The following is a 72,089-nucleotide window of genomic DNA, read 5'->3' as shown; positions in this document are numbered from 1 at the left end:
GACCCTGGATAACATACATATGTTTTTAGGACAGCAGGGTACAGCAGAAGAGAGGGGCTCCTATTGTCTAAGATTCTTTTTTAACATTCTGTCATAAACATCAGTGCTCACTGCTATGTTTAATGACGGGGCTTGAGGCAACGCAACATCTCCTAAAGGTCAGCTCAGAGAGAAGTTTGTTTCTTCCCTCCTCAGCATGAAATACAGGAAAAAGTCAACACTTCTTTTAAACTTTAATAAAGGCCATGGAACAAGAGTGCTTCTCTGCCAGAAAGCAAAATCTTTGTACAGGGGAGTAGCCAAATGTTCACTGCGGGTTTCTCCTGGAGAGGAATCTCATTGCTGGAGTCATGAAATCTGTGTTTTATTCCCAAATAATCATCATCAAAAGTGACAAATGGCCCAGTGAATTCCACTGTGTCTTAACACTAATCCTTTCCTACCTTAAATTTGAGTTGTGAGGCTTCTGTTTTGTCAGCACTGATGTAAATAACTGCATGGTTGTCAGTGAACAGAGTATTTAATGTAAAATAAAAGCCAGTACTTTCCTCTTACAAAAATCAGTTATGGTTAAATTTAATGTTAAATATGGACCAGTAAGGAGACTTTTTGAATTTTCTTCACTTACAGTTTTACTTTAAATAGTTGTCTAGACCTTCCCTAGAGTGTATTAATCTTTTCTCACTGTTGCTAGATGGAACCACAAGTATTTGTATTGAAGCTTTTCACAGAATCATAGAACCATTGAGGTTAGAAGGGGCCTCTGGAGATCAGGTAGTCGAATCTCCTTGGATAATACTCCCTTGCTGTCTTCTCTTCTTGAACGTAAACAGTCCCAACCCTCCCAGCCTCTCCTCATACAGTGTTCTAATCCCTTACTCATCCTGGTGGTCCTATGCTGGACTTGCTCCAATTTGTCTTGTACTGAGAAGCCCCAGACTGCATCCAGCACTCCAAATGTGTGAAGTCAGGACTGAGCAGAGGGAAAGGATCACATCCCACCCACTGTTCATTCATCTAACTTCAGCAATTTGTCTAGGAAGGTGTTATAGGAGACAGTGTCAAAAGCCTTACTAAAGCCAGTATAAACAGCAACCTCTGCTTTCCCCTCATCCACCACAATGGTCCTCTCATCACAAAAAGCTATCAGGTTGGTGAAGTATGATTTCTGCTTTGTAAATGCAGAATCCACCATGTTTTCAGAAATGGTTTGCAGGAGGATTCACTACTTGACCTTCCCAGGGACTGAGGTGAAGTTGACCTCAATGCACTTTGTGTGTACATCCCAATAGTCCCATGGAATCCTGTATGTCCATTTATTTATTAATCCCTAACCCAGCCCTCTTCTACTGAGGGTAGGTCATCCTTGCTCTGGAACTTTCATTACTAGTCTGATGAAGCTGGGATTCCTTAAGGTCAGTCTTGGCCTATTTGCTGTTCTTTGGCATCAGATCTACTGTCCCATTCATCAACAGGCTTGCATATTCCCTACAGTTTTTTGCTGGTGATATACTAGCAGCAGATCTTCTTGTTGCCTTCACATACCTCACTAGATTAGATTGACCTTGCTTTTTCTTACCTGGTCTTTGCATACCCAGACAGTGTCCATGTATTCTTCCTGGGTCACCTGCTCCTGCTTCCACCTCCTGCATACTTCCTTTTCACATTTGAGTTTTGTCAGGAGCTCCTTGGTCATCTGTATAGACCTCTTGCTACCTTTTCTTCATTTCCTGTTCATGGAGATAAATCATTGGAGAACGTGATCCCTCATAATCAACCAGATTTCTTGGAGTGCTCTTCTCTCCAAGGCCATTTCATAAGCAATTTTTTCAAGCAGATCCCTGAAAAGGCCAAAGTCTGCTCTCCTGAAAGCCAGGGTTTTAATCCTGCCTTTAGGCTTTGTGGTGCTTAACGTTTAGCCTTGTTATTTGACTTTTCCCAAGTAATGTTGTTTCAATGTCAGGAAAAAGGGACAATGCTTTACAATTCTAAAATGGCAGAAAAATTGCTGTGATTACAAATTGTCCACAATACAGGATTTTAAGAACACATTCTAGACCAGTAATGACTCAGTAACCTTTCACATTAATATAAATACAATGCCCTCTCTTTCATTTCAGTTATGTTTCTAACAAAATGACCAAGAAATCTACACTCTTGTTGTTTGGAGCAGGAGATAAAATGGGCACCTCTGTATTGCTTTCTGATCTTAGTACTCAAAAGAGGGATTTGAATGCCTTATTTTGGTGCTCACACTTGCATACTAACTTCCAAAATAGAGTTATCACTAGGGTTATGGACACTGGAGAAAACTGTGTATCATGTGAGGACTGTACAGGACATAGAGATGAAGCATTAGTCTTTGCCTATGACATGAAGCTGGAACATTTTGTCTACACATACATTTCAGAAGGAAAATACATTTAACCACAGAAATCTATTTAGAAACTGTGATAACGGATGTCATACACATGACTAGCAGTGTCCTGAAACAAGCTCCACTTGTATAAAAATTTAAATGTCTGCACACACTTTGTCTATCAATGCCTTTAGTTGATAATATTTAATTGTTGTGTGCAGGGAACCTAGGGATTTGCACAGTCATTGATTGATCTTACTGTTGATTTTAAATATCATCAGCAGGATGTTTGCCATGAACAAAAGATCAGCCTTAGTACAATACCTTTTGGCTAGTTGAGTTTAGCCTTCTGATATCTTCCTGAACATCAAAATGTTAACCATTTGTAACAGGTAAATCGGTATGTCAGGCTCTCTCTCCCTACACCAAGACAGGGGATTGAATATCTGTTAACCTTCAAAGTTACCTGCTTTGGGCATTCATTGTCCTGCTCTGCTTTGCACTGGGGCAGCCTCACCTTGAATATTGTGTGCAGTTTTGGGTGCCATAATGTAAGAAAGATATTCGGCGATTAGAGAGCATCCAAAGAGGGCAAAGAGGATGGCGAAGGGGCCTTGAGGGGAAGCCATAGGAGGAGTGCCTGAGGTCACTTGGTCTGTTCAACCTGGAGAAGAGGAGACTGAGGGGAGACTTCATTGCTGTTACTGCTTCCTCATGAGGGGAAGAGGAAGGGCAGACACTGATCTCTTTGTGGTGAGCAGTGACAGGATTCACAGGAATGGCCTGAAGTTTTGTCAGGGAAGGTTTAGGTTGGATATTAGAAGAAGGTTCTTCACCCAGAGGGTGCCTGGGCACTGAAACAGGCTCCCCAGGGAAGTGGTCACAGCACCAAGCCTGACAGAGTTCAAGAAGTGTTTGTACAACATTCTTAGGCACATGGTTTGGCCCTTGGGGATAGTCCTGTGCAGGGCCAGGAGTTGGACTCGATGATCCTTGAGGGTCCCTCCCAACCCAGCATATTCTGTGTTTCTGTGAAAATTGGCCTACACATAAAAGTTCCGTGAAAGTGTGACTTTCAATGGTAACAATATGGAAGTGACACAGGTAGATGGGTAGAAGTATTAGTGTAAATGTAGTTATACAACAGACATAGCCTTCCTGCTGCTTCTTTCATCTACGAATCCTGTGTAAAGCTTCTCAGCAGAACCACTCTTTTACTAGTACAGGTAGATTAGGTGTACACCACTCAACAAAATGTGACTTCTAATATAAAGCCCAAGCAAGTTTCTGGGTTGGACAGAGAAAGACCAGTGGAAATCTATGGCATAAATACGTCAAAACATAGATGATTATACCTTTAAATGGTGATTAATGATACCATGAACTATGCTAACCTTAGATTTCAGTTTCAGCAGCCTCCAGTGGTATGCTCCCTTTTCAGTCTCAGTGGTAAACTTCTGTAAGGTTCTGTGGGTTATTTGGCTCTGCAGATGTTAGTTTGCCATGATGGTGAAAGTCTGAAAAGTCAGGGAGTATCACAGGTGAGCATCCTTCACTTTTCCTACTGAGTTAAACCAATTTTATGTGTTGACAGGCGCTGACTGATCTTTCAAAGTAGGTTTGAGGTGATCTGTCAGACAAAAGAGGTCTTCCCTTATTCTGAAGGAGGACAAAATATTTTGCTAGTCTTGGCACTGACGCAGAGCAGCAGAGTGTTGCTACTAATAACATGTTAGAAATTGACATGATTTCATAAAGAGGGAAAGGCATGTCTTGTTTTCTCCTGTTTAGAAGGGGAAATTCCATCATGCCTACTGCATACCATCTATTGCAAAAAATCTCACAGAAAACATTTAAAAGAATTTATTTCTCTTAAAGCAGTCTTTGCGTTGATTCTTCCAGGAATCTGTAGCACTGTGGATGAATTTCTGTTTACCAGAAGAACTGAATTTGAGAATTAATTCTAAATATTTATTTAAGCCAATATTTTTTTTATCCTTTTTAAGTTTTCATTTTTTATAGATTCAGTTCCTTAGGACTGTCATAGAAATGGCTTTCATGGGCATATCCAGTGTAGTGCAGAGAATAAGGAGATTCTACAATCATGTTTGTAAAGTTGCAGCAATAACACATCTGCCATCAGGCTATATTGGTATTTGCAAAATAATATACAATTAAACAACTGAAAAATTATTGAATGTGCAAGCTAAAATTCACTAATAACTAATGGTAAGGCTTTTAACTATGGAATTTGATCACACAGTTTTCGTCATTGCACTTACTATTATTCCTCTGTGATTTTCTGTTTTGAGAAAAGGCATGGTGGGAAGAAAAAGGAAAATAGCTTACAAATTTCAGAGTTCTTTGACTTCTGTATATGTGAGTACCTTATGCAGATATTATTTGATCAGGCACTGCCTGGAATATGGCCACCCCAAACAAGGCCACAGAAGACAAACTGTGAAGCTTAAAAGAACACCTACTATTGATAGGAACATTTTAGAGGAACTTGGGCATTTAATGAACACTGAAGTACTAAGGTACAAAAGAGCAGTGCGTCTTTGCTCCAAGAGTTAAAAAAAACATAGTGAAAAAAAGAAAACATTGCACAAGCTCTGTTTTACAAAATCTAATTTTCTCAAATATTCACTCACTAGTTAAATGAAAGCTATTTGCTATAGAACAAAAAAAAACTAGTGCTTCTCCATACCATGCCAAATACTGACCTTTTAAATTCTAACCTTTTAGCAATATACTTCTTTATGAGGGACTTAAACCAAAAAAACCAAAGTATAGGAGTACCAAAGTTAACTGCTTCACATCTCTGTGAAAAGCCTGTTAGTTTTCAAGTTTGTCAGGAAGAGACAATTATTGGAAAATTCTTTGTGACTGATTCTAGATTTTCTATATAATTTGTAAAACCGGTGAGCTGAATTTGGAGAGCTTCTAGCCATTCTCCCTCTTCTTGATTTCTGCAATGCAAGGAATAACTGATATCTACTGGAATCTGGTTCTTAGATCTGCGGGAGTGGAAAATAAATTCTTGAAAAATAGTCAATGAGAGCCAGTGACCAGTAGGACTCTGCAAGTGGACCAGTTGAACTTAGTTATGTTGTTATTGCCACAAACCAACAATAAGTATTTTTAACAAATGGGGGACACATGGGGGTCTTAGTTTCATTTGAAACAGCATCTTAGCAAAATCAACAAGTGCCCAAAATTGCCAAAAAGAGATCTGAAGCAAAAGTAAATTTTCTGATAAAAATCACAGTGAGTAAAGAAATGTTGGGACTCCCAGTTAAGTCAAAAGGATAGTCTGCACCTGCAGAGGTACATTTGGTTCATTTTATATAGCAGCAAATAACACTTTCCCTGCATTAATTTGAGGTAAAAACTGCTTAAGAGAAACATTTTCTACTGACCAATCCCTTTGAGCCGCTTTTTCTCTGGTAATCTTGCAAAAAGACTCAGTGGAAAGTTGCTGTGGTCATTCTTATTGCTCACAGAAAAAGCTGATTGAACTTTTTACCTTTTGGTTATGCTTTTGATCTGTAGCCCACATGATCTCATTAAGATCATATTATTTAGCTTAAACTTCACATACTTGACCATTTCTCACAGTAGCCCCAGGCTGGGTGCAGTGTAATATTGTTCATGCTGGCTTCCTGGCATGGCAACGTGTCATAAAGTATCTGCTGGGATATGACAGAAGAGGTATGTTGGGGGATGGAAGATGGAATAAAGAGGCTCAGACACTTAAGAGAGATTGCAGGGAGAGGTCAGTGCCCATCAGATGGTAGGATACTGAATACCAATTACTCAGGAATGCTCAGTGTGGGCTGCCTGATGCAGACTGCAATAAATCTTATGGCAGGCATTAGGAACACCTGGTTTCAGATGAGAACTCTTTTCTTAGGTTCATCTAAATCAATCCTCTTTCTTCCCCTTGCCTGCACTGATCTCTATCTAGTGGGGGAAGGAAGGGGAAAAACAACAGGCAGGTGATCTTATTATGGGTCTTGTCAGCTTCACTAATGCAAAACAGGTAAGAGGCAGAAGACACAAAAACAAGAGGGTTTAACCAGTGCAATAGCTCCTGTCATCTACCTTGAGATTTGAGAGGACCTTCTTTAACAACTGCCTTCAAACTGGCACATGTCACAACACTGGATTTTGTCTAGCCCACACTCAGATGTCAGATGAGCTTGATGGTCATGAGTCCATCCATTAAAAGCTTTTAACATTGCTGACCTCCTGGATAGCTTGGGTCCATTGTTCTACCAGAAGAAGCAGAGAAGTAAACATAATTCAGCCACTGTCAGCTCTACTGATCTAAATCAAAATAGTGATTTCAGGGAACTGACTTCAGCCACACTCACCATGGTTCTACCCTGCTTTTAAAAGACAAAAGGATAGCTCCCAAATTATGCATAATTTTTAACAAGTTCATGAGCATTACAATTGACTGTTTATAGATTTGTATCTTTTGATTTTGCTGTCTGAGAAGGTGTAAGGTCTGATTTAAGCCTTTTGTCTGGACTGAAATATCAGTAGGCTCTTTCTCCTGCAACCTGCTCTCATAAAAGTTGCTTAATCTCTCAGATATCTCCACTGTTCCATGAAATTCTGCTGCTATTGGTTAATAGACTCAAAATTTACTGAGGCAGGAGAGGTATACACACTTGCAAATGAAGAGATAGAAACTTATTTCATGAACTTGTTCCTTGGCAAGTAGCCTGAAAATCAGTCAGATGGGGTCTTCCCTTTTGAAGAACTCCCATGAGTTTCCCTGAGAGAATTTCTCATGCAATGGATAAACATACAACCCAGTTACAAATGAAGAATGTATTCATGGATTCACAGTGGCCTAAAGGCATGTGACTGTCCCAGCATTGTTGTGTATCAGCATCCATTGCAAACAGACATCCGGTTCTGACCTTGGCAAACACAGCCATAAATTTCCAGCACCAGAAAGGCCAATTTTGAGCCTTAAGCAAGGAAGTAAACAGAATACAGTCTTCACACTTGCACTTAGTGGCAGTTTGGAGCTTGCAGGGTTCCCCATTTCACCTCATGAGTATCCACTGTATTCCCAAGAGCTCCAGGCAGAGCGCCCACTTGACGTGCCAGTCTGAGGCACATGCAACTATCCACACTAGTGGCTGTGTGTAATAAAAGCACTGGAGACTGTGCCACATACGATCATTTCAGTAATGGTTCTCACCGGGCTACCTCACTCATAATCTTCTCCCCCTGGTGTATACAGCGGCACCACAACTCAGGGTATTCCAAGCTACAGGAGCCACTGAAAAACTTCACACTAAATTAAGTACAATTAGCAGAGCAAACATCACTACTGCTAGCCTCATAGTCTTGTAATTATTCTGACAGCACTTATTATTTGGGCCATTTCTCAAATCAGTGGTCTTTGCAAATGAATATCATAATAATTAAGTCATTTTTCAAATAGAGCATCCCAGGGTACAGTGGAGATTGGGGAAGAAAGAGTTAGATCTTCTAATTCAAATAAACATTGCAGTCCCACTCATCGGACTCTGTCAGGTCAGAAGGACAGTTACAAGAAGTACTCATGACCTGGTTCTTCCTGAATAAATTAGTGTTACTGAATTTTTGAGTCATGTCCAAATGGCACTGCTACACAGACTGCAGGAGAAAATCTGGCTAGTGATGTAAATAGGCATGTGCCAGACTGCCCCTGTCCAGCAGTAGATCTCTCATATATGTTGGTCCTCAGTGAATCTGTGAAACTCAGTGTCATTACGGGGTGATGTAACTGAAGTGCACAACCTTTCAAGCACAGCTTAAGGCAGATTTTCTCACTGCTTGGCAGCCCCTGTTCCATGCCCATTGCTGCCTATGAAAGCACTCTGCACTTAGCCTCAGGCTTATGTTTAACATCCCTCACCTAAAGAGTTTGCTAGAATAGGAGCCAGCCTGGCTAGACTGAACATTGTGTTTTAGTGTTTAAAGTGCATCACTGGAACCACAGGGATACAACGCATTCTTAGGACCACAATTATCTTGAGATCAGATGTAGGATGGGTTAGCACTGTCAGCATCTCAAATTCCTTCTGAAGCCAATTGGGTCTGTCCATCTTTGCAGCTCTAGGAACTTGTTAGCTCTGCTGCTGTTTTAGTGCCCAAATACAGATGGAGGTGACTGACTTCAAGCAACAAGGGTCAAAAAACTGCATCTAGTACAGCTAACAGTGCAATTATTTGATCAGGTTCATCACCTTTCCTACTATATGCTGACTTAGCTCTGCTGTGTGACAAAGTGGTGGCAATTTGTTCCATTTTCAACAACTCCAAGAATAAGGGTGAACTGAGGACTCATCTGTTGAGAGCATCAAAATATCTAAGTGTGAAGTGACTGGAAATGACAAGGTCTCATCTCAGAAATAAACTCCAACAATAAAAAGATTCACATTTGTGGTAATTCTGAGGCCAGGCATGGATAAGTGCCTGCAGTGATGAGGGGTAAATGGCCAAATAAAAACTACAAGAAAAGATATCAGAGGATAATCTTCATAGTTAAAGTGTGTAGTTTTGACTCCTTAGTTCACAGTTTATTACTACTGAAGGTTTTCTACATACTTAAAGACCAGAGGCACACAGAGTTTTAGACAAGGGAACACCGGATGTATTTCTCAGAGAGGAGGGGCCACTAGGTGGCACAAAAGTTGCCTAATTTAAGCAAATTCTCTGGTTTTGAGATTCGAAAAAGACACTTCGAAGAGGTGAACTACAGTTTTATAAATACAACATTGTAATGCAAAGAGCAAAGGAAACTTTCTAAACTGATATTTAGAAGGTTGAGATTCCTTAGGTCCATTCTGTACATTGTAGGATTAGTGTAGTTCTGCTATTAATGTCTCCTCTCTCTCAAAAAAAAAAAAAGGAAAAAAAAAAGCTGCTTTGTTTTTCAAAATAAGAGGAGAAGAAAAACATAAAACCAACACAATGCTTTTTGTATGACAAACCAAAAAAATGTATAATCAGAAAGAGCTGAGAGATTGATAGCGCTAAAATGTGTAAGTAAATATGATGTGCTAAAAAAATAATATTGTGCACTGCTGTGTGGTACAGTCTTCAGGAAACTGCACTGTCAATTTATACTGACCTCAAGGATATAGGATTATTTTTGAAAGAGGTGAGAATGACATCAGGAAAAAAGAAGAAAGAAGAAAATTATACATAGTGGAAGAGGTGGTAGCAGTGAGAATTTATAATCTGAGAGGCAGTCAGCCATTGTAGAAGTCATCCTTACCAATCATATCGCTAAGGCACTTAAATATCACCCTCGTTAATAAAACAGAAACAACTGAAGACCAAACACTTTGGCCTCAGAGGACATGCAAGGAACATCCTAGAATTCATCTGACCCTCTGGACATACAGAATGTTGCACAATTTCCTGCTGGGGCTACCAAATGTCTGAGCAACGCTTTATACACTGCATGAACATCCACAGAGTCATTCTGGTCAAGGAGAGTCAACTTACAATCTGAAATCAGTTTTAACGAGAAGACTTTGATGGGCATTATGTCAGCTTCTTTCAACCTTGGGTTTTTGATTGACTGCTGAGGACTGTCCTTTAGATGATAACAAGGATGTTGTCAGTCCTGCACAGATAGCTGGCACCAGGCTTGAATGCAAAAACAAGTAGTGTGTACATCATACATGCGCTTTCTACATAAGAATGCATTTCAGCTAGAATTAATTTCACCGTAGTACTATTTACAAAAAAATTTGGGATGACACTTTAAAAATTAGTTGCTCCTTCTGAGATGAGCTATGGGTCTAATCACACAAGTGTAGCTCTTGATATCAGCATTGTGGTAGGCAGAGCCTAGCATGATACTATTGCAGTCACTAGCATTGATTACAGTAGCTTGTGAGCTGATAATATGAAATAAAGAAAGTTGTTTTCCTGCAATGCTTATGCAATTTTTGGAAGGATTTTCAGAAGCACTTCGGTGCTCTTTATTTCTTGAAATTCAATTTAAAAGGGAACTGCATTGGACGAGGAGTTATGTAAACCAGAGAAGAGGAAGGGAGAGAAGGGAAGGGAAGGGAAGGGGAGGGGAGGGAAGGAAAACCTTTGTCAATGATAGCTTTTCCAGAGAAAATAGAGCTTTTATATTGAATTTGTGTTGAATATTCAGAGTCCTAGAAACATAATAACATGTTGGAAAAGAAGTATTGTTTTTATAAAAGGACTTATATGAGTAAGATTTTTAATTCTACAGCAGCACATCTAAGTACATAATTGCTACACTTACCAAGCCATACCTTTAAATGACTGGAGCTTAAAAGCTATGACTGGAATGTACAAAAAACCATGGATTCTCTCTATACTTTTCTTCATGACATAAAGAATCATCACATGATCAGTCTGAAAATACCATTTATCTGCTGGGAAAAATTATCCCCAGTTCCCACTAGATTGCATTTGATATTAGCATTCCACTTTTAAGCAGTTTATAAAGGTTAATAAATAATTAATGGATGTTATAAGCTCATTTCAGATATGATCAGTGTACGCAACAGATGCATATCAGCATGTGCATTTGTAGTTGGTTATGTGCTATTGGGCTGGTGTAGTCCATTTATTAAAACAGCTGAAAATAATTTAGTAACCCTTTCTACATTTCTTATATCTGGAAGAATTACATGAAGTGTGACCAAAAAAGGAAGAAAATTCTTTCACTTCCTCAGCAGTACAAACCAGTTTAATCTGACTTTGGGTTGGTCCTAACTAACCACTCAGCCTTATCATTATTTTAATTCTAGAATCTATTAAATGAGATACAAATCTGTAAGATTTAAAATCTTTAATGTGGGAGAGGAACAATCCTCTGAAACAACAAGACAGATTAGCATTTGACAACAAATCTTAAGGCATTAAACTTACAAATTGTAAATGCAGACATATGTAAGAAAGATTTGTGGTACAATGCATCTTGTCCTTTTCCCACTGTGTCACTCACTGGGACACTGGAACATATAGGAATTTTTGGGAGCTGTTGAGCATGATATAGGTCAAGTATAGAATTTTCTGCCCATTTTTGATATGACCAAACGTGAGGTGGTTTTTTGTTTGTTTTTGTTTTAAAAAAATATATTCTGATCAAAGACTCTAAGTAGGTAGAGGTAAATAAAAGGGGATATACCTGTCTGTACCAGCTAAAATTATAAATTCTGTCTTATCCAAGGTAGAAGCGAAAAAAAATCTTTCTGCTTGAACTGGCTGTTAGCTTCAATGTTGCTCTGCCTAGGGACTCAGACAGACCAGGATGGTGAGATTTGCAAACTCTTTCTTGTTAATCTCCCTCAGGAAAACAAAAAGTGTCTAATATCATGTCCCTCATATTTTCCTTTTTAACCTAATACTTACCTTTGTCTTATTCTTTAGTCCATCATGGAATTTAGATCTTAGTCGCACAAAGGGCAATATCTAAGCTTCTTCTCAATTAAATCCTTTCTGGAAGATCAGGAACTCTGCCTAATATATTTCTTTGAAACAGGGCCCAAGTTTTTCTAAATACTTTTGCTAAAACATTAGTCAAAGTGGATTTATTGCTTTCAGAAACACATATTCATTTAATGATTAACAGCAACAACCAGCAGTAGTAGTAGTAGCAGCAGCAGTAGCAACAGCAGCAATAGTAGTAGTAAAATAAATATACCTCATTCATGCCTGAAGGTTAATTTTTTGGGGGTTTTCAGAAAATGGTAAAAACTGGTTAGTTGAATAGCAACCAGGAAGATGGTAGCAGTGAAGGAGAAAAATGAAATAAAGGCCACTTGAAAATCATTGCCTATTTTAGCTTAGAACAGGATCCAGACTTAAGTCTGAACTGACCAAGTAGTCTGTTTACTTAATTTTCCCCACTTAACAGCCACCAATAATTGGAAATTTGTTTCACTGCTCATTAGGGGCTCATTAAGATTTTATTTTGACCAATACACCCCACATTGCTTGCATGTGCAATTTCTCCAGTTTGAGTTGTTGGAAACCTCAAGTCCCAGCATTTCCACAGGGATTTCTGAGATCCTGTAACACTCTCTTTTTCTGCCATGAGGACTAAGGAGAAAACTCTGGCCTCTGAAGCCAATGACAAAACTGAAATTAGCACAGTGAAATCAGAACTTGAGTTGCACAGTATATCTTTCAGATTCTTATCTCTATTTCTTCCTGATTCCTCAGATTTATTGCACTTCCAAAGGATGCTGTGTTAATTAACTAATCAGTGCATAGCATTTTCTTTTTAACATAAAAAGATATTGTTTTTACTTAATCATTCACCATGTCAAGGAGCTAAAAAAGAATATGTTGCGGGGCTTGTCCTTGATTAAAACATAAAATGTGGCAATAAATATTTTTTATTGGTTATAATACCTTTACTTTACTAGGAAGATAACAGACTGCTGCTTAACTGAACATGAAATATTCATTTAAAAGAAAAATATATGATAGGGAGTTATTTCTGTTGTGTCTGCCTGTCTTTTATGTCTTCTTGTCTTCCTTTACAAATCTGAGTTTTTCTAGTTTGTTTCATATTAACTAATTGATATAGTATTACCCAAGTCAATGAAGAGAAGCAGCACATTTTGAACTGATGTTAGCACTTGTTTTACTTGCTTGTCAATGTTATACCACCATCATCTCTCTGGTATATAGATTTGTTAAGAGGAATGAAAAATGAAAAATAACTTTCAGCACTGATTTCAGAAAAATCTTAAAAGTATTTGATATAGAGTATATACACCCTGTATTTTATATATGCTCTGTCTACTTTATATCTGATGTAAAGTATTTGAAACATGCACATGTACAAGCGCTTAGTGCTTATAAGGATGAATTGAAACATGTACCAAAATACTTTACTGAACTGGGGGAGGATGACACACATCTCATTTCAAAAATCAGCTACAAATATGTTGTAATTATTTTGATAAAAATCCATCTAAAACTTTATAGCAAGTTCTACATTTTGAGAAAAACCTTAGTGCTCTGAGAGGTTTATTGTATATTAACAGCGCATTACAATATTTATAAAATCAAACAAAAGCTTATTTTTCAAGTATGTTTTACAGGATCTTTATTTCTAACTCCACCAATGCTACGTAGTTGGGTCTCTTATATCCCTACTTCTCATTTAATAAAAAAAAATCTTATTACTGTAAAATTCCATTACTCTCATGTCTCCCTATGTAGTACAATGTTAAGTACACTACAATACCGAGTCCCAGATGGAATACAATGCTGTAATTCAATCGAGGGATCCTGCTAATGTCCCACACTGAAGAATATAGCTTAAGGGTTTGGGTATGGTAGCAAACCTCTCAGCCTGGAGACTGAATTACAACCTGACTATTCAATCTGGGCCATTGTGTCATTGTTTGTAATGTACAGGACCCTGATTATGTGTAATACTTCTGTAAAACAATTATTACAATGAAAAGGAGAAAGTAAGAGCACTGTAAATCAAAGTTTGTCCATAAGAATTATGCTATTATAGGACAGTTGGAGTTACAATGAGCATAATACAGAAAGAGAATGTTTGCAAAATGTGTTAAAAGTTGCATGGAAGGTCTACCAAACAAGGGTTCGATCCAGCCTTCCCCACCTCTATTAGAAAGACTCACTAGTTAACTACTCAAAGCAGAAAAATTAATTGCTGTGGGTAGGTTTGGGTCTTGATTTAGTTGTGGACATAGTCATGAGTATTATAATTTTCTTCCTTTAGGTGTCTAGTCTCACATTTGACCCTGAAGCCACCTGCCAAACTTCCAGCTGACCTTGTAGCACCCAGAATCTCCAGTCCCACAGTAAAGCTTACTCACCACCAACAGGTCTGTCTCCTGGCACCACCAGAAGTGCATGAGTCATGACAGAGCTGCACAGCTCATGTTGAAGGCCTTTCTGGATCTGCAGAGGCCAAATTCCTCATCATCACCTCTAAAGGTGTCTTTCTCTTCACCCTGCCAGCCACGTGCTTCTGCCTTCTCTCTTGTACTGGTCCTGGCACAGACCTTGTAAAGCCAATGCAAGGAGCTAAACCAATCAAAAATCAGCCATACAAAACCAAAGTAAAGAGGTTTTGGCTGGCTTAGTTCCTTGAAGAAGCCCTTCATGGATTTATCAAACACGCAGGAGTACCAATTTCAGGGTGGCAATGGCGATGTTCATCTCAGGATACAGGAAGAGGTAGTCAAAAACCGATCTGATTCAGCGTATGGTGTCATTGTGCTTCAGTTTCAGTTGCTTTTGTTGCTCCTGCTCTGTTTTTAGTGAAATATTGAGAGACCAGTGGAGCCAGGCATAGAAAAAGTAAGCATAGCTCTCTAGCTCAGCAATTACATCACTGGCCAAGGTTTATTTTAAACTGGACAGATTTAAATAGGAAAAACAAAAAAGAGAGTAGTACTGTTTCGCAGCATTTTAACAGCTCTGCGACACAGTTAGCCAAAACCTTCTTCATCCCTCAAACAGTATTTGGCTGAACACAGGAGCTGTTTTTAAAATTATGCCAATCTGTTAACTTTTCAGTGCAGAATACACTCTTACTAGATCAATACATCCAAGTTATGCAGACACCAAGGAAAAAATGTAATTGGTTAAATGAATGGCCTTCGCTGTCACAACAGAGGGGAATGAGACCTGAAAGGAGGCTTGTTATGGTGCACCCCTTTGAGCCAAGGTGCGCTGAATGTGCTGGACTGCTGGGTCATTGAGGTGTCACAAAGTTGTGGATTACCAAGTACCTCTCTTATGTTCTCCTTGTTGTCAAACACTCTGTACCTTCACAGAATTACCAATAAAACAGTCGTAGCAGCAGATTAGGTTTAAAAATCTACCTAATGTAGCATGAAATTTAGAGTGTATGCTCCAGCGATCAGAGCTGCAGTGTTGACCCATTATGCTCTGCAGTCACATTCTTCCATTTTCAGCCTTTGAAGCCACAAAGGGAGGGGGAACAAATAACACACACTTGCAACCCTTTTCTCTTGTGTTTTTTTGGTTGTGTTGGTTTTGTGGGGGTTTTTTTAAAGTTGTAGCTCATACTGCCTGTGAGGGTTTGCTTAGGGCTTTGCTTAACTTTGCTTAATAGGATACATTATGGCCATTTGTTGTGCTTTGTGGAAAAGCAGAATTGGCTTTTCAGACTCATGGAAATGAAACACCTTCTTAATTATTCAGGAACCAGGGCTTAGCAAAACTGGGCTGTCATCCTATGTGAGTTAAGAACAACCAAAGCCTTATCCTTTAGCATAAAGTGAAATGTACTTTGCTGAAAGTCAGGGAGTCAGAAGATAGCATAGTACCTTGTGTTGCAAGTCAGAAAGCTGCAGCTGTACTAAAAAAGGTACATGTAAGATATTCTTCCCTGCTTTACCAGTTACACCGTATTATTAAATGTGAATTGTTTTTTACATATTCATCCTCTTCTCTGGGTTGGCAAGAAATAAATAGCACACATTCAGTAGTCAAAAAAGTTCAACGAGACTGTTTATGTATGTGAAATCTATTTTTAATCTCTGATCGGGTGTGCCTCGTGACATTAGTAGCTAGTTTAGCTTTGCATTTGGGGGCCTAGACTGAGTTGTTTTTCCACAGAAACGTGCAGCAGATCTAAGCTGCAGTATTATTAGGTTAACAGGAGAAGAGATCAGTTTACGTCCCTATTAAAAAATTACTAGATACACCATCCTATTTGCAAAATCTGAAGCTACATCCTAATCTGACTCACTGAGACTTGGACCCTGTAATATGATAGAGTCTGATTTGGATTGAACTGTGGCAAAATAAGATTTCTGATTTTCATTCTACCAGATCTTGTCAAAGAGTTTTTGAAGAGTTCTGTCCTATTGTGTCAAGCTGCATTGCAATGTCCTGGAAGTATCCCCAGTGTGCAAACTGAGCACTGGTTTTCCCATAACACTTGTAGAAATTGAATGGCTATCACGATTGTGATGAGAAAAGACCAAAGGTGTGTAAATGTAACCAAAGAAATTTCACTTTCACAGTGAAATAAAGAATTTTGAAGGAGGGAGTGGTCTTCAGTCTTTGTCTGGCAGACTAGTAATTTTCTTTTTTTGGTTATATATTCTAGAGAAAATAGAGATCTGTTCCTCTGTACTTTTTGCAAGAATATAGACCATAAACATGCATCTCACAAAACCCTTATTCCTACACAGAGATACCTCGAAAAATCAAGTACATTCGTCTCATGCTACTGTTGAGCACAGCAACTTGTGCTATTTGAGACCTACTGCCATGTATTGAAGCCTTCACAAAAGACCAAAAATAGTTCTAATTTCAAAAAGTGGGGCTCAGAAGAGATTGCACCCTGTACATATATTTCTGCTGCATGTTTTTATTCCCTATCACAGAAATAATAGAGAATGTTGCAAAAGAAGGGTGTTACCAGTATCTAACTGTTTATACCACATATACTGACGAAAAGAATTAATACCACCGTTAAACTTTCCAGGGGATTTTAAGAAATCCAGAGCTATGTATATACACATTTGAACTCCTGCTGAACTATTACATTTCTTACATTTGGTAGCCTTCTCTAAGCATGAAACAATTTTCTGCTGTATCTTCAACTGTGAGAGGACAGTGATATCATTTCCCAGATTCCACTGCCACCTGTGAAACAGCTCCAGGGGTACAGAGCTGTAACCACAATCAGAATCTGGCCTTGTCTACTGAAGTGAGGACAGCACCCAAACATATATGCATGATAGCATTTGGTCACAGACTTTGTGATAATAGGCTGCAGAAGAGTTAGAGGAACCATAGTACTTCCATTTGAACCCACTACTATGACACACTCTAGATCAAGGGATGCTGAAATGACCACACAACTGGGCAGTCCTTCTTTTCACACTGCAGTGGTTCTGAGCCGCTAATGGTCCTGACAGCACTTGCAGTGTCTAATGCTTTTCTTTATAACCCCTCAAGTCATTAAAAGGACAACCTTGGCTGTCAGTGCAAAGAAATTTCCATCTCTTCTGATTCAACAACCAAAAGGAAAAATACCAAAACACATGGGGTTTTGAATCTCACAATTTTTAAGACAATTGGGTGATTTTGTGGAGCTTGGTTCATGATTCTTCAGTGCTTGGTTGTGTGTTTTCTTGTTAAACACTGTCAGTAAAACCACACAATAGAAGCTGGTGACATCCCTGCTGGGAAACTGCATTTTCCCCTGTGCAACAAGCTCAGGGCACTGTGGAGCCTGGTATATAAGCCAAAAGATTTCTGCATTACAGCATCAGGTTATCATAACCTATCTCCCCCTCCTTCCTACCCCCAGAACTCATCTATATGCTAATTTAACATGACTAATGCCGCCCCACAATATAATGGTTCTAATGTTTTCAGGGGAGGAAAGAGAGTGGAAAGAAGCTGACGGTCCTGTTTGATTAGTGCAGTGTCTTCTGATAAAAATCCCAGATTTTCTGATGACAAGGTCTGATTGCATCAGCACCCTGACTACATTTGGTTTAGCACTTAACTAAGCTTGCAGTTAGATTTAAGTTTACATTCCTGTTAAGTATCAGTGTATTAAGAAAATGTTAAATACAATTTTCTTACCTGCTTTTGTGGAAATTACTAATCAAGCCCAACTGTTTGTTTCAAGTGAAAGACACTGTCACTCTTATTGTCAGGGGCCAGCAACTACAATATCTGCATCTGACAGAGCTCCCCCCTGAGTTACCAGATACCTGAACTAGCTGGGATTTGGCTCCTGGGTCTTTCTGGCTCAGTCATACAGCCTGGGGAGCTTTCAGTTTCTCCACAAACATGTGCATTGATAGTCCCTCTGCCCCTTTCCCCCTTCCTCCCTCACACTCACTGTAACACTATTAAGATATCAAATGCAGCAATTACAACAAGAAAACCCTAATTAGGCAGCAGCAGCAGCTTCTGTAATAAAGGAATCAAAGAATTCTGGAGAAAGAGCTAAGACAAAAGACAACAGACGCTTTCAAATCACAGACTTCTTGTTCTTAAAGGACTACTCACTGCAGATAATCCTCCACAAATTTCACTTCACTTGCTTTCTCTGTACTTTTCTAGGACAAAAGAAGTAATACCAACATAGAGTCCTGTGGCCATAATCAAATAATAATTGGCCTCGGAGATCACTTATGACAATCAGGGAAGTAATAAGGTTTCTGAATAATTATGAATAATTAGGCACATTTATGAATAATTACACTGTTAATAACTATCTAACACATCCAGTTTTTAAACTGTAATTCAGTCATTATTGATTGGTTAGCCATCATCTTCACTGCTGTTTCCCTACTCATTAACATCCTGATTCAGCCAGGAGCCCTGCAAGGCTGCATTTATTCTTTTGGCATGTCAGAAAAGAGGAGTTTTATTGCTGTAGCTTCTGAATCCCAAGAAAGGGGAAAACTTGTTTCACAGAGATCATATTTCACTGACCATATGGGAGGGACATTTATGGAAAGAAAATGTCCTGATTCCTAAATGTGATATTAAGACAGTGTAAAGATACCATGACAATGAGGAGTACGGAAAACAGGACTGCAGTTTAGTGTCTGGAGCTTCTGACTATTTAACTTTCTGTGTTTGGACTGTGAAGTTTTTGAGGTATGGAGCATCTTGTATGAAATGGACTTGGCAGAGCTGATTCAAGATCCCTCCAGCAGCAACTGGTAGAAAAAAATGGTGTTTCTTTAAGACAGAAGTACCTGGTACATAAAATTTCTGTCTGGTAAGGAAAGGTCCAGGGAGCAAGGCCGAGTCACTGCTACAGTCCCAACCAGGACCTCTAGCACAGAAAAAGCCTTGCCTGCTGCTCTGGGGAGAGACTACATGCACCTGTCCATCAGCCATGCAGCTGCCACCACCTCTATCAGCACTTCTCTGTGTTCTGCCAACTCTCCTGTGGCTCAGCCGGAGCCAAAGACAGCAGGATTGCCAGGGCTCTGGCTTTGCCCAGTAACCAGATTTGCAAGGGAAAGCTACTGCTTCTGCTGTTCTCCCAAGCTCCTCAAACATTTGTTTTGTTTATGTCTAAAGCTGCTCCTGGCTACATAAATTAAGTAGTTAAATGAATGCCATTGTTGCTGGAAAAGCCAATAATTAAAGGTAATACTATGAATACTATCCCAAATAGCTCTGGTTTTAAGGACATTTTATTGTTTTTACACCAATAGGATGGAGTGAAGCCAATCACTCAGAAAAAGTAAATGGAGCATCCTAGCCTTCAAACAAGGAATACTCTCTGAGCTGTTATTGTTCCTTTACCTCTTATTTACACAGCACATTTCACCCTGAAGATCTGGGTCTGACATGGAACAAACGTGAGTTATGATTTTGTATGATTTCAATACCTTGGACACATGCTACCTGTTTTTGGAAAAGCATTCAGGAGAGTAAAAGATACAGAGCAGGTGCCATGAAGGCGCCATGTAAGTCCCAGTTTGAAAATAAAGTAATGCTGCAGGATGAACATTTTGCACCAGATAAAAAACAAACCAACATGGGGAAATTCCTTTTATTTCTAGGACATGTGTAACATTCTGAGTGGGTTTTGATGAAATGTCTTTATTTATTTGGTGCTTACCAGTCCTGACATGCAGGAGAGCAAATTACATGGTGGACATAATGATAAGTGCTTCAATCATTCCAAGTATTGCTTTAAAGAGTATTAACAAAAAATAGATGCCATAGATGACATGCTACCTCTATGATTTTTACATTTCTATCCATTTCCCTGGAGAGAATGCTGATTCATTCCCCCTTTGGAGGAATTTCCTTTCTGCTTTTTCTCCATAGCTTTATGTGTCATTTCTGTGCTACAGCGCACTGTTTTTATATCTCAGATTAGAAAAAAAATAGCAAAACCATCACTTGGTTTTTGTTAAGGTTGTTAATTTTGCTAAGGTTGTGGCTCAAACCCTCTGTCACCTGCAAGGGTCAAAGCAGCCATGATAAGCTATCTCTTTCATAATCTTCAAGCACAGTCTTTCTAATCTCCTCCTGAAGGCTCAGAAAGGAGAAGAAAATAGAGAACACTAAAACAATTAGCAGGAAAAATGAGTGAGTGAATGCTGAATATTTGTTAAACTAGAAGTGACCATTTCTAAAAAGCAGAAAAAGGTCCCAATATGTAATTCTGAGAAGGAGCCATGAAAGACTGACTATTCTACTTTGGTTTTGACATGCTAAGATTTAGCATGAATAATGACTAAGGAAAACTGCACTCTTCACACTTTCCCATGGGTAGAAATGACCAATCTCTATCAAAGATCTAGAAAAGTCCATTATTTTATTTTCATATAATGTCTCATTAAGCCGTGGAACTCATTACCATCAGATGTTGTAGAGACAAACATGCTAGATGGATTCAAAAAAGATTGAGAAAGTCCGTTGGGACTTTCCCAAAAGACTGGGAAAGGTCCATTAGTGACCTCATGTGACCTCTAGCTCACATACTTCAAATAGAAGGAGATTAAAGTATCCCAGGTTATATATAGGCTTATACCCCCCCCCCCCCCCCCCCAAAAAAAAAAAAAAAAATCAAGAACATTAAGTTTTCTGTAGAGGTATAGATTTTGGCTATGATTCCAGTACCAGTAGTTCATCTTCCATTTCTTTCCCTAAAACTGAACAAACAAATGGCTTGGGAATTCCCTGGTAGGACATCTGCCTCTATCATCTGGTGTAGTAGATGTATTCAAGGAAAGAATTTCCTGTTTTAATCAGACAATCACTGCTACAGTGTTTCTGATGTAAACCACATTAATTTTCTCTGTAATGTGTTTCCCTGATTATGTCAGTCCCCTCCACTAGGTGTGCAGCAAACAAAGTTCTTCATATTTAGGTAAAGGGAGAAGGGTGCACTGAAAGTAAAACAAAGCTTTTGCTGGGGCTTGGAAATGTCAGGTAGCATTCAGAAACCCTGAGTTTCCTTTCTGTTATTTGTCACTCTGACTGAATTTTGAGTGTGGCAAATATTAATGATTGAGTAAATGATCAAAGTCCTGCATGGACTCACTGAGAAAAATAAGTAGGTGAATGGTTGTTCATTTCCGTCTGTGTTGTTTGATTCTGTTTCAAGAGGATTGCTTTTTGCTCTGTGTTGGTTTTGTGGTCTACAGGAGAATTTTCTATTTTAATTTGTGCCAACTCTGGGCTATCACTTTATCGATCTCATTTTTCTAGAGTCCTAACTAGGCCAACCCACAGTAGTATATATAGCATTTGACCAAACGATGCACCAAGCTGTCTTTTCCCGGATCTAGCACACATCGGCAATCACCATTTCACTGAGCTCTGAAGCACTCCTAAAAACATTTTCCTGAGCATGAACATCTCTAGGATCTGTCTCCCTAGACTCTACAAGGCTTTTTGTATATTCCTGCTTTCATGTCACAGAGAAATACCATCTTGCAGCTGGTGTCTGTACTAGGGGGGCAGAGAAATGTGAAAGACCAATCTTCTTTGAAAGTGAAAAAGTCACCTTGCACACAGCCACCTGGGGACCCTGCACCCTCCTCGCCTCTCCCCAGTTGTGTATGACACTGTGCCCCAGGCCATGCTAACTTCCCCCTGCCCCCACACTAGCCCACCCTTTCATCTTCAATTTGTTCATCCCCACTCCATGGATGTCATGGAAAACAAGGGCCAATTAGGTGAATGTAGTCAGAGCACAGTGATTTGGATCCTAGTTTTTTGAAAAATACACCCAAAAGGGTACATTCGAAGTGGATCCTGACTGCAAACATCAGTGGTGGTGAAATGCTGGCAACCGGGGGCAATGAGAGGCAGAGAAGAAAGAGGACACTTGCGGGGGGGAACCATGTCCTCGGCATAGCTATGTGGGACACAGTTGTGGGACCATGATGACTTCCAGTGGGTTCTTTGGCTTCCATTAAACATCATTACTGTTTTCAAAGAAGCATGAAATCCACACTCATGCTTCCTCTGTTCCCCCTCCCCCCTCCCTGTCCCTCTTGCATCACAAAGGGGACCTTCTTTTGTTATATTTGGATAATTATTCTGCTGTCTTCCCTCCTGCTACCGACTAAACATCTGTGATTGATGAAGAGAACACATTGAGAATTTGAGATGAAAAACTGAAGAGAGAGCAAAGCTGGGCAAATGAGCCAGTGGGTTGAAGCACTTGGGACATTAGAGGGTGTCAAGGATGGCAAATGACTTCATTGAAGTAATGATGATAAACATTTTATCCCTGTGCATATATGTGCATTATACCTAACGATCTCAAGCGTAAGTAAGTGAAGAAAGGCACTAAATAAATCATACGAACAGGCCCTAAATGGGAATCCCTAAGGAATGGGATCTGAATTGTAAATGCGTGCCTGAATTTCACACATCAAATTACAATAAGGAGATTGATATTTTAAACAGCTCTGTACTTAAAGGGTACTGTATCTCGTCTTGAGGTTTTTTCTTTTGCTTAGGGTTTTTTTTTTCCCAGTTACACTGTGTGTATGTATACACATACACATACACATACATATACACATACACATACACATATGTGTGTGTGTAAATTCATTAAAGGAGGTACTTTGCAGATCAGTGGGTTGCTCTGGGTTTCATTAGCATCTCAGAGACTGTCTAAAAAGTGTTTTCTGCTTGACTGAGATTTTTTCAAAGGCATAAATGCTCAGGGACAAACTCTTTTCTGTTACACCAAAGAAAATCTAAAAAAATTCCTTGCTTTAAATGAACTTACTCTAGACTTGGTCTCATGGAACTGAAAATACAGTTTGACACGATAATACTTCTTTTATTTTTGCCTCTCCCTCCCTCAAATTGTGGAGTCAAATTCTTAGCTGGTGTCAACTGACAAAACTTCTTGAGTTGTTAGCAGAGTGTGCCTGTTGGCACAAGCTGATTTGGTCCAGTAGCTGCACAAATAAAGAATGGACTTCAGTATTAAAGGAAACAGGCCTTATGCAGAACAAATTATACTAGAAATATCATCTCATTCCCTTTCAGTCTCAGACAACTTAAAATCATCAAAATACAACTGCAGTACTATAAACACACATTAATAAATCTAACAAGGCATGGGAAAGCTTCCAGTCCAGAAGAAATGATAATGTCTAATTAGAGATAGCAACACTATGTCCTCACAGACAGCCCAGGTTCCAACTACATTCTTCAGCGGAAACACATAATAAGATAACCATGGAGATTTAAAACCTCTGGGATTTCAGCTGTTTTCCAGGTTTTCGCATTAGAAGAAAATGTTTTTCATCCAGTTAGGAAGAGGATTCTGCCCACAGATATTGCAGTCATCCCAAGACCTTCACATCTTTCTTCCCAGCAGTAGAAGGAAGGCTGGATGAAGGAGCAGGGTTTGCATGAAAGCTGAAAGTCTTTTCCCATTACGTTCCTTGACAGGCAGAAGCACTCTCAGGTCAGGCTTTTGGAGATGCTGCACCTGAGTTTCTCACTCAGCATTTCCAGAGAAGAAAGAAGCAGTGAATGAACCTTTTAGGTATCAACTCTCCTGGCTTTTTCCCCAGAGGATTGCCAGCCCTGTACACAGATTTCCTTTCCCAGGTCTTTATCTTAACTCGGAAATTACATACTTCGTTTAATTGCAATATGCATTGATTCTTTGTGTTGCTGCTAAGGATATGCACTTCCATGTGCTTACATATATGTTCATTATACCTGCATACTTATTTGCATATCTATGTGTATGTGTACACACACATATACACATGCAGTTATCTTGCATTTAGGAGATACACATGCACAGCATACCCTAAGTAAGATATTTAACTCATCCCCTCATTAAGCTTTACCAATAATGAGAAATCTGGAAAGTGATCACATGAAATACACATTTTCCATTTAAATAAATGCTTTCTGCTACAGATACTTATAAAAAACAAACCCATGTATTGATTTGTAACAATTTCCATGTGCTTGGTGGCGTATAAAGCATAGCAAGATGTCATGGAGTAGTGTTAGGTATAAGTAGTAGATCTAGATTTCGATGAAGTCTTTCTCTGAAGCTAATTCCAGTATTTACCCAGAATAGAGCAATCTTTGAATACTGGGGATGAACTACTTTAACTTTTTTTTTCCCCCAACTGTATATATTTCAATGTATTGCTAAATTATATGTAAGTTTTCCCATCAGCACTGCAACCACTTTTATTTTAACTGGAAATACAGAGTGGCTTTTTGAAATACAAAAAGACATAATCACTTATTTTTTTACATCAGCAAGTTATATTTTCTATAAACTGGAAAAAAAAAAAAAGGTGTATTATATCCTCTAGTCTCTCCTGGAATGGTCAATCCATCACTAGACTTACTTGATTGTTCATTCATTTTCAGAAATACGTTGACACAGACCTCTCTGTGAAATAGACTCTTCCCTTTTCTTCCATTCCTTAACTGGTATGTCATATTTTTGCCTCTTTGCATGATTAATGTTGTTTTGAAAGCTTCGAGAATCAATAGTCTCAATTGTACACAACTGTATTTTAAATATGTTCTGTTATCTTAGTTTACGAGCCAACCTGCAAAATATGTTTCCTGTTGGACTTAACAGGTGTGAGTGGTGCAACTAGTGATAATGTAGAAGGTTTTCTGATCTGAGTGAGTCCTTGCCATGAAACCAGATCCTCCTTGCAGATTCAGGAATGTGGTGTATCTGGTAAGATTTCCCTCCAGATCTCCAGGAAGCGTGTTTCTTACTAGATTTCTTTTTTCCTTTTCTTTTTTTTTTTTTGAAGTGCCACTGTTTTGTCTTGCTCTTGCTGTCCTGGAAAGATTTTGCACAAAGGTGCACAAGACATAGCTGGTGCAACATATTTCTTCATGTCTGTAGCCAGGAGATACATCCATGCTCTCAAATTCCTCTGTCTTCCTCAAATGTTCAGCATATTCAGTGTATTGCAGGATCAAACTTTCAGTGGATACCCCTGGGGAAATCAGAAGAAAGATTCCTTGAAGCCAGTTAGCACCATATATATTCAATGAACACAAAGGGGATGAGACAGAGCATAATCCAGTATTTGAGGGGTTTTACTGGCATGATATTGCGAAGATCATGTTAATCCATGCTGAGAAACACTGCATGTTTTGTGAGGGCTAAATGTGTGTTCTCTGTCAACGTAGGAATTTGCCCCATAAGTGCTCACAGTACTCCTGTTTTCTAACTCAGAATCAGAAACTGACTGCCCAACTGAGCCTGGCCCATGCTAATCCTTCAATGTGCTGCAGTCTGAAGGAGGGAAAAGAAATATTTTACTGGCAGGATCCTCTTTTCACCTCAATATATTTGATATTATGTGCTTGACAATTTGCAGAAGTATGGAATATTAGTCCTAGTCCCAGAGAAATAGATCAGTGGATGGGGCTACACAATAATCTGTAAAATCTATTTATAAATGTTGCCAGCAACTTCTATGGCATCTATGGAGTCCCTGCAACCTTTCATATTGTTATTAAAATTCCTACATATCCCTACAATACTGTGTGTGTCTCTATGGCCTAAACCATTACTAGAAAATAGTTACACCACTGTAAATTCAGAATATGAATGTAGAAGAACCAATCCATTTCAGAAGAAAGATGGGCAGAGGAGTAGAAGGGAAACCTGCTGAAAAGCACAGTTGAACCCTTTGTACTGTGGAAATGAATCTCGTTTTGATGCTGGGGGCTGAGTTCATGTTGATGCACAGAAGTAAAACAAGAGTATTCAGACAAGTGGAACATGATCTGATAAGCCTGGAAATAACTCTGTCAGGCTATTCAGCCTGAATGACATCCCTGTCTGTGTCCTTTCAACACGTTTGATTTGAGTACAAGCTTCCCAGAGGAAGGCTTTTCCTGTGCTTTCTGTCCTGCTTCGCTACTTCACAAACTCCCTGATGGCAGAAGCAGCGCAGGCCGATGTGAGAGAAGAGTTATACACTTTTCTAGAAGGGACAATATTTCTTCTGTGGTTTGAGGGTTTTTTTTCAGCATTGTAACCTCTCTGTCCTTTCAATATGTACTAGCCAAACCTTTTCCTTACTCTGCCAACTTAATAAGGTAATGAAGTTGTGCCTTTCATTTATAAGATGCTTGAACTCTGTGTGTGTACATGAACAGATAAAGTTAGAAACAGGTCTACTCAGGTTTTTCCAATATGACGGAAATGAAACAATTTTTATAGACTTCCCAGAGTACAATTTCATTAAGGTCAATATTCACTGAATGAAACTTTTGCAAAATGTATATCCTTATTACATGAATAAAATCCAACAAGATTTGTGCCTGAAGATTCATGGATATGAATAATGTTCACACAATACCAAATTTCACTAAACTTAATATAAAGATTTATATTTGAATTATAGTCTTCAATTTGCACGATTTATGCCCTAGCGGTTACATGACTGCATTTATCAGAAAGGGGCTGTTCTTCAGTGAGGTAATTCTACTTAAGCTTGTGATCATTTGACTCTTGATCAGTGAAGGGAACTGAATCGGATTTTGTGTGTCTGTCTTTTCATGTTTTCCACCCTCATATGCCTTAAATCTGGCAAGAAGGATACATATTTCAAATCAGGATATGAATCACCTGCCCATGAATCAGCCAAAGGCAGGCTCTGCACCTAGCACCATCTTTAATATTTCTCCAAGACATGCTAGTTGTTCTATCCACAATATGCATCACCTTTAGAAATATGAAATATTTTTTATAGGGAAAAGTAAATACTCCCCACTCTTGTTATTTAATCTTCACAGTATATCATATTGTCTAAGTGTTTACTTCTGAGCAATCAGGCACGTCATAGGTGGATTGGAGATCAGAAGTCCTTACACAGTCTTCAGACTCATACTGATATCTCCAAAGCTGTTGTGTACCCATTACCACAGATTGAATGGTATTGGCTTTGGGAGAGGGATATTGACCAAAGTCAGAAAATTGGGGAAGCATGGGAAAACTTGGATCGGGATGCAAAGGTGAATGAGTTGACTCTGCTGGGCTATGGCAAACAATGAAGATCATCAATATGGTGTCAATAATGTGGCCACTTATACTTGAAAGAAATCTTATTGACTATTGTGATATCAGTTGTATTAATCAATTAACAAATAATGTTTTCATCTTAATAAGAAAGAACCGAATAATCTCGAATAGATTTAGCATGCTAGAGTAGAAATAGCAGGATAACCATCACTTAAAATAAAACAAGACAAAACTCTTCATGCTTTTTTCCAAAAATATAATTCAAAAACCAATAAAAATGAAAATTAAAGGGAAAGAATCACCAAAAGCACCTTTTATTCATGACTGATGCCTCTTCTGCAGCTGCAAGCACATTCATTTCTGCATAATCCTTAGCAGCGCAGAAGAAAGAGATCCTTCAGGTGAAAGGTTACCTACATTTATAATGTCAGGTACTGAGACTGGTGAGGTAAAAGGTAAATGGTAATTTTATCATTAGCATGCCTGACCCCTTACCCCCACCATATCTCATAGGGGATGTTAAGAACGGCTCACCTGTCAAGATGCAAACACTTAAAGGTCAATGCGCACAGAAATCTTCAAGAGCTCACAACTGAATTGCTGACACCTTTTATTATCACCGCTTAAATAAATGATTCAAGTGGTAAGACAAGGGTAAGATTGGTTTAATGTCAAGATTTGCAGTAGGAATTCTTGGAGTATTATTTTCTAACCTCTGATTACCTGGATATGATTTTTTAATTCTAGAACTGTATGAACAACCACGTGAATTTCACATTACTTAAAGAAGTTTAAACACATATTTCTCTTTTGCAAGGCTTTCCAGCACTGCACAAGGAGGAAGTTTTGCTTTCACTGGAACAGTGAGTGCAGAGTCCTAGATCCACTATCATCCTAGTGTACATTGTTAGAAAACTTGTTGACCCTTGTACATGAGAAGTGGATAGTCATGACTTATGGAAGGATATCTTGCAAACTGATGACAAAATTTTTTAAACTCTTGCTACACTTCATTGTACATCTCAAAACATTTTCCAAGTCGTTTTTACATTGAAAAGTTCTGAAGAGTGGATACATCAGCACCAGGTTTTGGAAGTGCACCAAGGTTTACCTATGCATGGAGTATTTATAGGATCAACAAGTGTGATTCTAAGGGGTGAGTGTAATTTACTCCTGACACTATATATTACATCTCCCGTTGTTAATAAAAGGACCAGTCAGGTATACAGGACCCCTGAGCATGACGTACTTAGAGCTGATGCTCTGCAATACTAAAGCAAAAATTCAGTATTAACGCTGTAATGGACAGTCACATAGCAGTGGTGTGTGTTGATCAGGACAGAGAAATGGATCCATCTCTGATTCTGCTGCTCATCAGGCACTGTCAGTCATTTCCTCTCTTGGAAATGACTGACTTCAGTTTTATGGAGCTCTCACAGCAACACAAAGAAGAAATATGAAGCAGAATGGAGGAAGGTGGCTTATGTTACCCAAAAAGCAGATCTTACTCCTCTCTCAAGAACATGCTAAAAATCTCATAACTCTCTAAGATCTTCTAGAATGAATCTCCTTTTCTTATACCTGTTACATTGCTTGCTATTTCCAGTAAGACCATACCAAACCTTGTGCAAGTGAGTTACTCTGAAGGGAGAAGTATGTTCTTTTGGGGAGCTGTCAATGGTGAAGCGAGAGGAAGCAGGGTCAATTTGGCACATATGTGTGGTTACGACTTGATGTTGCTTGAATGGTGAGTGGTTTGAGATTAGTGTACATGTTAAAGCTGCCTTACGTAGAAGGTTACAATACTTCATCAGTAGAGGATACCCTGAGCATCCACCCCTATAAAGTAGCAATATTTTCAGTTTGACAGTACAAACACAGCAATTGATTATTTGTGTGTGACGCAATCCCTCCGCATCTATCTCTTTAGTCCTCCACACACAATGATCACTGTTCTCATTAATCTGATGTCCTCTGCCTTGTCTCCATCTACTCAATCTCTCCTCAGAAATAATATATTCACTTCCTTTGACTTAGTCACCTTCAAATTTACTTCTCCAGGTAATGTTCTAGATAAATTTCCCATATATTCCATGAAACTTCTTCCTAAAACAAACACCACTGAAGCTGTCAAATGAAAAGCTTTTTCCTTCTCAGCTATCACCTATATCACTAGCATACTAGAGCATTTTATACTTTTTTCCTGAATTATTTTGTTCTTGCCATCTTGTTGTTCTGTTGCATAAAGACCTTTACACAAGTAAGTTGTCTCAGTGGGACTTAAAGTTAGCCTGATGCTTAAGCACTTAGCTGAGTCAAGGATGTCATAAGTGAAGTGCTGGAATTACAGTTGCCATTTCATAAAAGGAATCACATAAAAATACATTCTTTTGAAGGCAACTACAGCTTTCTACCTGCAGAGCTGCTTTCATCGAATTTAACACACAGAACAAAACTGTACAAACTGCAATCTTTTTTGCCTTGCCCTTCTCTTGTGCATCAAGTACTTCTGTACTATCTTGATTTTGACTATACACAATTAAGATAATGTAGAATAGTTTATAACCATTATAAAAATATTTTTAATTTTTTACCTGATCACCTGAGGAAGACATCTGCTAGCAATAAAATTATTTTTACCACATGCCTTTCAGGACATGAGAGAAATAAAACACTTTCATTTTTATGCAAGTATTATACAACCATGCTTAAGCGAAACATCTGTTATGCCTCACCTTTTTATGCTGCTTGGTTGTTTTTCTTGGTTTTTTGGATGATTTATTTTCCACACCATCAGAAGTATTCAAAGAGTAATCAACAGGCGAGATTACCCTAGCAAACACTCAAAAAAGCTCAAAGATACAGAGGCTTCCTCATTTGCTTACTATGCAAAGCTATTTCTTTTTGGATCACAATGGTCCCTACTTCAAATCTGATTGTGAACATGTGCAGAACATGCTACTGCCTCTGACGCTAGCTGGTCACCTGCATATGTGGAAATAGAGTCTCCTAAATATGGAAAGAAAGCATCGTGTTGCTGCTCCAGTCTGGATGTTGACATGTTAGATAATAAAAACAGATAGTCTCGATTTGTAATACAGTACTGCTGATGGAAACCAGCTCCTAACAGGTGGAACATGACAAAATATATCCAACTCACCATCTTTTCCCTGCAGAAAAGGGTAACTGATGCACTTGCACCTCTCCACAAAGGTGGAAGATGCTTCTCTGACCGTTTCCAAGACACGGAAGAAGGCAGAGATGCCTGAAGGTATGCACACTTTTATATCTGTTGATATATGCTGCCATAAACCCCACCATGTTGTGAAACATGTCTCATTCTGTCTGCACAAGGAAGTAAAATTGAGAAAAGCCTGGGCTGAATATTCTGAAACATTCTTGGTTTGAGAAGTTGATATTCTATTCCAAGATCAGACCCCCCCTTTCTTACTATGTAGCCACACAGACTAACACAAAGTAGATACAGATCACAAGTAGTTTCATGTGGAAGTATCTGATGCTTACTTTTCCTCAGTGGAAGTGCCAAAACAACAGTGCCCAGGAATGAAGCATTCGGCCATAGCGCTTCATGATAATGGCTGTTTTTAAATATGGTTGTAAGGCTTTCAGGTAGCTCTTCCCTCCATAATTCTGCTCCCCTACAATCCACTTTCTTGTGCACATTTGTGAAATCAGACCTCAGTGCAGTAGAGGAGCAGAGAGTCAGATTAATGTATTCTAATACCTCCTAATGTAGACCAATTTTTTTTGTTGTTGTTTTGTTTCTTAACAACCTCCAAATGCAAAATATGTAGGAAGTAATGCATAAATTCTGGTTATAGTGTCATCCCCTAAGAGACAAACACAGGCAGGAGCGTTTTTATGGAAGAAAAAAAAAAGAACATTCAATTTTCCACTACAAAACAGGTGCACTCAGATTTTCAAAGTACATCACACTTGTCTCTCTTGTTTATTTAATCCTAATTTATTGAATCAAGACAAAGAATAGTACAGTTTGGTTTTCTGGCATGTTCATGTCCACGGCAAAAAGAAGGTCATTGCATTTGGGTACTAATCTACCAGTGCAGTAAGCCGTGATTAAAATGTCTTGGTAATGTTCTCAGAAAAGCATTACAACTGCTTGAATCCATATCCATCCATGGCCAGAGAAGAGGGGATGCTAGTCTGGTTTGGTTAAATACATATAAACTTATTCCCCAGTCAGTCAGCTAGAGCAGTAGCCCTGCATTTCAGCAAGCTAAATAAAAAGATTGCCTGGGGTCAGGATAAAAGCAAAGGTACGCAGGGCCATGAAATAGTTTTTACTGTTATCATTTCACTTCAGAGGACCCAATAGAGCTCTCACCAAAGATCATGAGTGACCTCAGCTCTCCTTATAAGTTTTTTATGCCCTTAAATTTATTATAATGTCCACCAAGAAAGTGAAGGGTTAAATGAGAAGGGCAACTGGGGGAGGGGGGGGGTGTGTTGGCTTTGTGTTATGTTTTAATTCTGTGAAGGAGACTGACCTTTGGACAGATAAGCAGGGAAGGATGGAGTCCTTAGAATAAAGTGAAATGAAGGTGCAATGCAAAAAAGATATATCTGTTCAACTTCTGAATTAAGTTCTGTGTGCCTGAGCCTCACTTCCCCTCCTGCCACTGCTGCAGCTTCTCCTCTTCTTTTTTTCATAATCGTTCCTGTTATGAGTCTTTGTTCACAAAGGTGGAAAACACGGAGGGCTCTAATGATGCATTATCACAGGTCAGAGAATGAACCACATAAATCTCCCTGGCATTTGCCTCCACACAATACCTCTAAAAGGACAGCAGCATTCCTTAAAGATGTAGCTTTTCCCCAGTCAGACAACTCAAACAAGGCAATGCACCTGTGGGCTTTTGCCAGGATAATCACCTTTTCCTCTTACTGCTCCTTGGACAGCTCCGACCTTGTCCACTATTCTTCAGTCTTCCATGGTTTCTGTAATGAAGACTAAAATTCAATTGTACATCTGGGACTAATAGCTTTTAGATCTAAATTATTTCTCTCGCAGTTACAGTCAGACTGTCATAAACATGCAAGCAGTGCAGTACAGAGAGGAGAGATGCTTTCACTGTAAAAGCCATTTTGAAAGCAAAGCTTCAGTATAATTTAAAGATGTTATTGTTATACTTGGAGACTGATGGAGCTGTCTTTGAAGACAATGTCAGTTCTGCAATTGGCTTGGTTTAAATCAACAGAAAAGGAACCTGGATTGTAGAGAGGAGCGAGAGTAAGACTATGTGTAAAATATCAGTAATCAATGGCAGTTGCATTATTGTCATGACAGTATGATGGCAGTTCAGTGAAGCAACTATGAATATTTCACAGTACCACTGAAAGCAAAGACTTTCAAAGAAATAACAAGGTTTACTATATATTACACAAACAATTACCAAGGATAGGATAGAATAGAATAGAATAGAATAGAATAGAATAGAATAGAATAGAATAGAATAGAATAGAATAAATTTTGTCATATATTTCAAGAAGAAGTATATCTTTTAAATCAAAGACCATTGTACAGGTTCTCAGCTGTTGTAAATGAAATAGCAGCACCACTGAAGTCAATGCACTATTTCAGATCAACTTAGTATTATAAATTTGCAGCTTAATTTATGATGACTCGCTTCACATTTAGACATTACACTAGTGTTGACTCGCTGAAGACATCAACATTGCCATTTTGTAGGAATCTAGGTCCCCTTTCCTTGCACCCTGAATTGGAATGACCAGTTGTACATGGAGAGACAACAGAGAATTGAACACTTGATTAATACTTGTGATATTGCCAAAATAATGGCAGTTGTTCTTAGGGCACCACTGGCCATATGGAATCAAGTGCAATACTGGCAGTTCCTACTAGCTTTGAGTAATCCATTGATAAACATTTATATTGTAGAACATAATCAAGTGTTAACTTAACTGGAAGCCCATTCTCTTACAAAGAAAAAAGTCAATGCAAACAATTATGGCCTCCAATATGCTACCTGTGCTGGTATTATAACTAAACTCACAATAGGCTCATATTGTATGTTTAGGGAATATGTCTTGTGCAGACTTGCTCTTCATCCTGACAAGGATTCTCCAGTCTTGTGGGCATTCTCGTAGACCTTAACAAAATAATTTTCCCCTCCTCTATTTCCTTGTGATGGTTTGATTACTTAGCAATAGAAAAACTAGTAATTGGAGACAGTAGTCATGAAGTAGTAAATTGGCAAGCGAAAGTTGTTCTGTATATGCTATTTTGTATGTCTGATGCAGATGTGAATTCAATCACAAGACACAAAGCCATAGTGGACACATTTGCCATTTCTACTGTTCTCAGAACTAATTTTTCAGAATGAAATCCCATTTATTTTGCACAATGATCATCTATTTATTTCTCTCTTGGTTCATTTGTGTTTTATCATGTTTCCTGCACAGCTGTTTTGCAGCTGTTAGCATAAGCAGAATCTTTCCTTCTATCTCCAGACTAAATGTTGCATATATTTCTTTTCTAGGTGTTCTCCGAACAGCATGTTTTCTCATCATGATGCCTCTAGACAGACTAGCAATCATTTTCCATCAAGTTCAACTTTTACTTATGGTTTTAAAACAAATTTATCTAAATCACAAAAGCATATGTTCTTCAATCTACTTATTTTACATTCTCTTTCATGAACATTCAGATCTGATGATCAAAGGCACTTAATTGGTCCCTCGTTAAAACTCTTTGGGTGCTGGGCTTTGAATTGCTTTACATTGCACTCAGATGATTATCTTTCTTTTAGTCATACAATATTATAAAGCTATTGCATTCAGTCATTTCCAAAGCAGAACTGGAATTTTCAGTATGTTGTTCCTTTTACCAATGCCAATGAGAATGAAGTTGTTCTGTATACTCTAACATGCTGATTGGATTGGCTTTTTCATAAACAGTCATAAACAGATACTTGGCATGAAAAATAATAATGCTTATATTGCATTCGCATTGCACAATGCACATCTCTCCCTGCAGAATAGCAGGTTTTGCTAACCAATGTTTCATGACAGCTGTATCTTACTTCCTATGAATGCAGCAAGGGGTCAGCTGAGAGGATAAGCCTTTGCACAATGAATTTAAAGCATATACATGATGAAGTGCATGCAATCATCAGCAAGTGTTGGTGAATCTGAAAATAGACACAAATTCCACACATGAAATTTTGAATCTGCCAGTAAAAATGGTAACAAAAACTGACTCCACAGAGAAGAGCAACATCTGCCGAGGAAACTCCTGTGATGGACATCAAGTTAATGATATTTATCTGCTGAGAACTTGGAGTGAGAAGCAGATTAGAGAAAAAGGTAAGAGAAAGAACAAAAAAAAATTGCTTTTTTGTGCACACAGATAAATTACAGAGCATTTTGGTTAATACTTGTCTTAATGAAGACCTAGAACAACTTCAGAACCAAGGAATCTCCAGGATCTGACAAATGAATCAGAACTAAAATATATTTATCCAACAATAAACAAGTTATAAGAAATAAGAAAGGAAATTTTCCTTCATCTTTGCTAACACTGTAAAACTATAATTGATTAAAATGAGAAGATGCAAAAAAAGGAGCTCGAGAGTCAAAGACATATCCTCATGGAGGTACAGTCAATGCTCTAACTTTGTTCCAAAAATACACACATTATCAAGAGTCCTACAGGGTTCACACGCTCTATTCTAACTTTCTATTGGTTACATTCACTTTCACACACTATATCTATAACTTTATTGACTCTACTAGCCAAGGCACATTTCCAGGTCCCCCCATCTTCTGGTTTCTCACACCCTGGATAACAACCTCCTTCCTTGTTTTCCTCTATGCAGCTTTCTGATATCTACTGCTCAAGGACACACATCTGCTGCTGGAGAACACAGGTCCCTGCCATCCGGCACGCAGGCCGGATTGTGTAAGCAGGCCTGAAGCAGTATATGTCCTGCATCATCTAAGATTCTTTCAACAATTGATGAAGCTGCAACTCTTATTTAGCTGTACCAACTCCTGAAAAAGCTTTCATTGCCTGGATTCTTTTTATCCCTGTCATCATGTTCTCACCAGATTTATAAAAAAGATAGCACAACCAACCTTCCACCCAGAAATACAAAAGTGCTGATCACAAAAGTTTTTCCTGTGACTCTATGTAACAGCTGATAATAAAATGGTGCTTTGCACAGTAAAGACGCCATCTGGCATTTTATTATTGGCTCCAGTGCCTATTGGCAATTCAAAGCAATTCAGATTCACCAAAGTAAGACCTGTGAGCCTGCTCTGTCCTGTCAGAACAGTCAGGGTCTGCAAATGACCTCTTTAGGTTTCAGGTAAACTTCAGTCTTTGAGCTCAAGGTAGAACTGAGTATCACATCTCCATATCCCACAGTATCACTAATACATTGTCTTGTCTGTTACTCAGAGTCTTTCCTTCTAGGAAACTCAGCCTTAGTAAAGATATATAAATAAAATAAAGATAACAGGCAAGGCAGCAAGAGATGGACCTCTGTACTGTGCTGGTGCTTGCAGTGGGGCAAGACTACCCAGGCACCTACCTGGTCTTTGGGTAGGCAGTGGCCAGCTTTCCCTGGTGCTATTTGGGCTGGGGTTACATGGATAATGGGAAGTAGACCCAGCCAGGACAGCAGACCTCAACTGCTCAAAGGGGTATGCCGAACAATATAACATTGCACTCACTATAACAAAAAGCATGGGAGAAGGAAAAGAAGGGGGACATGTTTGGAGTTAGGGTGTTTGTCTTCCAAAGTCACCATTGCCATGATGATGGAGCCATGCTTTCCTGAGGATGAGTGAACACCTACTTGCTGGGAATACAAATGCTGTAACCCCAAAGGTCCCCTCAGAATGACAGAATCTCAGAATCAATTGGGTTGGAAAAGGCCTCTGAAATCATCAAGTCCAACCTATGACCTAACACCACCATGGAACTAAGTGCCATGTCCAGTCTTTCCTTAAACACCTCTAGGAATGGTAACCCCACCACTTTCCAGAGCAGTTCATTCCAATGTCTAATCATTCTTTCTGAAGAAATTCCTCTTAATGTCCAACCTAAACCTCCCCTGGCACAGCTGAAGACTATGTCCTCTCATCATATCGCTAGTCGCCTCAGAGAAGGGGCTGACCTCCAGTCATCTAGGACCTCCCCAGTTATCCAGGACCAACGACAAATTATGGACAATGCCTCACTGAGCTCTTCCTAGCTGGAAATTAGGCACTACACAGCTGCTCACTCAACCCCTTCTCTTTCCTCACACACCAGTGGAATGGGAAGGAGAGTTAAAAGTCTAATAATTAATAATTTAATCATTTAAATAAATTTAATAATTGAAAACAAAGTAAAATACAATAATAATAACTATATTATAACTATATTATAATTATATTTTAGTGAAAATCATAGTAACAGTAGTAATAATAATATTGTTCTTGTTGCTGTTATTACTATTATTACTGTTATATTATGGAAAGAAAAAACAAACAAGCAATGCACAATACAATTGCTCATCACCCACTAACCGATGCCAGATCCCCATTCTTGAACCCAGATCAGCCCCCAGTTTATAAACCAAGAATGATGCTCTATGGTGTGGAATAACTCTTTGGCCAGTTTGGGTTACCTGTCTCAGCTACGCTCCCTCTCAGTTTCTTTTGTGTACCTTCTTACTGGTAGACCATGAGACACAAAAAAAACCCAAAAGAAAACCCCCCCAAAAAATCCAAAACAAAACAAACCCAAACCGACAAACAACAAACAAACAAACAAAAACTAACCAAAAAATTAACTCCTTGACTTAGGGTAAACATGACTTAGCAAAAACCAAAATATCAGTATGATCTCATTCTGAATCCAAAACACAGCATTGCACCAGCTACTGAGAAGAAATTAACTCTACCCCAGCCAAAAGCAGGACATACCCCCAGCCTCCTCACGAGCATGGTAATGTGAAAAGCAGGAAAAGCCTTGATGCTGTGCAAAAACTGCTGAGCAATAAGAAAAATATCCCCGCATTATCAACACCATTTTCAGCACAAATCCAAAACCCAGCCTCATGCTAGTCACTAAAGAATATTTACTCTACCCCAACCAAAACTAACACACTGAGCAACAGGTTTTGAATTGATGATACGGAGGGAACAAAATTCAGGCACCAAAGCCTTCTAGCTAGTTCTCATAATAGTACAAAGGGTCATTTTTCCAAATGGTTAAACTTTACCCTCAGGCTTTCAGGATTATGTGCTGTGTCATTATTAAGAAAAATCTCAATGATTAAGAAGCAGCCATGTCTTTTAAAAAGACAGAGACAATTTTATTTTTACTGAAAACAACACAAAAATAAGAAAGCCTTATCACATAAGTAGCATGAACTATTTGTGAAAATAAAGTCTGTAATGAAAATTGACATTTCTTCAGCTCCTATCATTAAAAAAAGTATGTAGTCAAGACTATTTTTTCTTTAACTTAACAGGAATGGTGTTTAGTTCATCTGCATCTTAAGTGTGTGCCTAACATTAAGTGTGAAACTTAGAGAGCCTCTCACCTGTTCAAGTACCTTTGTAAAATCAGAACATGATTACAAAAGCCTATCTTTTCAGGTAAAATAAAGAAAGACTTGACAACAGTTTAGGGAGTTATCTTGCTATTCCTACAAACAAATCTCATCAAATATTTTACCTATTTACCATCCGTTCTTTGCCATTAATTTGCTTACAGACCTGTGTTTGTGCCAACTCCTCTGAATTACTGAGGTATATGTAAGAGTAGAAAGAATGGAAATATGCTGTAATTATATGGAAAGGGAAGGAAGACAAGATCTTTCCTTTCTTGTTTGCTAGCATTTGGTGTTTATTGTTCGATAAATAAAAGTCAAAGCTATAAACACCAACACGCTCTTCAAACAGTGAAAAGTCATTGTAGTGGTTTTGGACAAACCACTGGAGAATTAGAACTCCAAATAGGTTACTTCCCTTTTGTTTTTTCCTCCCTCCCGCCCCATCTAGTAATGATGTGGCAATACAGAGAAATATAAGTAAAAATAACAATTTACTGAAGCAAATAGCAGTAACTGCAAAGATACGGAGGAAAATGGTTTAAACCAACAAAGACACAGAACAATTACCTGTTCCCCTATGACAAAAATAAAATAAAAAATGGTGACCAATCCCACTCTGCTAGTTCCATGTGGTTTCCCAGACAAAGAAAAAATGGCGGGGAGGGTCCCATGCTGGACCATAACTATGAGCTCAGGAGAACAAAGAAAACAATATGGCAAACTAGTTTTCCATGATTTAATGCCCTCCTTCAGCCAAAAAACAACAGAGAACAAGGGCAGAGCAAAATCTGGAAAACCATCTAATCTGAAAAGAGCTATGTTGCCAAAAGTTCTAACTCCAAGCAGTGGTGGCCACAGTCCTGGCAGCAGTCCCAGCAACAGCAGTGGCAGAGACCCCTGTGGTTTACAGCAGCAAAGAGGCATCAAAGTGATGACTTCGGGCTTGCTTGTGGCAGGTTGTGATAGCAGAGCAGTGACCTCGGGGCTGGACTGCAACTCTGGTGGGGACAGGTCCTTCCCTCTCTTGCCAGGCAAATGACAATGGTGTCCCTTCTGCTTTCACCCTGTGGAACCCATCTAATGCTAAACCCAACCTCCTTTCCCTACAACTACGAGAGCTGTCTTTGGTATCCAACATAAAACAATTCAGTACAGTTCAACATGCAACAGTAAATGGAGAAACTTCAGTGTGCAGATATCAAATGCAATTGCTTTTAACTGGAACAGTACTGCTTCACAAGTAATTGTGCTATATATTAGAAGAAGTCCTGAATGAGAATAGTTCAGCTTTTATATAAGCATGTGTGATGAATGAACAGTAGAATCAGCTGAGTCAGTAATCAATGGTTGACTACAAAATACATATGTCTGGGAATCCAATAAATTGGTTTATTTTCAGAAATCACATCTTATGTTGAATGTAGTGTTTATCAGCATTAATCTTCAATAGTGGCTGCCAGTGGGGCTGTAAGTTTTTCATTTGTGTGAGCTCCCTGATTGATGTTGTTCATACAAACTTCTATTCTCAAAGCAATATCTACATGGATAAAACATTTCACCATGATTAAGGGAATTATTGATGTTTTCATTGTTAGACAGTAACATCTCATCTAGGATTCACAAACAGTAGCAGATTCAGCAGCTACAAGTTTTAGGTATTTGTGGCAGTATAAAGGATTCAAATCATGGGATGAGACCCCAGGCAAAGCACAAAACTTGCAGTGCAGAGAAGCAGGAGATTCAGATAATACTAATACAACTTCATGCCTTCACAGTTCTGCTTAAGGTCAATCCCTTGACACTTGCTGGTACGAAATTCAAGGTGAGGTATAGAGAAACCCTGTCCACACCTAGGGAAACATTCACATGGAGGAACAGTAATTTCTGACCTGCTCACTCTGCCCTCCTCTACTGTCCCATCCATGATCTCACCTCAAAACTAGAAAGTGTGAAGGGGAGCTTCTTGGAATGTTTTAATTCTTATATTAGGGACATTCTCCATATACCAGGAAAGAGGAATTATGTCTCACTTGTCTAAAGAAAATAAAGGAAAAGAAGGCATTCCTATTAATTTCTGTCTTTACTTTCATATTCTAACCACCCACCCTGCTTACATGTCTAGCCAGTTTTTTAAATTTCTTTTACAATATTTTAGCTTTCTTTCTTACAAATCAGCTTTAGTTCTGTATCTTTTTTTATCTGTATATGTATTTTATCATATACTTATCAAGAGACATACATTACTGAAGGAAACTGGTTATTGGTTTTAAGGAATACTTGTTTGAGTGATTGTTGCTTTTTATTGGATGTCAAGAGAAGGGAGACTGAAAAGGTTTTTTTTATTTAAATATACTCACAGTTTGGACTGAAGTGTGAGATCTGACTGACCTGGTCAAATATTAGGATCCATAGGAAATTTAAAGTAATATCAATCTCATATTCCTCCCTTTTAGCTAGATGGTACACCTCTGAGTTCCATATTTTAGCTTCCCAAGGGTTAATTATTTTAGCTTGGTAGTCTAATTCTGAATATCAACCCTAGGTTTAAACCCTGGAGTGTGGATCTGAGAAATTGTCTTCTGCTAATCCAACTCCCCAGAGGCATTTTAGGTGATTACAGTCATTCTTGCTGTAATTTATATAATTATAGAAAATCTGATTTTTCTCGGTTGTCTTTTTTTTCCCATTTGTCTCCTGTTGCCTGGCCTGAAATAGAAGGCAGAGACTTCACTTATGCTGCTAGATATGTAAGTGTATGTATTTTTCCCAAGTTGTTGTACTGATCATGGGATGTTGTGGTGATGATTTACCAAGTGGCAGTTTTAGAAAAATATATTTATGCTGAATTACCCATGCAGGTGTACATGAGAGTCAAGATAGGGAAATGAAACTGCATAACATGTATCATCACCCCTGTAAAAGTATGGCAAATTGAAGGATACCACCATGTGGAGGTTACAGTTAGTGTAGGTATTGCAATAAACCAGTCCAGTTAATAGGACTGGAACATGGGCATGGTTTAACAGAGGACTACCAGTGCAGCACGCAGTGTCTTTGCACTCCAGGGGAAACAAGTATTGAAGGGAGAGGTCATATTTTGTGTTATGACAATTGATAAAGTTAAAAAGAGAGCAAGCTTTCAGGCTTTAAACTGACTTATTAAATTAACATATATCCTCAGATCATCATTACTTCAAAAACCCTAGTAGGCCATTTCTGAACCCAAGTAGAGGGAAAGGCTTCAGAACTATTTCTGACATGAGAAGGAAATGAACATAGTTTAGTGTGAAGATGGCAGTGCTGGGTTAACAGTTGGACCAAATAACCTTAGAGGTCTTTTCCAACTTTAATGAAAGCAAGAGGAATTAAGTGTTTACAGTGCTTTCTCACACAATCCCTGGAACATGTCATTGTGCAGGAAGAGGTACTAGTGCCAGGATCCTGGGGGTACTAACAGGCCCCTATAGCCTTGACAAGCCTCACTGGGTGCCTTCATCCTGTACCCTACCAAGATCATGACTGAGCTTCCTCTGCATCTTTCTTTCTTTGAGCTGTGTAAGAGTACGACAGTACTTTCCCTCGTGCAGCTCCAGAGAGCACCAGACTTGCTGTGTGCACTATGGGCCAAGTGGTGGAGGACAGAAGTCCTGCCTCTGGAGTAAGTAGCATGGCTGCCCATAAGGGCTGGACACTCCAGTACAATAGCACAGGAGAGTAGAAGAGCATTTCATTCATGAAGGAAGAAAACTTGGGTCTTGGATGCCTCTGAAATTTTCCTGTTTTCACAAAAACTTTTTTCCTGTCTGCATCCAGAAGAACCTATCTTGCTGCCATGAGTTGCCTAATCTTTCATTACAGCCTCACATCCTCATTTCAGACCAACTTTCTCTCATAATACAGTACATGTAAGTAAGTAATGCGCTGGGATTCTCATGTCCAATCCATACTCAAGCTATGCCAAGCCTTAAAGATGTTGTATTGAAAACAACAACCAAAAAAAAAACTACTAAAAAACCCAACAACAAAAATCTGACATCTACAGCAAAAAAGTTTAGACTCAAAACCCCTAGCAAAGCACAGAGACAACTAAACACAGCCCAGAAGATGCCAGATGATTGACAGTTATTTGGCACTCATTTTTAGCAACTTTATCAGAGAGATAATCCAGCATAGCCATGAAGTTTGATTTATCCTCCTTTGCTATGGTCCATGCTATGGAGGGGAGGAGCATTATGGCAACAAGGTGACATGGAAAAGTCTATTCAGAGTTGTATGGATAAACAGTGAGTTAGTCAATGCTAAAAAAAAATACAGAAAATGTACATATTTTTAATATGGCTTAAAATTTTGGAAGGGCATGGGTAAGCATCCTATCTCAATTTGAAGATTTTATTCTAGTAACATGTATCAATTTTCCTTGAGAAAGATGCGGTAGATTCATAGAACTGGGACAATTTTTTTCTGATTCTCTTGTGCACCATAGAGTGCTTGGACAGGAAAAGATCTCAGTTCAAATCTCAGCTCTCCTGGGAAGGACTTGGAATATTCCTCTGAGTATCCAGAGGAGGATTTATCACCTGCTGAAAGGCTTCCACTACTTGGAGAACAAATGTTCATTAGAGCACATGAAAGAGAGTGTGAGAACAACCTGATAGTTATTCTCCAGGAAACCCTACCAAGAAACAGAATTGATTGCATTATATAGATAGAGAGATAGATAGATTAGATAGATAGATAGATAGATAGATAGATAGATAGATAGACAGATAGATAGATAGATAGAAGCAATCTCTCTCCTTTCTGCTGTGCTGTTCTGCTCTGAGGATGCAGGCACAGAGGATGCAGGAAAGACTTTAGTCGCCATTTCTAAAAGCACAGGATCTGACGGAAGAAGGAAGGGAAAGACAAAAGCTACTTCATGCAATTTTTTTTTGCTCTCTATCCAAGTATGGATCTAACAAAAAATCTTCTGAAGAAAAGAGATAACATTTTTTGGGGGAGCTAGACCAGATCCTCATAAGTGAATACATGACAGAACTGGAAATTTTGCCCTGGGAAGGAACTCATGGCTGTAATTCTCCCTTGTACTCAGTTTCATGGCAGTGTGACACCAACCACAATGGGTCTTTATCAGTACAACAGATAAATGACTCCTATAGTGGTTTAGTCACTTAAAAGAATCAAAAATCAACAAATAATAGTAATGGTTCTTTAATGCTAGACTTCAAGGTGGTTTTGATTCAGAGTATCTTTGTATTTATCAGAAATTAAATAATATCATGGTGCACAAAGTAACTAACACAGCTTTAAGTCAGTAGATTTGGTAACCTTCTGGGTTTCCTCCCACTCTCTCATTCCAAGAACGAACGGGTGAATGAGATATTTAATATATTTTTTTCATCAGGAAATGTTAGTCCTTATCAATTTGCTTGTATTAAGAAGCAGATAATATGTTACAGTCAGAACAATATTTATTTGTAGCAGTTCACCATCCATTCATTTAGATAAATACTTCCGACTTACATTTCTTGCCTTGTCCATTCTCTCCCTCCCCAACAGCTTTATTTTTATTACAAGCTTTTATATCTGTTATTAGTTGTAAAATACTATTAACCAGATATTTAGTTGGTGTCAACTGTATCTGGCCCTATAAATTCTAGGTATCCCAGTAAAAAATAGACAGATATCACTGAAAAGCAGAAGAAAAGTAATAACTGTTAAATCATCAAGTAGGCTATTGCTTTTCTTACTCATCCCTCTCCACCTCAACCCTACATACTAAAAAAAAATCAAGACAAGCAAGGTTTTCAAATCATATATTCCTTCAGCAATAATAAGGTGGTTGATGCTTAAAGCCTCTCACCAACCTTAATCCCCTAAATCCCTTGCATGCCATAGCAAATTGAAATTCAGTTGGGGCTGTCCAGCCTTGTAAAGACAAACCGTCCTTCATCAAAGAGGTGTCTGTATTGATAAATTGCTCCCTTCATACGCATGACACTATCTCTAAAAGTGATTTGTGCACATTAGGACAGCACAAATAGATGAAACAACAAAACCCTTAAGAGTAAACTAAGATGAAGAATAAAAAAGATTACTTGGAGCAGTCAAGTAGCTTTTTAGAGAATCAAATTTGGGGAAGAATCACTCATTGCAGTCTCTGTAAAACACAATTCCTGCATATAGGCCCAGCAGATATGACTTACCATGGATGTAAAAACCACTGCGGAATTGCTCAGATGTGCTTGCAAAGCTATTGTGGGGATGGAGTTCAGGAGGGTAAAACACCAAGCAAATAGAATGAATTCTTCTGTTGTCTGATTGAAAGCAAACATATTACAACATTAACAAGTATTTTGATTCCTGCTGTTCTAGTGCAGCTGGGATGAAATCTTAAGATGTTGTTGTGTTTTATCCAATGCACAAGCTCACTTTTCTCCTACAGAAGCACAATTGTGGCTACTGCTGTTGCTGCTGTCTTCCAGTTTGAACTTGCCTGTCCTGAGTAGCTATTCTTTATCGCTTTTTGTAGTGCTCCTCACATAACACAATTTGAGAAAGGTTTATTCCTGCCCTAGATTTTCACAGCAATTGCTGCTTAGGATGTAGAATGATGTGCTGCTGCTGGTGCTTCAGGTGTCTCTGTTTTTCAGATTAAGGAGTCTAAAGAAACAAAAGCTAAGGGAAAGCGAATATGCAATAAAGTAGAGGGGTAGTAGAGACTGGACAGTAGGATGGGAAAGAGACAAATATAAGCAGCTTTAAGGAGCCAGTTCAGTAACACACTTCAGAATATCTGATTAAATGTATGCAGACAATTAAGAGATTTGCTAAATCAGAAATTGAAGCTTAAAACTTCATTGCACACCTCAGCTCTTTCACCAAGCATTATTAAAACTAGAAGTGACCAGGGAACTCTGTTACTTAAGAAAATGTGTTTTTCTTTAATGTTTATTTTTGTTTTCACCTGAGATAATTATACTTTGGAAGTAAATTCAAGATTCCTGAATTTAGGCATGTAGTTTGTTTTTTTTTTTCATAAAATCTTGTTTTATAACGTGGTAGCAAAAAAAACCCAAATTGCTTTGCTATGTAAAACTGTCTGTGGCATATTCTGCCCTATTTAAATTGCAAGTGTAAAATATGTTTGAAGCACATCCTTATCCAAACAAATTTCAATGGAATTGAAAAGTAATAGTCTGATAGTATCTGTTTTAGTAGTACCATTGTGTATTGCAGTGATAAGTAAGTGAATCAGCAGCATCTTGCAGCAACTAGGAGAAAAAAAGTCTTGTTGAAGAATCTACTCTGTAAGTTTTAAGCCTGATATCATAAGGAGCAAAAAAATGTTATTAGCATTTCTGTGTAGAAAGTCCACTCTTGTCTCCTGCCACAAAAATCTCTCAGACCTCAGGCTCTGTAAAAAAGAATGGTGACAATTTACAGTGGATCAGATTTTTCATCTGTGTTTTGAACCTATTTCCAGTCTTTTTCTCTCACTTCCCTCAGCCTTCCCAGTGTTATTATGGGCACTTCACAAGACTGGCCACTAGACAGCATTTGCCTGCCTAAAACAGTTCCCTGAAGAGCAGCAACAGTGAAAACACCAAAAAGAAATCCAAAGGAGAAAAAAGATGATGCCAAAAATAAGAACCCTTTTAGAAATATGTGGAAAGCCTATATATATGTCCCTGAATGTAATCAGATCAGACATAAGAATTGTGCTGATCCCTACACTGAGCCTTTATCTCTCCTTAAGGTTGGTAACTCACAGCTCAAAGAACCATGACAAACAGAAGTGATTGACACTCTCCTCATTCAGACCTGATGTGCCTCAACCATTTTTCTGATTCAATTTTGTATGCATGATCTGAGTTCTTGTACAATGTGTTGTTCAGAGAATTCAGATGGCTTTGCAAAACTGTTTAATTACTTAGCTAATCCAGCAGCCTTTTCTTTCTTTTTGCAAATCAGAACCTCTGTGTGGGTTGCTCAATTCAGATGCTTATTTTAAACATAATATAAGTGAAGATGTACAAACTAATCTATAACTTATATTGTCTGCCTTCTTAATTTGCTATTGTTATAAAAGCAAGGAAAAGTAAAACAAAGCAATAATGGTGTGCAAGAAGCTCAGCTCTCTTTCATAAAGACATTGTGGTTGAAGAGCTCAAGACAGGGTAGAAATCAGGAAGGAAGAAATGGCAGCCTAAACGTGTGCATGCTTGGATGGGTGAGACTCGAAACCACCCATGTCTTCACAGCCTTGTCACCTTTGCACATATATGTGTGTATGTGCATATGTTAATATCTGTAAGTAATTAAATCATGCAGTTCAGTTATTTCATTTATTTTATGCCTCTGAAAATGTTTCTTCTGATGTAGAATTTTTGCCAGCAGAGAGTTTTCACACCTACATCTTCTTTCACCTCTATTTCTGTAAAGAGCAGACAGCAGTAAGAAACCTGGCTTAGCTGTCCTTCATCTGGCTGTGCTGTGACTCCAACACTCTGCCCCTCTACCTGTGTTTGTAAACTGCGGATGCTTCCCATCCTTCTCTCCCCACCTCCATCTCTTTCGATTATTTAAATTATAAGATCTTCAGGCTGCGGATCATCACAGGTCAAATCAGGTCTGTGTGGAGGATCTGGTCTAACAAATCTCCCTTGCTACCATAAAATGACTGCTGCTAATGCATGACACAAAATAAATCAACATCTATCAATAGGATCAACATTTTAACTAATTAATTTTCTGAAGTTCAGTAAGAAATCCTGTGGGAGGACTGAAGTAATCTGAATATCAGAATTAAATTATAAACTAAAGAAACGAAGTTCGCAGAAGCCAGATCAGCCTACCTGAGATCTGAGTCTCTGCTGTGAATGTCTTCCCATGGATTAAACAGAGAGCCAAAGGCAACTGTGCTCCCAGACAGAGAGGTTTCCTTGAGGGGCTAGAGGACAACATTGTTTGAAGTTACATGATTGGTGAAAGATGCTGATAGCTCCACAGGGGAGGGTGCAACACAGCCCTAATTCTCATGGAAATAAAGTAGCTTGATGGCTTTAAAAATCGGGTCTCACACTCCACCTTTCAACCATTTCTTATTGCCATAATGTTTACAGCAAAACCAATTTGCCTGGTCTTCTTTTACCCCTGAGCAGTAACTCTCCCACTCCCCATTCCTCTTGACCTTGTCAGGCCTGCTTTAACTCTGTTACTTTCATAGTTACCTATCCCTGTTCACCCAGCCTAGGGGTTCAGCTCCAGGACTGCTCAGGGACTGGGCAGACAGCCAGCGGACTCCCTTGGACTGGCACCCACGGCAGCAGCCATCAGGAAATGTTGAGTGGCTTGAAGCCTTCACACTTCCCAGAGGCCAAACGTGCAACACCCGCAGCCTTTTCAGTGCCAGGTGCCAACAGCTCTTTCTCATCACCAAGCATTAGCCATGCCAGCCTCGTGCGATACAAACGCTTCCTCACTCGTAGGTACAAATCCCTGCTGAGGTCTCACATTCACAGTCACTCCCCTGACAGAACTGCCCCCACCTACTCTGATATCTTGGAGTAGTAAACCATTTGTTTAATCTCTTTGCTTTTCCCTGACTGCTAGTAATGAAATGCTGCTCTTTCTGAAATAATTTCCTGACTATTTGCTAAGATTCATCTCCGACATTTCATTAAATATGATCATTTAACTGTACAAGTACAAATGTATTTTTAATTTAGCTTACTGCAGATATTATAGATGTGGGGAAATGAATTCACATTGCTCTAGGACAAATATATCATTCACATATGAATGCCACAAAAGAACAAATTATTAAAAATTACTGAAACTTCCACAAAGATTTATACTTAACATTTCCATTTTCAATCTCAGTGCCAGGGAAACATATAGCTTGTCACTATATCACACATGATATTATGAAGACTGTTTGGAAGATTTCCCTGGGAATCTTTATCAACTTTTCAGTCTTGAATTTCATGCCAAGGACCAAGCTCTGCTTTTGGGAAGAAAGGTGAATTCAGCTGTGGTTTGTTTCAGAAAACTTGGCTTTCATCAAAGAGTTCCCTGACCACACATAAAAAGAGATATTACTTTAATGATAAACCCAAAAGAATAGAAGTAGATTAAATATTGATTAGTTTATCCAGTGCATCTTCCATCCATAAAATTTTGTCAACCATATGTTTATAAACTGTCAGTCTAGGTTAGAAAATAAAAATGTATAAAAAATTAACCCCAGATTGGTCACAAAGAGAGATTTGGACCCCAATACATGTTTCAGATATTTTTGAATTTCATGAGAAGCTGGAACTGAACCATTTTAAGTTCGATTTCTTGGATTTTTTCCTGTTTCAGGACTAAATACTGTTGTTTAGTTCAAATAGAAAGTAAAAAAATTAAAATCAATATATTGTGTGTTTTAATACTAAAGTGTACTATTATTTCAGCAAAACTTCCAAGTATCTCGTTTGGAAGAGTGAGGGGTATATTACACTAATCTCTATATAAAGAGGAGAAAAAGAAAGCAGTCTCTGCTCCTGTAGATCACAATTTGCCTTTTAGAAGGTAAAAAAGTTAAGAATAGATTAATAAATAACAGCAGTTTACTCAACACTTCAATGTCGTGCAGTGAAATTTTATTGATGTATTTCAGCCTGTCCTGGCCTTGATGACATGACCAAACTTACTTGAATCTTGGTCCATCATTATAGTCTTTTTTTTGTACAGTATAAGGAGCTCTGGATTATGACTCCTATGTTTATATATGAGAGGAATTGTAACAGTAACACAATAGAGAAAAAAATCATATGCTGGAATTCGTATTTTATCACGTTCTGCTTCCATGAAACGTAACATCTTCTTAACTGCATTCCATGAATTGCATTTGGTTTTTTTCCTGTACCTATATTAGAAATTTATTAGTATTTTGGCCATATTTTCTCTACTTTCACAAAACCCAACCTTATAACACAAATACTTCTGCTGGTTTTTCCAAGCTTGAAGCATAATATTGAATTGCAGACTGGTGCTCCCTCTGTGACTCAGAGCTTCCAGTTTGCCTCTTCACAAACTGAAAGCCATCCTTTCACTGAAAAGCTGCTCTGCTTGGCTTAAAACTGTATGTGACGGGTGTTTCTGAGATTATTTTGCACAAGGGAGAAAACAACAAAAAAAGGCACTGTCCATAACAGCACAATTGCTGAGTCATTTCAGCAGTTTTTTCCTCAGTTTTTCTAGATTACTTTACACCCTGTGCATCTGTAGTATAACTGAATTCTATCGTAAGTGTTCAAACGCATTTAAAAGTCTGGCCTTTTGTATTTAGTAAGAAAACTATTGAGTTTGCTTACAACTTAACCGGAAAAACAAAGAGGAGAAACTTAGCAAGCAACTTAGGATTCAGCTCAACTGTATTTTAATACATTTCTTCTCTAAGAAATCATAAAACTGGTGTCTTGCTGGAGTGTCCTCCCATCCTTTACCTGATATGGAAAATAGATGTCTTATCTGACATTCCAAAGAGATGCTTGAAGAGTCCTACCATCAATTTCATTGACTGTATATGAACGTATATATCAGCTGGAATGAGAAGCACAGCCACACAACTGATTACATTGTTCTCCTCTGAGAAGTCAAATACCAACAATATTGACATGACAGGAATTGGAGGTAATAGCTAATGAAGACAGGATCCTTACATTTTAACTAATCCATCTCTTCTAGGGGAGATTTGCCAGAGTCACTAGTTCTGTGTGTAGCTGAGAGAACAAGCAATGTAGCCAAGTAGCAAATGTATAAGCCAACGTGAGTAAACATTTATATTATACCGGTGGATGGTTCTGGCCAGTAACAGGACCGTGTTTTGCAGTTCAAAAAATTCACTGAATAAGGAGAAACCATAATAACAATGCTGTGATAAATTAGGTTTGTGATTAGAAAGATTGTAATTCCTAGGTAGTGAAAATAGCAGATGCTTGAGGAAATGCCAAGTTAAGGGAGTTAAGTACCAAATCTCATTGAATTTCAACTGCCATGCCAGTTATCTAATTGTACTGCAATAAGAAAGATGCTTTTAAAGGCCCTACAGGGGGGGTTTTTTACATCAGAAACTTTTGACCAAGTTTACTTAGGCAATTTTTTTTCACTTTTTTTCCCCAAGGATGGTCTTTTCTGAGCAGTGAAGGAGGAGTCCTCATGCCTGAAGTTTGCCATGGCCTCTGTTACTTCCTAGTGTTACACTTTGTTTATTTTCCAGTGCCAGTTTATTTCCAATACCAGCAAGTATTCTGCAGTATGTGAGTCTGTTCCAAGATACATGGAATAGAAGAAAGCTCTTTTTAAAGTTTGGGGTTTTTTTTCTTAGGATGGAGCTAGTGGAAGAATTGTCTTGATATTTGACCAAGCAAATTACGCCAGCTAGTAGGTGCTTTAATTTGTATGCCTGAGGCTTAAACAATGCCACATCCACTTAGGGACCTGAGCGTTACTGTTCTGTTCCTGTTACAGTTAGTGATATCGAATCGTGTTACTGTGGATGTGTGTCTGTAAGTCCTACTGGCTACGTGTGTACTTATGTGTCTATTTCTAGCATGCGGATGGGAGATGAAAAATAAAACTAAAGATTATGGAGAAGAAGTTAATTTTCTGGTTTAAATAAAATGATCCATTGGTACATGCTGGTGGATCAAATGGACAAAGATGTCACAAGCAATCAAAAGTTTAGGGTCAAAAATCCCTGCTAATCCAAAGTGATCTTGAATGCAGGATGTCAAAAGCTTTAAAATTGATAAGAGAACAGCCCTAGATCAGCGTGACATGGCAAACAACCAGTTGAAGTGCTGAGCTAAATAAACCACAGGAGACCCTTTTTATTTATTTTAAATTAAATTAGTATCTATAGCTTTTCCCATCAGGATATTTCCCCTGAAATGCTGTGGTTTGTTTTATGGATGCCCATCATGTGAGCATATTTTAACGAGACATAGATCATCTAATTACATGTTTGTTTCGAGCACATCATGTGTGTTCTTAATATTCTGATTACTAATTGCAGCATCACAGTAGCTCAGAAGTTACTCCCATTTTCTATGAAAAGTTATCACCACATTCTCTCTCACCTACTGAGGGTAGTACTAACTGTATATTATCCATCTTGGAGAAGCTCTCTGACTGGGATGCTGTGAGGCTCCATGCATTGAGATTTTTTTTCAAAAAAAAAACTCGACATTTAAAAATGTGCAGGTGAAGTTCCTGTGGAAATCCGATTTAAATGTTTGTCAAGCCAATTTTTTTTAGTGACAATGCTGATTTTCAATTCAGAGGCCATGTGTATGACTATGCTTCATACTGCCCCTTAGTAATGGTTGCAGTTACACCAGTGACAACAGCATAGTAACAGTATTGGTAATAGTTGAGCATACTGACCTGCACTGACGCGTAGAATCCTGTCAAGTTCAGATAATTAGACTCCTTTGCCTTTTTCAGTTACTTAATGCACTGTCACACAGACATGGCTTGCATAGTTTAGTTATAAATGACCTGTTAATCCATATAGCATCATTTCAAAAGCAGAAGCTTAATGGTGATGGTAAGAGTGGTAACAGCAACAAGATGGTCAAAGAGGAAGGACTTGCTTGCCAGGAAAAAATATCCGCGCATGGCTCATAGTCAATGATATCAGCCAAAAAAATGCCAGTATTTTAACTAAGTATGCCTTAAGTGGAAATAGAGAATTCTCTGACCTGAACCATCCAAGCAACCATGCAGTTAAAGCCAAAAGTATCCATAAACTGTCAAGTTGTTGGTACTGTATTTCTCGCCAAGGTCCTCATACTCTGACTGCCAGAACTGCACACATACTAGTTCACATCCAAGCTTTGGAGAACCCAGGTAAAGAGAGGACAGACTCCAACAGAATTTGAGTGTATTGCCTTGTCATCATCTATGTGGATGATAAAGCCTTTGTAGCTGTGATCTATAAGACCATAAAGCAAGGGAGATAGAACCCTAGTAAAATTATATCAATATTTTCATTAAGAAAGTGGTGAGAAGAAATACTTGATACTAAGCACAACTCAAGATTAAACATTAGCAAGGAGTGATGGATCACCTCAGGTATAAATATAAATATATTAGAAAGCAATCTATTTTGTCAGGGAAAATGGCTCTCATACTTTGCTGCAGAACCAACTGGGCTGAAAAGCAAGTAATCACCAGCTAAAGAGAAAGTTTTAAACCATCATCAAAGATTTGAACTTTCAGTGGTCTTGCATGCCTCTCCTTATTTTAGAAGGATCTGAAATTAAATTCTGAGCAAAATCACCTTATTTTTGTGAACAGCCTCTGGTAAAACAACAAAGAAGATGCTTTGAAACCTCTTTAACATCCTGTAGCAAGTGCCCTTCAGGTCCTGCATAACAGGTCGAGAGGTAAATTGTAATGACAAAGTCATTTTTAAGGGGCACTTTTTTTGTGTATTCACTTTGGTACAATTTACTTCTTCGAATTTTTTTGAAAATCATATTACTCATCACTGATGTTTTTCTTTTATTTATACAGTGACACAAGAAAATACTTTCTGCATATATCCTGCTCTTTCATAACACATGAGCAGTTCTTTTTCAACATGCCTTTCTTGAAATAAAAAAAATCACCCAGTCTCATCCAGTGCTGCAGTAACTTTACCATGTTTGCCCAGCTGCATGTTTCCAACAGAAATCTTGTTAAAATGCAAGCTGGAACTATATATTAATTCCACTAATGGGTAGCTGTGTTTTTCTGAAACAATAGTCTGACCTAAATTTGCTAAACTGCTACTAGAGTAGCACGTAAGTAAAGCCATGGTAACTCAAAGAGAAGAATGGGGCAGAGAAGACAATTCTACCCCAGTGCTTTTGCACTCTGCCTTGGTGACTTCTGGCAAGCCACATAAGCCCTTTTGCCTCTTTCTAACCGTCTTCAAACTGTTAATTCAAATTGATGTTTAGTTCCATCAGCAAGGTGACATTAAATGTATTAGAACTCATGAACTGTGCCTCTTGAGCAAGTCTGCATTGTAAAACAAAATTGTGACACAATGGTAAATATGTCTATCTGCATCTTATGAATTCTATTTTTACTGTGAAATTACACTATCATCAAACATACCAGCGTAAGTAGGATCTACCATACACTATCTGTGCTGCATCATATATTCATCAGCCTTAAGAAAATATGACATTTTGAATACCAGTGGTCTCCTACTGAAATACACACCTTCAACATTAACTGATTGAAGAGAGTAATCCATCCAAATTTTCTGTGAGGGGAGGAATTATAAAATACAAAACCTCTTGTAGGAAACACAAGTATTGGGTGTGAAACTCACATAGCAAGATTGGAAGCACATGTCAAGTGAGAGGATGAAAAGAATATATCCTTGTTATAGGGAAATACTTTTAAAATCAGGCAGCAAATAGGTGCAGAGCAAGTTTACTTGGAACTCAGAGATTAAAACGGAGACTTAACGGTCCCAAAAATGCTGATTTGAAAAAGGGATTCAGGTCTGGTCTGACTCAAAAGGTCTTTTGGGATTAATGAAAAAATTGAGGTGTGAAATGTGTATAGATTTCATTGCTGTATACAAATCTGAATTCTTCATGTTATACAGGAACAGAATAATTGGTTTTAAGATCTTGTGCAAAGTGCCTGTGTGTGTCATGTCATTTTCTATTGCTTGTCTTTGAGGGGTTAAATTATAAATGCAAAGTGCCTGCTGTGTACTCACTCCAAGAAAGAGTGTAATTAAGCTGCTAGGGAAATAGCACCTGTCTGTAAGACCTGAAGCACTCAGAGCCAAGGCATCAATTTCTGTGATAAGGAATAGGAGAACTATGTGCTGGAAATATGATGTGAAGGCAATAGGAAATGTTAGCAACATAATAGCCCAGCCTAAAACACCAACATTATTCACCTATCTAGCTACAACTTTGACAGGTTTTCCACATATAAGAAAAATATAAACACTCAACTGAGAGCATTTAAAGAGAAATGTTACAAAGGAAGTAAATGTTTGCCATAGAAATTTTGATTTGCATATTATAAATGCACCTCGATACTGTGCTTGATTGTACTGTTCTTTTTTTTTACTGTGTCTTGATCTATCCAAAACAGTGTAAGTAAAGCAAAAAGGGAAAATCTTTTCCCTCCAACACAGAGTGAAAGAGAAGAAAAAATTATTTTAGAAGAAACCAAAATCATTTCCTTGGTTTAACTACCAGACCAAAACTTTATTTTTGGTCTAGTTTTAATTTAGGCTTCCTACACAGATAATGTGCACTTGATACACACATGGTTTTAGAAGCTGAATATAACAGAGAGGACAATAACAGAAGCAGACTTCATAGACCTGGTTAGGCTACAGCTACATTATCACAAGTGAACTGGGAAATCAGACTCCAGCATCAGCAGGGGCAAAGGAACCCACTCCCAATAACCATGGGAACAGAGTATTCATAAGTAGTTAATAATATATGTAGCTTAGATCAAGGTTAGAATTTATGAGGTTGGTTTCAAGCCAAAGGGAAATATTTCCTCAGATTCACTTCCCACACTAAATGTAAGGTTGATGTTCTGCACTCATCACATCAGATGTACTCCCCACGGGAGCACAGAGTGGTACAGGTCCTATCTAGATATGCACACATACATGACTGCTTTTCTGTTGAATTAGCCTGAGTACATTATACAGAGTTTATGCAAGCTTTATTTTTTATGAATGTTGGATTAGGCTGAGAGAGATCAGCTGCTAGTTTAAAGCAAAAGTTTGAATGAAGCAGGCAGACAGTATGTAATTTGGCAGAAACCCCAGCAGTACAAAATTAATACATCCAAATACTTTTACCACATTTAAATTGCTAGAGTGAGATTATCCTGGCTCAGTGCTTTAAATCCTATAGCCAAAAAGTTTTTGATGTGGAATTAGCACCCTATTGTTAGATTTACTGTGGCCACAAATTTATTCAGCTAATAGCTTTTCTTCTCTGCCCTGCTGGCTCAGTGTAGAGCTAGGGGGTGACCACCACCTCAGCACATCTATACACATTAAAGTGTCTTCTCTAAGGCAACCACCAGTGATTCTGGTGGGTTATTTTTTTGAGAGGAGCCTTTCAGTTGTCTCAATTTATTATAGGGTTTTGCTGAATCTCAGGTTGCTGCTGAAATTCCTGATAATATCTAAAGAAGGGGAGAAGTTAGTCGTGTAATAATAAAACAACAATTTTGTGCTGTTAATCAACTTGAGCATTGCTTATGTGTAAGTGCACTCCACTCCCATAAAAGCTTTTATCTGCTGCTCAACAGAGTTACTAACTCAGATGGGGAACTGGTTAGGCTGCCACAGCTAACCCCTTAGAACATTTGAAACTAACCTGGGTAAGCTCACAAACTTGTCCATAGAACTGATGTTCCCCAAGATACTTCAAAAGCATGGTTAAAAAAGTAAACTTTCTACAAAGCTTGGCAAAAGTTAGTCAGTTATCTTTTTTTTAAAATCTTTCTTCCAGATGGCTAAGTATAGTCACTCTGTCAAGAGTGGCCATGCTGTAGTCAGAACTCTTACATTTTTTATCATAAATTCATTGTAAAAGGGACAATTTTAGTCTTATACAACACTGGGTCTATCACCTGTGATTAAAATATCAGGTAATAACGATAATGATGATTCAGCTGCATGGCAAGAAGTCTATTCCTACCAGAGAAAAGTCAGGAAAGTAGGAAAAAGAAAGCTGATATTTGGATTTATTAAATCCATTCAGATTTAATGGATGCAAAAAGATGCAGCCCTGTACTGTACTCAGACAGTTAGCAACTCAGATGGAGACAGACTGCCAGATGCAATCAGCTGCAGTGGAACCAGATCCAGAAACTTGACTTCTTTTTTCTTTGCCTTCTCCTCAGCATTGGCCAAACTTTTCATAATCACTAATATCTGTCATCTTCCCCAGACCAACGTGCAGTTTCAATTAGACATAGCCTTACTTACGGTTAATTTAAGAGCAGAGCTATCTCATTAGTTCAGTCAAGGAATGAACACATTGCATTAGGAACATTGTTTAGTTTAAAAGGTATTAACCTTATTTTCTTAGGGAATTTGTAAAAGCCATCTTTGATTGGACTTAATAGCTGTCTCACAGTAGGAGAACTGCCAATGTGAGAGGCAAATTATGTAGAAGAACAGAACATTTAAGGAAAATATGAGGACACACAAGGCATTTCTGTTTAGTTACTGGTTTACATGGATAAGTAAATCATCTGGAGTTCAAGATTTTGAAAAATCTAGCGAGTTGGTGCCCTGGCTGTGCCTTCCATGTATACTTAACACTTCCACTGACTTTATTAGTCTCTACTGTTTCCTTGAGTTTCATGAGTCCATACCATGAAGTCTTCCAGCAACAACAGAAGCATGTCCACCTACAGATTCTCCAATCTCTTGAGGGTAGTCAAACAGCGAGAAAGAGCATTTGCCAGTTCTCAAGCCCCATTAAGGCTCTGGTCTTGCAGTGCATTCACCCACATGGACAATCACTGAATTCAGTATGTTCTCTATGGATATCAACATATGCTTTCAAGCCACTTTTTACGGGAGGAAAAGTTGCAGCAGAAATGGCAACACCCCTATCACAACCTGTTGGCTACACAGCAGAGAAAAAAATAATTGAAACCCATTTTGCAGCAATGTAATTAAACAGTTCTTAGATTGAAGAAAACATATATTTAAGCCTTTGAACTTTTAAATTACTTCAGTTGTTTTGTATGCCACATTGACTTCATGACCATACATTTCCAAGTAATAAATTATAAGATTATTTAAGTAAGACTGTACCAGCATTCTCTTTTTTCCTGCCTCATACTAAAGAAATGTTAACAGTTGGTGCAAATGGTCAACATGAGACTGTGTCCATAACAGAGTATTGGAGTGGTTCTGGTAACCCCCAGATTATCCAGCTTTGCCTTCTAAGATAAGCATGAAAAGACCCTACTTAATCTAACAGCAGGTATGTAGATGTTACCAAACTAAACCAATACAAGCCAGGGTTTCATCCTTCATTTTTAATTCAAACCCATGGGGGGTGTCAAAAGTCTGGTTAAACTTATATTTATTAAGTTGCATTTATTGACACTTGCTGTAAGATTTCTAAAACTTTGCTATTGTGTCCTAGATTGCAAGAATAGACAGATCAGAGCTGAAAAAACAGGAATTTTCTAATTAAGATAAGCAATTGGTAACCTTTGAGAAAAGGTAAAAAACATGATCCCCTGCATTACCTCCTTACTCACAATAAGAAGAGTGAACAGGAAGAGAAAATTACTCTTTTCTAAACTACAAAAGAAACAGATTGTGCACAACAGTTGCACTGGATGGCTCTGGCAACCACCCTCACTAGTGAGAAAAAATACATACCTTTCAGATTTTGGCAGGATATACCAGCCCTGGGGTACGTTGTAGAGGCTAATCAGCCAGTTTGACAAGAAGCTGAGATGCTAAATCAGCTAAGAAGGATACTTATTAAGTATAATCTTAGTGATACATTTTCTTAATTCATCTATTTGTAATTTTATTCTGTTATTTCAAATGTGTATTGTTTCCTATCTAACTGTAGGTTTTTTATCCTTAAACCTTTTCAAAGGATTTAAGGATCTGACAAACTACAAAGCATCCCAGTTCTTTGTCCCCAACGTCAGAGAGATGAAAAACTCTTTGTTGTACTCCACTTCCCAATACCTTTATCCATGTTATCTGGAGAACATCAAAGTGCTGAATTTCTGCTTTGGCCAAGCTGAGAAAAGATGGTTTAAGGGGCACGTGAGAGAATCATCACCAGTGGCCTGCGTAAGGGAAATGTTTCCTCATTCACGCAAAGAATTTGACAAACTGTCTAAACATCAGGGTCCTTATACCATCACAGAACATAGTTTATATTATAAACTCTGTAGTATGTAGCTACTTCCTGGAAAAACAATCACAAAGCATTTTGTGCTTTAATAATCTATTGCTGATTGCTTTGAACAACCATTTTAAAAGCAATACTGAAATTACTGTACTAATGTGACAAAATTGCTGCTGGGATTGTTTGTGATCAGAGGGGCCTTTATTCCTTCATTATTGGCAATAGCTGGAAGTACCAACACAGGCATTTTTCTTAATAACAATAATCACTACACTGTAGATTTAAGATCTTTCTCTTACTGAAATTTGAAGTCTTGTTCATGCACACATTCTTGTCACAAGCTCTTTCATTTCTCCACTAACCGCTGATAGAATCAGTGTAAGAATCTGTGCTGGTATAACCTGCATGAAATTATGTCCAGTAGTCTCCCTCATACATCTGCATGCAGGTTATTTGTATCGGTGTGCTGTGGAATAGTACTAGGTAGCCTCAAGTTTCCTCATCCATCCATCTGTCTGAAGCTGCATCAATGGGGCATCTCAGCATCCTGAAACATATGTCTCTAGGCCTTTTGGCTCTTTGGTAATGCTGATGAAGTATCTATCTCGCTTGTATGTGCATAGGAAAAAGGAAAAAGAAGAGGCAATGTGGTGGTTCAAAGATGCAGCACAGCTGGATACTTTTGTCCAAGCAGGGAAAGCAGTGAGAAGATATGTGCTTGCCAGATCTTTCTTGCAGATTTCTAGCAAAACTGAAGATGAAAAGCAAGGGTGACAATGAGTAGCAATGTACAGGGGCCAGGCAACTTCAGTCACTGGATTCAAGGGTTCAATATCTTAATTCAAGTCACAGAAAAACAAATCATATAACTTTTTTACATTAATTTGAGCAACACATAATTGCTAGGAAGTTTTCTTGGTGTGTTTCCAACTTAGACACATGTATAGAGCTACTGAAGACAAAGATGACAACCAATAATAATGCTTTGCTAGAGAGGCAGGTCTAGGTCACTGCTGCATTCATGCTGGTCAGATCTGATTGTCTGTGACAAACAGTGCTGAGTAATTGCTCTAATCACTCCGGTAGGCATTGTACCTTGGCCCAACAAAAGGATGATGCAATAGCAGCTTCAGAAGCCTGCCAGCCCTTCAACCTGACATCCCTGACAGCAGTGCATTGGTTTTAATGGGAGGGTTATTTGGAGTTGCTGCTGTTCAACAGGGGAGAGCCCAGCGAGTGTTCCTAAGTTGGCCAGAGATAAGGGCCTCATTAAAGTGCTCAGGAGTACTTATTTGCAGGCTGACTTGCTGTGATGATCAGTTGGTGGAAAGCAATAACAACGAGAAACGCAAAAACATGTCATAGAGCATCGGCTGCAGGTTTGTGCTTCTCTAGAGTAGTGAACAATTAGGGTGGTATGTCGTCAAAACTTTCACGTCAACAAAGCAACACATTTGCTCTAAATGAGACAAAGTCAAATCTACTTAGAGGAAACAAAAACTGGAACATTCTTTTGAAGCGTATGCCACTTCAGGATGCCAGACTGCTTGAGAAGAGTACTGGGTGAAGGACTCCATGAGGAATCTGTAATTCCCTCCTGTAATTCCTGGTTTTTTCCTCCTTCATGTTTGCATACTCTCTACTTATAGTAACTAGGTTTTGTGAAATCTACTTTCCATTCTAAAGCAGATGAAGCAGCCTGAGCCATCTACCTCTTTCCTATTACGGGATGTCTTCAGAATTACTGTTGTGTAGAAGGGAGCAGTTTGTTTCCCTAATCGTAAAGGGACGCTACATTTCTTAAACCCTTCAGCCATCCACTCTCCTAACCACTTGCTGCCTCTGGAAGTCAAGTATGTTCAGGGCTCTTCATAACTGAGCAAGTCTGATGCACACATTAAGTGCCTGAGATGAACTTGAGTATCTGTTTTGCTGGCTGCTACAAGACACATCTGCCTCACAAACAGTATGCCCTACATGATTCTATTGCCCACTCTCTCGGTATCAAAAGCAAACACTGCTTGCTGGGATGCACTCCCAAGTATCTCATCTGTAAACACTAAGTGAATTGTCATTGAAATATACAGCATAGCCTTCTATTACAAGAGCTAAAATGTTTAACACATGGGTGAGTCCCCTCTGGGGGACTAACACTTGGCAGAGCTGGCCTCCCTTAATAACATGTTGTTCTCCAATGGAATGACTACAATAGATAATACTAAGTGGATGTAAGTGAAAGGCACGCTGGTAAATACTTTGTTTATTTTTACTTATGTCTGTGTGTGTGTGTGCACATGTAGCAGTGTGTCTGCAAGGAGGTCAGGCTGCTTGACCTTCAGAAAATAGGTGGAGCTGCAAATTCAGCAACACTGTTGTTTGCACTGCGTTAAGCATTCATCTCCCTGTAACGGAGGAATTCCAGAGCTGACCCTTAGGGCATGTTTATCGTTTATATCACCTAGATGCTGCCAGGCAGTAGGAGCTGTGGTTCAGCTTTATATTTAAAATGCATTTTTGTCTTAATTTTTTGCTTTTAAATTAAGTTCTCAGCATTTTGCAGGAGTGTGTGCATGTGCATATTTTAGTGGGTGTAAAAGAGAAAAGACTTGGAGCGTGAGACTGAGCATCAGCCCATTTAAGGAGGGTTGTGGCTTCCTTGTCAGTGATCAGTGCACAGGAAAGCCATGATATGCTTGGGAAAGTAACCACATTTGCCTTCTCTCAGAAGTTTTATCCAGGAAAGGTGAATTTGAACAGATTGGCTGACCCTTACTAGAATTATAAATCATTACTGGAAGTCTGGAGAATGACCTGCAGGATCATTTTAGTAATACCACAGAATGGTGATATTACCCACCTCTTTGCTGGATTTGATTTTAATTTCTGTTTTGCAGATATTCAAGGATATTCAGCAATCCTGAAAATATCTCTTTGAACCAAAGTCCATTAAGTCGGGACTTTTTTGATGAAGGAAGACAAAGAAAGAAGAAAAGGCTCCAAAGGTACAGATCACAATGCAGGGGAAGAAACCTGGGGAAAGCAAAGTCCTAGAAAAAGTATTTTTAGGTCTTCTGGCGTTTGTTGTTTGTTTTTTTCAAAAATGGACTTTGCCTAGACTTTGCACTCCATATCCCATATAAGCAGACATGGCAGCCTAATCACAGGATTTCAGAAAGAAATCATGGACTTGCTGAGGAGGCAGCAAAGGCAGCACTTGCAAGTCATGCATATAAAGGGATGCAGTCTTAGCCTATGCTTTCTTCAAGACTGACATAAAAGCCTTCATTAAATTAAACTTAAATTAAAGGTTGATCACCCAAAATACAGCCTATTAAGCTAGTGTGCTCTTACTGTGGCTTGTCACGGCTGTTCTTGGGCCACTGAAGCCACTCCTGAGCTAACTACTGAAACACTACTATCCTTGTATCCAACTCCACTTAATTTTATTCAGTTACATGAGCGGAGGTTTGGAATATTGGAAAGTTTTAAAAGTTTTGTATCTTCTGTCAATTGATAATGTGAAAGGTAATTTATTTTGATTTATTGGTCCTATTTTTTTCCTTTTGTCATACCAGTATTTATGAGTGAGTCTATTTACTTCATTGAATGTAGTTATATCCACAGCTGGTGTCCACAGATGCAGCTCCAGGGACCTTGATTTGCACAAGCTGTGGATTTGCTCCACGTTCTCAGTGGACCTATTCTGGATACATATGAAGGTTAGAATCCAACCCAACAGGTATCCAGAATGGTTACAGTTTTAATTGTGGAAATTACTTGTGTAGGGACATTACACTAAAATTTGATTATAGCTGCTTCGACAAGTGTAACACTCTGTAGGAAAATCAATCCTGTTTCTATAATGAAGAAAAACAAGTCATTTTGAAAAGGAAATATGATTATACATTCACAGCTTAGGTTGAAGAAACAGAAGGCAGCTTAATACAGTGCAGGCTTGCTCAGAGGGAATATCCACTCGCTGAGGCCAGCATAACAAGATTGGATTCCAGTTTAATGTGGTTGTGACTCAAATCCCTTTGGAGAGTTTGTTTGACAATCTGACAAAGTTATCTCAAGAAAAATAGGTTAAAAAACATAAACTTGACTTCAGTAACTGCATTTCCTCTTCAGCATGTAGAGTATTTTGCCTGGAGGCCCCTGCAGCCCGAAGCCCCATAGGTAATACCACTTTGTGCCTTTACATAAACCAAAACGTTTTAGCAGGCATTTTGCTTCAAGAAAAGGTTTGCCATGTGATCTTAATACGGGGAAATAAGGTCTTTCTGATCTCTCTATATGAAAAAGAGAATATGAAGGAGATGAAGTGTAACTGTTGTTACTGCAAGGACATGGGCTTATCTCCAGTAATTTCTAACTACCGTTTTAGTTATATTTGAGTAGATGCCTCGTTCCCTCATGATGCATTTCAGAAATTCCTGTTTAAAGTTGAATCCTCACACTTAGTGTCAAAGCAGAATGTGCTAAGTGAAAGTGAATGCACAGCACTGTTCTACTTCTGCAGATGGGAAATGGAGGCACAGAGAAATGTGCCATGTTGCCTTTGGGGCTAATTGCTTAGTCACTGGCAGAGTTGAGTCACTCCCACACTCTGTCTTTGGGCATAGTTACAGAGTCGCAGTGGCAGTAATTGGAGCCTTCAAGATATTACAACCTCTAACTATTCATTACTGTCCTCGATTGTCATTTACCATCTTTCAGCTGGTGGTTGCCAACCCACAGTTGAGCCACCGGAACAGATTATGTAAATCCTAAAGATTCAAAGCCTAATCAGACAGGTCTTCTCAAGTCACCTTTACCTTCTATGAAGAAAAGCTGAGAGTTGAGTTTGTTCAGCCTGGAGAAGAGAAGGTTCCAGAGAGACCTTATTTTGGACTTTCAATACATAAAGGGTCTATAAGAAACACAGACACGGATATTTTAGTAGAATATGTTCCAACAGGACAAAGCCTAATGGTTTTAATCTAGAAGAGGGTCAATTTAGATTAGCTATAAAAAAGAAATTATTCTGGATTCTGCACCTGGGACAGAGGAACCCTGGTTGTGTGTAATACAGGCTCTTCAAACTCATATATTTTACAAATATTGCTGAATTTTATTCCTTCTGGTACAATTGAGTTACTTTTATTTAGTTTAGGATTAATGTTTGTTGTTCCTGTCATTTTTCATTACAGAAGTGGGCAATCAACAACCATATGAAGTTTAACAAGGGAAAGTGCCAGATTTTGCTCCTGGGACAGGGTAACCCTCGTTGTGTATAGACTGGGGAATGAGAGGCTAGAGAACAGTACCACAGAAAGGGACCTAGGAGTCCTGGCCGATGGCAAGTTGAACATAAGTCAGCAGTGCCCTGGCAGCCAGGAGGGCCAACTGTGTCCTGGGGGGAATTAGGCAAAGCATCACCAGCTGGTAAAGGGAGGGGGTTGTCCCGCTCTACTCTACACTGGTGCGGCCTCACCTTGACTATTGTGGCAGTTTTGGGCACCACAATGTAAGAAAGACAGTAAACTTTTACAGAGTGTCCAAAGGAGGGCAAAGGAGGGCAAAGAGGATGGTGAAGGGCCTTGAGGGGAAGCCATATGAGGAATGGCTGAGGTCACTTGGTCTGTTCAGCCTGGAGAAGAGGATAAGGGGAGACCTCATTGCAGTCTAAAACTTCTGCGTGAGGGGAAGCAAAGGGTCAGGCACTGATCTCTTCTCTGTGGTGACCAGTGACAGGCAGGACTCAAGGGAACAGCATGAAGCTGTGCCAGGGGAGGTTTAGGTTGGATATCAGGAGGTTTTTCACCCAGAGAGTGGTTGAGTACTGGAAGAGGCTCCTCAGGGAAGTGGTCACAGCACCAAGCCTGACAGAGTTCAAGAAGCATTTGGACAATGCTCTTGGGCTGTCCTGTGCAGGGCCGGGAGTTGAACTTGATGATCCTTGTGGTTCTCTTCAACTCAGCATATCCTATGATCCTATGAAATCTTTTATGATGAGGTTGGTGAAGCCCTGGAACTCTTCGCCCTGAGAGGTGGTAGATGCCCCATCTCTAGAAACATTCAAGGCCAGGTGGACAGTGCTCTGAGTAACCTGGTCTAGTTGAAGATGCCCCTGCTTGTTTCACGGGAGTTGGACTAGATCACCTTTAAAGGACCCTTCCAACCCAAGATATTCTATGATTCAGCTATCCTATCTCTGTTTTTGGTCAAGCTGGATGAACTGAAACATGACCGTGCTGGCAGTTCAGTCTTAAAATGAAGAAGTGTTCACAAAGAGCTGGGAGAGGTAATTTCTTAAACTTCTCAAACTTCGCTAGGTACATTTGCAGTAGTAAATCTGACTACAACCTATTTTTCTCCACCAACAGTGCATCCCATGTTTTAGAGCACCTAAATCCAAATCAGAAAAAAGGTGATCAAAAGTGCAAATCATTGTCATTTATTTAAAGAAAAAATGGAACTGTAACTTATCAGAATATATAATTTAACTGGGTATTAGCTGATAGCCTTACTTCATTACAGATCCCTCTGTAGTCTCTAGAGCATTCACCAGTCCCCTTTTCCTTACACCCTCTTTCCTGCACTTTGAAGTGATAAGCAGGTTGAACCCGTATCTTGTTCCATGTGTTTGGAAGTTTACTGATGCTTGGTACGTCCCTTACCAATGCCGGTTTTTTCACCACTACACTAGTCATCATCATGATCTCACTTGCCCAGCTTATGACCTCACATATTCTCTGCTAGGACATGCCACAGATTAGGATCTTATTTTTGTTGAACCCTATCACCTTGTTTTTCCTCTCAAGGTCGAGCAGTTGGACACATAAAATGCCAACACCTGTAGCTTGTTCCCTTCTCACCTGAAGTGATTTCAAGAAAGGGATTGACCCAGCAGATCACTAAGGCTTTGCATGCTTAAAATTTGCAGTAGACAGACCCTGGAAAGACAACCCCAACTAGATGCAAGCACTGTGCAGTAGGATTCTCAGAAGTAAGTGTGGCAGGGGATATTTTTGGAAGCATGAAATTACATGAGTGGTTGACCATGACAGCAGACTGTCCTGTCTCCAGGGCATCAGTCAAGCAGCACAGAGAACACAACCTTCCATGAGGTCTCTGAAACCAGCTGAAGATGACCCCAGCACAATGCTGCACTGACCCAAGACGTTGATGCACAATCAGGACAGGTCACAGGATGGAGGGAGAGGATACATACTCAGCTGAGCAACTTTCACTCTGAATTCCTGCATGTCACACTCAGATCATGAACTGGGGCCTTTCCAAAGAGCATTCTGAATTTCAGCACTGTCTTAATGCCTTTTAAACCCCAAATTGACTGGGTCCCAAATATTAGGAGTCAGGAGCTGCCACCTCACAGATATTTGAAGTCCCTTTCTCCTCAGCGTTCAGTAAGCATTGCTGGTTGGGTGGGCACATTCCTGAGAAACATGTACAAGCCAATACTTGGGAACATTTCCTTTCACAAGCTCTAATCATATTCTGGATCTTCCCATATTTGAAGTATAACCTTCTGCTGGTACTCATAGCTCTTCTCACAGATCCAGATGCCTCAGGGAATACAAACCTGTAATTCCTTGGCCTTACTGTGCTCAGTTTTATCAGCAATGAAAAAAGGTCTGGCAAAACAGTTACTTCTGTTCTCTATTCCCTCTTCCCTGCTAATGCAGCCCAGCGTGAAACACCATTCTCTGGACATCACATTTACACTTCTCTGTCACCAGCCTCTAGCAGGAAATGGGCACTCTAGCGGCATAGGCAGCAACTGATCCATGTTGCCACCTGCTGCACCCTGAAAACCTCGATGCCCTGACACATTGTGACATTCAAACAGTGCCTTGCTTGGGACACTGACATTCTGGAGCTGTTCCTGTGGTAATTACAGCCTCATAAGTAGAAGTTAACTTTCCTTCCACAGTGCAACAGGCCACCATCCCAAACTACACTTGAGAGATGAGAATGAATGGCATATGGGATACATTGTACTCTGGGCTATCTCAGGGCACCAGCTGACATAAGCACTATCTGATGTGCTGTGAATAATTTAACAGGAATGCATGCCTGTCTGCACCAAATTTGTATTGCCAGGTGATCCAGTAATGCATAAATCCAATCTTAGTGATCATCTGACCACAGCCTAAACGTTCAATGCTTGGCTCTATCATTAATCTCACTGTGTGATTTTAGACAAGTCATTTTCCCTTCCCTGGGAATCACTTTCCCACAGCTGGAAAATGGGACAAAACAGGTTCCTGTAAACCCATACTTCTTGGGGGCTTACTGTCCCACTGTAGGATATAAGTAAAACTGCAAGGTTAGAATGAGTGTTTGTAAACAAAAAGAAATAATAATCATTTAAAAAAATAAAAAAAAAGAAAAGAAGATGAGAGAAGTGAGGAGGAGAACAGCTGTGTTTTAAAGGTTGGTGGGAGGCTGTCATCAAAATAAGGAGCTTTATTTTCATTCAGAAAACAAGTTTTAGAGAAATAAACTGTTTCTCTGTCCATCCTGTATATTCAATTATTCCAAAGGAGCCTTTTCTGAGGGCTGTAGTCTGGCGCACAGGCCTCAGCATTTGCAAATGCTGGTAGTGCAAGAATCTTTCTGCTTCTGTAATTAATTAGATTAAACTGAAATAATATTTGCAGTTTTATCCACCTGCTCATTTTTCTGTTTTCAAATGGATACTTTTCTTCTCTTTATTAGTAGACTGAAATGCTTCTGTGAACAATATTAGATGATTTCACATGATGTTAACTTGTGAATCATCACAAAGTTAAAAAATAAATGTGTGGGAATAGTATGATGAAATTCATCTTTGTTCAGCCAAATAATTTATTTTAAAAAAACTGAGAGAAAATGGCATAATATGGATCAGAAGTCATTCTATACCATACTTACTATCTGTTCCAAAAATGCACCTTTTAACCTTCTAAAAAAAGTAGACATTACAACTAGTTTGTAATGTTGAAGAAAGTATTGCGTTTACACAGACTATTTTCCTCTCACTACCAATGTCTGCCACACAATTCCACTGTTACTACTGCCCTTAGTGATTAATGGGTTTGCCCATGTTTTGGAGGAAAAGCAGTTTTAACATTATGGGCTAGATTCAACAGTGTACTTGAATGCCTCAAATCTGTCTAAAGCCTGTTTTAAGCTCATATATCCTTTTTAGTTTGTTCCTTTTGTCCCTTTTCTTAAAAATGTATATCCCTATTGCACAAAAACGAGACTTACTGTAAGTGATGAATTGGTCCTCAGTTTAACAAAGCTGTTAAAGTTAAGAATGTTTAAGTATGTGAGTGATCAATAAGATCAACTCCAGGGACACGAAATAAGTATGTGGATACACAGCTCCCCAAATACATGCCTTGGCACGGCTGAGAAGCAGGAAGTCTTCTGCATAAAGCTGATCCTAGAGCTGCTGAAGAGTGAGGAACTGCAAGTTAAAGCAGCGACCCGTGTACTGAACAATCTTCTCTCTTAACACAACCTCCTGAGTTTAGTTGTCATGCCTTGCCCATCATCATAGTACCTGAGCACACTTGGAAAGTTAAGCTGATCATTTTACACTAGACTTTAAGATCAAAAATGTTTACAGTTAAGTTTTCAAGCATGGAAATTTACTTATATTACTTTCTGGCCACAGAGGGAGAGCATATTTCTTTATACACCCACCCAAATGTTACTGATGATTTCCAAAAACCTCAGGCCTAGAGAATGTGAAGGAAATGTATTGTTCAAATCAAGGTTAAATTTATAATGCGCTTTGATCTTCTACTAAAAAGTAACAAATTAAGAACATTATCCTATGCCTACTACAGATTTAAAAATATTAAAAATGGAGAAACTCCTTTTACTCATAAAGATCTAACATCTTTTACTATTGTGCAGGATTATTTCTTAATTAATATCATATTTACTAGCATTTTATCCAGCAAAGGTTTAAATGTCTCAAAGAAGGTATTTTACAGTTTATATCATTCTGTCAGTGCTGAGATAATGGTCTTACTGCTATTGCATAAAAATCACTAAGTAAGTATTAAAATTAAGAGGAAAGGTTCTTGCCATTTCCAGTGAGAAAGTCTGCCATGTGTTCATCCATGTGTCTGAATTTGAACTGCTATTTCAGACTGTGAATTTTAGTAAATCCTTCAGGTAAAATGGAGAGCTAAGTCTCTGCCAAATTACTGAGTCAAAAAAAACTAATTACCACCAGCCCCCCCATACCCCCTTTTATTTCTGAATTATATTTAGGGCAGATATTTTCAGACAACAAACCTGACCCCAGTGGTCAGTCAAAACCCCTTCTGTGAAAGGCTGATGTGCCAAAGATTTATTTTTTTTTTAAGTTAAGCTGGTGTGCTTTTTATTTTTTTTATTACAAAGAAAAATGTGAATCTTTTTTCTTCTGTTTGTTTTTTTTCCCTATCCTTGTTTGCTTTAAAAATAATGGGTAAAATCCAGCCTGGCTTAAGCCCCTGGGAGACCTGCCAAGATATCACTCATCTAGTACAGCTTTTGCACCGCAATGTAAGTATTATGGATGTTGAATTTTAAATAAAAACATCCTCTTTCCAAGTGCTTTTTAGCCACTAAAATTAAACAAAATGAAAAAATCAAAACAGTCAAGGCTAAAAACCCTTTCTCTCCTAAGCACTTGACATTGTTGCTCTTGACTCCTCCAATGTTATAATTTAAATACTTTTTTGGTTCCCACAGGCAGGCAGGCAGGCAAGACATGACCTGAACAGTGAACATAAAATCCCTGCTTTCTTCTCACCTCCTTTTAAAAAATGCATATCAGACAGTCTTTATATGAATTAAATAAAAAAAAATTAAAAAAGCAAACAAATCTATTCTTTTTATGGGTCATTATTAAAACTTCAATTGGTTGACTTACTCAGTTAATTCAACTTTTAGCTAACGTTTCCTTTTTGAGCAAGAGATATTGACTCATTCACTGAAGTTCCTAACAAGCAGTTTCACTTTATTCTTTTAAGTAGAGGTTTTTCACGGTTTTTTAAATTGTATTTTTTTCTATATTCAGGGTATTTTAGTGTTTACATATGCAAATAGATCAGAGACAATGTTGATTTAGGTGATACCTACATGCAAGCACCAAATGATACTCCCTTTTTCATCAGATGGCAAGGCATTTCAAGAGCATTGGGGCAAGGCAAATTTAAGTTGGGACATTGTTGTAGGAATTCTTGTGAAGCACGAAGTGCTCAATAAATGACAAAGGTATCCCTTGAGAAAAAGCTGAAATCCATCTATACTCAGGCATTTCTACAGCATAAGAAAAGCAGAGTGAAACAAATTTGTTGTTGTTATTTTTATTGATTAAACTTCCTCTTAAATTTGAAGTAAGTGGCAGTGTAGTCTCTGGAACCCACTGTCTAATCCAACTAACTTGAGGATAAACTCACAGTTATACAGACAACATGTATTAAGCAGCTATTAAGTGTGACACATACACAGTGATACAGCATAAGAAAATTTGGGAGGGGGAAGATTCTTTATGCTGGAAAGAGGCTTGTAATGTTTCATGACAGGACACGCAAAATACTCTTCTATCAAATAAAATTAATAATATGCGAGAGCTAGTGAAGGAGTAGCTGGCACATGAGCAAATGGGTTATAAATCTCTGCCACGTGCAAGGCTTTAAGAACACAGATTCATGTCAGGACACAGATAGGTATTGTCTTATCATATATATGTTGAAAAAGACTTGTAGATGAAAGGAAGACAGCAAAACGCAGCATTACCTACATATGGCTACATGGGATGGATTTCAGAAAAGTTGGTCACTTCTTTATTAAGAGATTTTACCTAAGTCTCCCCACTTCTTTTTCAAAATCATATATGTCCCTGTGTCTCTCAGTGAGGCAATGCATCATTCACAGTGCATCCATAGGCTAATCATTGTAACTGTATTCACGTTTCTTTCCATGAGTTCAGCTAAAGAGGCCCATGCCACAGCCTCGTGTCCTCTGTTAAAAGACAGCTATGGGCTACCTAAGCTTGACTGTGTCCCTGCCATTAGTGGCCTAAGATCCTCACTTACAGACAGACAAATACAGGTGGGGCAAATCTCATTCCACCTGATCATTCGCTTAAAGCACATGAAGGACATTTCTTTTGCTTCAAAGAGAGCAGCTCCTGCCCTGGGGAGTAATCCTGATTTCTTTCTATGAGTTCTTGCTCCTTATTTTTGCTGGTAGAGTTCATAAGTGACTTCCTCGCAAACACAGAGGTTTTTTCCACTCTAAAAGGTATCTATTATCATTTCAATGTCCCACTACCTTACAATGTTCTTCACAGCCATGTAGTGTAATCTCATTTTTGTTGTCCTGTTGTGTGTGACATCAGGGGAAAGGCAGGTAACTCTCTTGCTTTCATCTGGCCCTTACCTCTTCAGTGATGGCAGATCTGAGGACTGGTGTCAAGCTCTTGTAAGGAGGCAGAATACGCTTGCCTCTTTCAGAGGTCGAATGTAAACTTCTGATACATTTGAAAAAGGTCATTTGTAGCAACTGCTCCTAGAAGGGTTGTCTGATCTGGAAAAGGCTGTTCTGAATTGGCTTTGTCCCTGAGCTGTGGATTATGCTTTTCTAACTATTCAGTAGTTTAATCTTCATCTTCTAATATCTTCTCTCTGAACTGTTTGGGAGGATGCAGAGGACAGAAGGTCTTTCTTTATAGACCCTTGAAGTTCCCTGTATGGAAGGAAATCTCCTGCAGATCCAGTGGTGTCAGTTTAGATTGGTGGGCTGCAGGATTACCAAGCAAGAAGTTCTGACCCACGGAAGGCATTTTTGATGTTTCCTCCCATCTCCCTATCTCTTCCCCACTCCCCACAAGATTTTATCGTTACTTTAGAGCACCAGTTTCCAGTGCTTCCTGTATACTATTTCATCCATCTGTAAGTCATTTAAGTTAAGGATGTGTCCCTTGCAGACTTAGTCCAGTGAGTAAAAGACCTGAATTTCATACAGATCAGCTATATGGTAAAGACAAAAGTTAATGTTACCTACTAGTTCATCTGCCTAGCCAAAATTTACTGTGTTTAATGGAACAGTGATAAATTCAGTTACCCAGTATAGCAGATCCCCTCTTCTTCCCCAAACATCCATCAGTCCCCACTCAAACAATTCTACATTTATGGGGATTTTAGGTATTCACCTACAGCCACCATACAGCAAGATATAAATGAGGACAACTGCAAGAGGAAAGACAAACTGATAGATTGTTAGACAGACTGAATCAGGTTGTAGAGTTGACAATTATATTCATTAACTCAATCAGCCTTCCGTTAATAGTGTGGGTTTGATTGCCGTCTTGCCTACAGGTAAATTTCCATCAAAATTACAACCATCAGTTAGTCCCCATTTTTAGAAACTATATGTGCTGGGGAGAAAAAAAAAAAAAAAAAGTCAAAAAATCTGTTGCTGTATCCTTTCTTCCAGCAGCAAAAAGGTGCTCCGAAAGCAACGGGAGGTGCGGAGCCACAGTGACCTCAGCCGGTGCTGGAGAGACCGTGCGGCACCAGCGCCCCGGCAGCATCCACTGCTCTGCCATGCCGTGCTTCCAGAGTGAGGGTGCTGAGCATTTTCCTGCCCTCTGGTACTGCTTTTGCTCCCTGTCACAGATCCAGATGCTGAATCTGAGTGGACTGAGATTAACTCCAACTATCATTCTGACTCCCTCCTAGAAACAAGAGTTCAGGATAGCCACGTCTCCGTTGTCACTGGGTAAGGATGTGTGACAGCAACTAGGCAGATGTTAGCTGGTACTGGTGAGAATTGTTTGTTATGGGTTAAAATTAATTTTAGACTTTTTCGCAGCCACTTGTAGCAGACTTTTTGAAACTGTCCCCAACATTTAGTAATATAAACAGCATACATCTTATGCTGATGTCAGCATCAAATTTAAGGGCTGTGATGACTTGAAATAAATAATTCTCAGTAAAACTCTCTGAGAAGTAAACCAATGTCATAAAAAATTCTATGCTTTACAAAATTATATGCATCAATTTCTTATATTGTTAATTCTCAAGTAACAGCTCATGAAAAAAAATTTTCATTAAAAAAATGCTGAAAAGAGCATTTGC

At 38.7% G+C, this 72,089-nt stretch overlaps 1 long non-coding RNA gene across 1 annotated transcript; it reads right to left on the bottom strand.

The window, feature by feature from the left end:
* Positions 1 to 25,116: 25,116 nt before the first annotated feature.
* Positions 25,117 to 36,300, bottom strand: LOC113952226. The gene is made up of 4 exons (XR_003529456.1): positions 36,263 to 36,300; positions 34,457 to 34,591; positions 32,313 to 32,378; positions 25,117 to 25,359 (listed from the first exon to the last, which is right to left on the bottom strand). It is a non-coding gene; the product is annotated as an uncharacterized LOC113952226 (long non-coding RNA).
* Between the last annotated feature and the right edge of the window lie 35,789 nt (positions 36,301 to 72,089).

Source organism: Corapipo altera, unplaced genomic scaffold (assembly GCF_003945725.1).
Source record: "Corapipo altera isolate COAL_440 unplaced genomic scaffold, ASM394572v1 60, whole genome shotgun sequence".
Classification (NCBI taxonomy): Eukaryota; Metazoa; Chordata; class Aves; order Passeriformes; family Pipridae; genus Corapipo; species Corapipo altera.
Note: the sequence above shows the minus strand (reverse complement) of the source record. Positions and strands in the feature narration are given on the sequence as shown.